Below are 72,089 nucleotides of genomic sequence, written 5' to 3'. Positions count from 1 at the left end.
TAGGGGTGGGGGGGGGGTGCTGTTTCCTATACACCTCTGAACTACATACTATTAGGGGGGGACTGTTTCCACTACACCTCTGAACTACATACTATTAGGGGGGGACTGTTTCCACTACACCTCTGAACTACATACTATTAGGGGGGGGGGGGGGACTGTTTCCACTACACCACTGAACTACATACTATTAGGGGGGGGGGCTGTTTCCACTACACCTCTGAACTACATACTATTAGGGGGGGGACTGTTTCCACTACACCTCTGAACTACATACTATTAGGGGGGGGGGGGGCTGTTTCCTATACACCTCTGAACTACATACTATTAGGGGGGGGCTGTTTCCACTACACCTCTGAACTACATACTATTAGGGGGGGGGGGGGGACTGTTTCCACTACACCTCTGAACTACATACTATTAGGGGGGGGGGGGCTGTTTCCTATACACCTCTGAACTACATACTATTAGGGGGGGGGGGGGGGCTGTTTCCACTACACCACTGAACTACATACTATTAGGGGGGGGGCTGTTTCCACTACACCTCTGAACTACATACTATTAGGGGGGGGGGGGGACTGTTTCCACTACACCTCTGAACTACATACTATTAGGGGGGGGGGGGGCTGTTTCCACTACACCTCTGAACTACATACTATTAGGGGTGGGGGGGGGGACTGTTTCCACTACACCTCTGAACTACATACTATTAGGGGGGGGGGGGCTGTTTCCTATACACCTCTGAACTACATACTATTAGGGGGGGGGGGGGCTGTTTCCACTACACCACTGAACTACATACTATTAGGGGGGGGGGGCTGTTTCCACTACACCACTTAACTACATACTATTAGGGGGGGGGGGGGACTGTTTCCACTACACCACTGAACTACATACTATTAGGGGGGGGGGGGGGGATGACGACTGTTTCCACTCTGAACTACACCACTGAACAACATACTATTAGGGGGGGGGGGGGGGGGACTGTTTCCACTACACCACTGAACTACATACTATTAGGGAGGGGGGGGGGACTGTTTCCACTACATCACTGAACTACATACTATTAGGCGGGGGGGGGGGACTGTTTCCACTACACCACTGAACTACATACTATTAGGGGGGAGATGACTGTTTCCACTACACCACTGAACTACATACTATTAGGGGGGGGGGGGCTGTTTCCACTACACCACTGAACTACATACTATTAGGTGGGTGGGGGGGGGGACTGTTTCCACTACACCACTGAACTACATACTATTAGGGGGGGAGATGACTGTTTCCACTACACCACTGAACTACATACTATTAGGGGGGGGGGGGGGGGGGCTGTTTCCACTACACCACTGAACTACATACTATTAGGTGGTGAGGGGCTGTTTCCACTACACCACTGAACTACATACTATTAGGGGGGGGGGGGGGGGGGCTGTTTCCACTACACATCTGAACTACATACTATTAGGGGGGGTGGGACTGTTTCCACTACACCACTGAACTACATACTATTAGAGGGGAGGGGGCTGTTTCCACTACACCACTGAACTACATACTATTGGGGGGGGGGGGACAGTTTCCACTACACCTCTGACCTACATACTATTAGGCGGGGGGGGGGGGGTAAACCACTACACCACTGAACTACATACTATTAGAGGGGGGGAGACTGTTTCCACTACACCACTGAACTACATACTATTAGAGGGGGGGGGGGGCTGTTTCCACTACACCACTGAACTACATACTATTAGGTGGGGGGTGGGGGGGGGGACTGTTTCCACTACACCACTGAACTACATACAGAATGAATCTTGAGACCTGTGCCAGGCTGTATAAAACACCTTAAGGTTTTAGCTTCAGGGATAATGTCCCCAAAGTGAATGTTAAAAGTGAGTTGCTAAAGGATAATGTCCTCAAAGTGAATGATCAAGGTGAGTTGCTAAAGGACAATGTCCTCAAAGTGAATGTTAAAAGTGAGTTGCTAAAGGATAATGTCCTCAAAGTGAATGTTAAAAGTGAGTTGCTAAAGGATAATGTCCTCAAAGTGAATGTTAAAAGTGAGTTGCTAAAGGATAATGCTGAAGGCTCCTTAAATGGAGTGGCAAGGGATTATTGTGGAAAAAATAGAAAGAAACATTTAGCTTTTGAAAAGTCACTTGTACTATGCTCCTTCGAAAAGGTTAGGCTTTAGGTAAAGCAAGACAGATAGCTTTAAGATCTTTAGAAATCGTCAGCACCTATACCTGTGTGATTTTGTTGTTTTGTTGTGAATCATTTTTAGATACTACTGCACTTTTAAATACTAATGCACTGTTGGAGCTAGGAACACAAGCATTTCGCTACACCCGCAATAACATCTGCTAAAAATATGTGTATGTGACCAATGCCATTTGATTTGATTTGATTTGGAAACAACTATACATTGTAACCACCAAAAATCATTACAGGTATATTGAGATAAGTTGTGTTTCTCTTTAGTAGAAATACTGAGGCAGGGTGATGTCCCAGTGTCTGTGTACATGTGAAATGACAAGCCAGAAGAAGAGAGGAGAGAAGAGGAGAGGAGAGGAGAGGAGAGGAGAGGAGAGGAGAGGAGAGGAGAGGAGAGGAGAGGAGAGGAGATCAATTGTTGTTGATAGCAAAAGTCAAGTCCGAAACTTGTCTGATCTTGTTTGAGATTAAAGTTCAATAGATTTTCGATTGTCATAAGGGATTTAGTACGTATCTACTAAACAGGGTTGTAATGTAACATACTGCCTGAGGACCTTTACGATGTAGCCAGTGGCATATGGGATTTTGTATGTGACCTTCAGAATAGCTCAATATCTTTGTTTTGTTCGACTCCCAAGTAGATATATCAGAAAAAAGGCATAAACGTTAGATCAACAGGTCTAAAGAATCCACACCACCATTATAGTTATTCATAGTAGGTTCTATGTTAATGTATCATATATCCTTTTCCAAAGAAAACTAATTTCTACTGTGATTCTTACATCATAACATTTATGACAGGAACGCACCAACCATAGCCTCCACAGCAGAGCTGTGCTTTCTCAACTAGGCTTACCCCGCCAGAGCCACAAACCAAATAACACCAGACATTCCCTTTCCTTCAAAACATAGGCCTACGGTCAAAAGTGGTGCACTATATAGAGATAATGGAGCGATTTGGGATGCGTAGGGTGGGCGCTTCTCTTACAATTCAGGGCTCTCTCACACAGCGTCTCGGTCGCCGAGCCATGTTCTGAATTACAAAACGGCGTCAAAGCTGGCAGTGATTGGCGTAGCATTAGCACCCAGACCCACACCTTGCTGACAGCGCGCACCATGAGCAGAGAGCCAGAACCAGCAAGAGGCTTTCACTTGTCAGGAAGAAGTGACAGAAACAAAGTCGCTCTTTCAGTCGAAAGAAGCAGCAGCAGCAGCGAGGGGAGACAAAGTGTCTGGAACACTTCTCTAAAGCGTTGTAAGAACTGCTTACATGTGCCATCTCTGTAGCTTTCTGTTACAGTCTATTATCTCTTACAGGGTATTTCTTTCTTGAGAAATTTGACGCAGTAATGTCAGATATTTGAATATTACATTGCTAATTGAAAATTTACTACGGAACCCTCAATGGTCTAGAGGGAAAATCTACACGTGACGATGAATACATAAACAGGCATCTGGTTAATTATTAATCAACAGGGATGTCCCTTATTCCCTTCTAATTTTCCATTGAATTGCAATCAAACCGTTAGCCATAGCCTTGTGCAGAAACGCCACTGTTAAAATGATTGGTTAATCTTTAAAGAAAGTTTGATTATAGTAGAATATATAAATTACAAGAACATACCAAACGCCTAATATATTGACATACTGTACATTTCAAATACTTACCGTATATGTAATATATGTAGAAATATTTGAAATAAATACATCTAAATACATGTTTCTATAGATATGACACCACCTTTGGCTAGTTACAGTATAAAGGGACAGGGGATACCTTATTCAGTTGTAAAACTGAATGCATTCAACTGAAAATGTGTCTTTTGCATTTAAACCAACTTCTCTGAATCAGAGAGGTGTGGGGGAAGCTGCCATAATCGACATTCACGTCTTCGGTGCCCAAGGAACAGTGGGTTACCTACATTGTTCAGGGGCAGAACGACAGATTTTTACTTTGTCAGGTCAGGGATTCAATCCAGCAGCCTTTCGGTTACTGAACCAACGCTCTAACCACTACATACAGTATATGTAATATATAGTAATATTTGAAATAAATATACAGGGGCTTGTGAAAGTAGTCACTCCCGTGGCATATCTCCTATTTTGTTGCCTCACAACCTGGAATTAAAATAGATTTTATGGGGGTTAGTATCATTTGATTTACACAACATGCCTACCACTTTGAAGATACAAAATATTTTGTATTGTGAAACAAACAAGACATAACACAAAAAATAACTGAAAACTTGAGCGCCCATAAGTATTCACCCCCCCAAAGTCTGTATAATTTACTTTCAACTTTTGCATGCAAACACCACTTTGGGAATCTAATGCCAAGGTATCAGAAGTCAATAGACCCAAAATTACATTTCAACATGATACATGTGGCGTAAAAATTGAAAAGTCCAGAAAATTATGTCATGGCTTTAGAAGCTTCTGATAGGCTAACTGACATCATTTAGGTCAATTTGAGGTGTACTTGTGGATGTATTTCAAGGCCTACCTTCAAACTCAGTATGTTTGGGAAAATCAAAAGACATCAACCAAGACCTCAGAAAAAAATGGTAGACCTCCACAAGTCTGGTTCATCTTTGGGAGCAATTTCCAAACTCCTGAAGGTAGCACATTCATCTGTACAAACAATAGTACGCAAGTATAAACACCATGGGACCACACATCCGTCATACCGCACAGGAAGGAGATGCGTTCTGTCTACTAGAGATTAATGTACTTTGGTGCGAGAAGTGCAAATCAATCCCAGAACAACAGCAAAGGACCTTGTGAAGATGCTGGAGGAAACAGGTACGAAAGTATCTATATCTACATAACCTGAAAGGCCGCTCAGCAAGGAAGAAGCCACTACTCCAAAACCCCCATAAAAAAGCCAGACTACAGTTTGCAACTGCACATGCGGACAAAGATTGTACTTTTTGGAGAAATGTCCTCTGGTCTGATGAAACAAAAATAGAACTGTTTGGCCATAATGACCAAAAGGGGGAGGCTTGCAAGCCGAAGAATATCATCCCAACCGTGAGGCATGGGCAGCATCATGTTGTGGGGGAGCTTTGCTGCAGGCAGGACTGGTGCACTTCACAAAATAGATGGCATCATGAGGCAGGAAGATTTTATAGATATATTGAAGCCACATCTCAAGACATCAGTCAGGAAGTTAAAGCTTTGTCACACATTGGTCTTCCAAATGGACAATGACCCCAAGCATACTTCCAAAGTTGTGGCAAAATGGCTTCTTAGGGCTAGGCCCCTTTTTTTAAATTTCCACCTGACTGAAGTGCCCAAAGTAAACTGCCTGTTTCTCAGGATATGCGTGTAATTGGTACCATTGGAAAGAAAACACTTTGTTTATAGAAATATAGAAAATATAGCACAATAGATATGGTAGGAGAAAATCCAATGAAAAACAAACAAAAATGTTGCCAATGCTTTGACAATGGAAATTATAGGGGCATACTGAATTCTAGCTCCCAGGATGCAATTCATATGGCTTCCACAGGGTGAATGCAGTCTATGTTCAAAGTTTAAGGCTTGTAACTTGTAACTTCCAAAACAAATAAGAAATAACAGTTTTAGTAGAGGAACACAGTCTTGGAAATGTGTGTATGCACGCGAGATGAAGACAGAACACACCTGCTAAAATCGGTTTCCTATTGAACATACTTCTTTCCATAAGAAGTTTTACATTTTGATTACATTTTAGGGTATCTGAGGAGTAAATAGAAATGTATTTGACTTGTTGAAACAAAGTTTAGGAGTAGATTTTTCGGGTTCCTTTCCCTGCATGTTGAACGAGCGGATTACTCAAATCGATGGAGCCAACTAAACAGACTTTTTAGGATATAAAGAAGGATTTTATCAAACAAAATGACACTACATGTTATAGCTGGGACCCTTTGGATGACAAATCAGAGGAAGATTTTCAAAAAGTATGTGAATATTTAATCGCTATTTGTGAATTTTTGAAACCTGTACCGGTGGAAAAACATTTTGATGTAGGGCTCCATTCTCAAACAATCGCATGGCATGCTTTCACTGTAATGGATACTTTAAATCAGACAGTTCAGTTAGATTAACAAGAATTTAAGCTTTCAAATAATATAAGACACTTATATGTACCTAAATGTTTAATAACCATCATTTTTATGATTATTTATTTGAATTGCTCGCCCTCCAGTTTCACCGGAAGTTGCTAGCGGGACGTCTATCCCTGAGAGGTTTAAGGACAACAAAGTCAAGGTATTGGAGTGGCCATCACAAAGCCCTGATCTCAATCCCATAGAACATTTGTGGGCAGAACTGAAAAAGCGTGTGCGGTCAAGAAGGCCTACAAACCTCCTTTATACAGTTACACCAGCTCTGTCAGGAGGAATGGGCCAAAATTCACCCAACTTATTGTGGGAAGTTTGTGGATGGCTACCCGGAACGTTTGACCCAAGTTAAACAATTTAAAGGGAATGCTACCAAATACTAATTGAGTGTATGTAAACTTCTGACCCACCGGGAACGTGATGAATGAAATGAAAGCTGAAATAAATTATTATTTCTACTATTATTCTGACGTTTCACATTCTTAAAATGAAGAGGCGATCCTAACTGACCTAAAACAAGGAATTTTTACTCAGATTAAATGTCAGGAATTGTGAAAAACTGAGTTTAAATGTATTTGGCTAAGGTGTATGTAAACTTCCGACTTCAACTGTATTTTAATACAATCATATATTCTATGATGTGCTCAAGTTATGTGCTCAAGTTATGCGGGTGATTCTGCAACTTCAGGCACCTTGGTCCAGCAAGATTTCAGACGTTAAAACGTATTAAAACACCAATTTACCAGTATTATAAGTGTCTTTGATTCGTCTAGAAACAATATCCGTTTTAGTTGAAAATGAAAAATCATACATTTTATTTATAATACATTTCTTATACATTTATACATTTTAACTTGTATTGAATATTATTTTAAGTAATTTTTCAGGTTTTCCTAATATTAATAATTCAATACAACGCCTGCATGTATAAACCTACCTTGGTGACAGCTGAAAATATGTATTTATCATGAAAAATAAGACATTTCCACCCAACCCTTTTGTGAGATTATGATAACAACCATATGATATCCCTATCCAAACAAATCAATGGAAATTATACATAATATTGTCCTCAAAAATATGGGTTGTGATGGAAATAACAAGGTGTGGTGGAAAGTAAATCTTTGTAAAAAAAATAAAAAATAAAAAATAAAAAAAAATTATGAAAATATTTTGTTGCAAACATTTTGAACAACATTTATTGTTGAAACATTGAATGAATATAAGACAAATTAAGATTCCAAAACACTGGAAATAGCACCTTTTCAACATGGGAACAATGCTTAGTCATTGACAACACTTAGATGCAACAACTAAAACTTCTAGCACCTGTATATTGAGGGAAGAGTTCATTGAGAGCAGCACATTTTATTTAATTTATGATTTTATGGCCTGCTTTGTATGTACTGTATAGTGAGTTTTCAAGTGTATCTGAGGCTTAGAAAGAGAGCTATGTTCCTCCCAGGCATCCAGTCCCATGTGCCTTTTGGTCACTGGATGGGGCTCAGGGACAAGTCCAAGCACATGCTGTGGTCTGTACCATCTGATGTCATCTCTCATCGGCCCCTAAAAACGGTTGGGGCCAACGCGACTCTTGGTTTTCACACAGCACCACTCTCTGCGTGAGTTTCTTGCACGATGCCAGGGTACTCTACCACACACCACTTTCCGATCAACACTTCACTTAGATCTTCAATGGACTGGAAGGCGCTGTGAGATGTGTTGGATTTTCTATCTTGGTCTGCCTGTTTTTTTCCCACTAGATTTACAGTCTGTGGGCTGAAACAGCTGCAGGGATGTGAAGAGGAAGACAGACAACTAAGGATCCTCCAAGTTCTCTCTGCTGGACTGCCAGTAGTCTAGTGATACATAGTGTATTGATAATAGCATGATCAGTGGCATAAAGTACTTAAATAATTATACTATTTAGATTTTTTTGACAACTTTTACTTTTACTTCATTATATTCCTAATGAAAATAATGTATCTTTTTCCACCATGTATTTTCCCCGACAGCTAAAAGTACTCGTTACAATTTGAATGCTTAGCAGGACATGAAAATGGTCAAATTCACACGCTTATCAAGAGAACGTCTCTGGTCATCCTTACTGCCTCTGGTCTGGCGGACTCACTAAACACAAATGCATTGTTTGTAAATTATATCTATTGTTGTTTAGACTTTTACTGAAGTAGTATTTTACTGGTTGACTTTCACTTTTACTTCATTCACTTTCTATTAGTGTATCTATACAGTACCAGTCAAAAGTTTGGACACACCTACTCATACAAGGGTTTTTCTTTGTTTTTACTATTTTATACATTGTATAATAATAGTGAATATATCAAAACTATGAACTTACACATATGGAATCATGTAGCAATCAAAAATGTGTTTTACAAATTAAAATCAATTTTAGATTTCAGATTCTTCAAAGTAGCTACCCACTTACCCGCCTTGATGACAGCTTTGCACACTCTTGGCATTTTCTCAACCTTCTTCACCTAGAACGCTTTTCCTACAGTCTTGAAGGAGTTCCCACATATGCTGAGCACTTGTTGGCTGTTTTTTCCTTCACTCTGCTGTCCAACTCATCCCAAACCATCTCAACTGGGTTGAGGTCGGGTGATTGTGGAGGCCAGGTCATCTGATGCAGCACTCCATCACTCTCCTTCTTGGTCAAATAGCCCTGACACAGCCTGGAGGTGTGTTGGTTCATTGTCCTGTTGCAAAACAAATGATAGTGGGACTAAGAGCAAACCGGATGGGATGGCGTATCACTGCAGAATGCTGTGGTAGCCATGCTGGTTAGGTGTGCCTTGAATTCTAAATAAATCACAGACAGTGTCACCAGCAAAGCATCTCCACACCATCACACTTCCTCTATGCCGGGGCGGCAGGTAGCCTAGTGGTTAGAGCGTTGGGCCAGTAACCAGAAGGTTGCTGGATCGAATCACTGAGCTGACAAGGTAAAACATCTGTTTTTCTGCCCCTGAGCAAGGCAGTTAACAAATCCTTGAGTTGATAATGTAAAGATATGTTGTTCTACCCCTGAGCAAGGCAGTTAACCCACTGTTCCTTGGATGCTGTGGATGTCAATTATGGCAGCCCCCTGCACCTCTCTGATTCAGAGGGATTGGGTTAAATGTGGAAGACACATTTCAGTTGAATACATTCAGTTGGACAACTGACTAGGTATCCCCCTTTCCCATGCTTCATGGTGGGAACCACACATGCGGATCTCTTCTGTTCACCTGCTATGCGTCTCAGAAAGACACAGAGGTTGGAACCAAAAATCTCAAATTTGGACTCATCAGAACAAAGGACAGAGTTCCACAGTATTGTTTCTTGGCCCAAGCAAGTCTCTTGTTATTTGTGTCCTTTAGTAGTGGTTTCTTCGCAGCAATTCAACCATTAAGGCCTGATTCTGTCAGTCTCCTCTGAACAGTTGATGTTGAGATGTGTCTGTTCCTTGAACTCTGTGAAGCATTTATTTGGGCTGAAATCTGAGGCTTGGTAACTCAAATGAACTTGTCCTTTGCAGCAGAGGGAACTCTGCGTCTTCCTTTCCTGTTGTGGTCCTTATGAGAGCCAGTTTCATCATAGCGCTTGATGGGTTTTGTGACTGCACTTGAAGAAACTTTCAAAGTTCTTGAAATTTTCCCCATTGACTGACCTTCATGTCTTAAAGTAATGATGGACTGTTGTTTGTCTTTGATTTGAGCTGTTCTTGATAAAATATGGACTTGGTCATTTACTAAATATGTCTATCTTCTGTATACCACCCTTACCTTGTCACAACACAACTGATGGGCTCAAACAAATTAAGAAGTAATGAATTTCCACAAATGAACTTTTAACAAGGTACACCTGTTCATTGAAAATCATTCCAGGTGACTACCTCCTGAAGCTGGTTGAGAGAAGGCCAATAGTGTGCAAAGCTGTCATCAAGGCAAATGGTGGCTACATTGAAGAATGTAAAATATATAATAACACTTTTTTGGTTACTACATGATTCCATATGTGTTATTTCATAGTTTTGATGTCTTTACTATTATTCTGCAAAGTAGAAAATAGTACAAATAAAGAAGACCAGAGAATGAGTAGCTGTGGCCAAACTTTTGACTGGTATTCTACATATATTCTAAGTCATTAGTTTTCCGTATGGGTCAAGTGGAAAGAACAAAGAGAAGACAAAGAACAAAAGTGAACAAGTCCAGGAATCATGATTAACATGGTCAACAACACTTCTAAAGAGAGAGAGAGAGAGAGAGCGAGAGAGAGAGAGAGAGAGAGAGAGAGAGAGAGCCACAGCATTTACCTCCTGGAGCCTATCTTGTTGTCTGATGAGGTCTTTGGCTTCTATCTTGAGGCAGATAGCAGGTGTCAATAGAACACAATTTGAGCTAGCCACAGGCAAGTTATTAACCTGTCTGACTGGGATTGTGTGCGCTTTGTGTTCCAAATGGCACTCTCTTCTCTGCAGAGCCCTGGTCAAAAGTAGTTTACTGTATAGGGAATAGGGTACAATTTTGTGACCGATTCTGGGCTTGTACGTTGCACTTGGCCTCTTCATTTACTTGTAAAGGGATGAAAGGGGATTCCATGGTATAGAAGGAAGATTATGAGAGACACACACTGTACACATACATCCCAAATGGCACCCTATTCCTTTTATAGTCGGCTACATTTGACCAGGGCAAATAGGGAATAGGGTGTTATTTTGGGATGGACGCCGTGCTATATTAATGACTGGCATTTCATCACACACAGGCTTTTACTCTAATAAGGGATTTTGTATTGGTATTTCATGTTGGTCTAACAAGAGTTTCAAAACGGGCTCAGTTTTCTGAAGGAATTGGTGTTATTGGTCAGCACTTTAAAAAAATTTGCAAAACAAATAAGACCAACGCAGATTCACAAGAAGGAATATACAAACTTGGCCATTCGGACGCTACAGACGTCTAAAAAAACAGTACTGTAGCCGTGTAACTTTCCACCGCAGATGTGGAAAACTGACATAGGCAAATGAAGTGGATTGAGACACAGCACGTACAGGACAGAGAGAGGAATCCTCATCCATCCTTTCCTTTAGGTTATTCTGACAGATTTTGATGGGGATTTTTGTATTATGTTCATTAAATTGACACATGGGTGCGTCAATAGACTTTATTTAACCAGGTAGGCATGTTGAGAAGGACTAGGACTAGCATGTAAGGACAAGCTAGCCTATACCCCTTACGCAGTGGCCTCATCCATCCGTTCCTCTAGCTAGCCTATACCCCTGACGCAGTGGCCTCATCCATCCGTTTCTCTAGCTAGCCTATACCCCTGACGCAGTGGCCTCATCCATCCGTTTCTCTAGTTAGCCTATACCCCTTACGCAGTGGCCTCATCCATCCGTTTCTCTAGTTAGCCTATACCCCTGACGCAGTGGCCTCATCCATCCATTTCTCTAGCTAGCCTATACCCCTGACGCAGTGGCCTCATCCATCCGTTTCTCTAGTTAGCCTATACCCCTTACGCAGTGGCCTCATCCATCCGTTTCTCTAGCTAGCCTATACCCCTGACGCAGTGGCCTCATCCATCCGTTTCTCTAGTTAGCCTATACCCCTTACGCAGTGGCCTCATCCATCCGTTTCTCTAGTTAGCCTATACCCCTGACGCAGTGGCCTCATCCATCCATTCCTCTAGATAGCCTATACCCCTGACGCTGTGGCCTCATCCATCCATTCCTATAGCTAGCCTATACCCCTGACGCAGTGGCCTCATCCATCCATTCCTATAGCTAGCCTATACCCCTTACGCAGTGGCCTCATCCATCCATTCCTCTAGCTAGCCTATACCCCTGAAGCAGTGGCCTCATCACATCCATTCCTCTAGCAAGCCTATACCCGTGATAAAGTGGCCTCATCCCATCCGTTCCTCTAGCTAGCCTATACCCGTGATAAAGAGGCCTCATCCCATCCATTCCTCTAGCTAGCCTATACCCGTGATAAAGAGGCCTCATCCCATCCATTCCTCTAGCTAGCCTATACCTGTGATGCAGTGGCCTCATCCCATCCATTCCTCTAGCTAGCCTATACCCGTGATAAAGTGGCCTCACCCATCCGTTCCTCTAGCGAGCCTATACCTGTGATTCAGTGGCCTCTTCCTATCCATTTCTCTAGCTAGCCAGTCTATTCTCCTATCCTCCCACTGGCTGCTCACATCATCTGTTTTGCTGCAGCAGGCCATTCATCACCGTCGCACTGGAGCGGAGAGCTCTTTAAGTTGCGTAAACACAATGTCGCCGGAGCCCCCAGATGTCCTGCTCCGGCGGGTGATGTATGGTGGACCTCACAGACCGAGTATCTTCAGAGATGATGACGGGGCAACACCAGTCACTTCACATCACACACGCACTCACTGCCTGGAGGCAGGAAGGAACCACAGGCTTCCCGACGCATTCTGAAGACCAGCAACAGTTTCGCTATCTTTTTACCGCTTATCTTAAAATACCAGACATGTTTCTGCGTTTTCAATTGAAACTACTTTTAGAGTTGAATGATTTTGTAGTTTAAAAGCATTACGACAGATCAGTGAAGTGTGAGACTTTTTTTTTCTGTTAATAATTTCTCCAATTAGTTTCTATTGTATAAACAAATATATAATGATCACTTTTTATATATAATCTTTCTCAATCTTTTCTCACAGGATCAAATATTGACTATAGCCTGTTGATTGTCACCGGTGTTTAAAGTTGGCTTGTAATGACAACAGTGACAGTTGTCACTTCACATGCAGCCACTGACTGGAGGCTGGAAGCAGCTACATCCGTGCAGTCGGCATGTCAATTGCACACTCCCTCGATACTTAAGACATCTGTGGCATTGTGTTGTGAAACAAAATTGCACATTTTAGAGTGGACTTTTTTTTGTCCACAGCACAAGGTGCACCTGTGCAATGATCATGCTGTTAAATCAGCTTCTTGATATGCCACACCTGTCAGGTGCATTGATAATCTTGGCAAAGGAGAAATGCTCACTAACAGGGATGTAAACATTTTATCACAAAATTTGAGAAAAATAAGCTTTTTGTGCAAACGAAACCTTTCTGGGATGTTTTATTTTAGCTTATTTATCATGGGTCCAACACTTAAAATGTTGCGTTTATATTTTTGTTCAGTATATTTGATTTTTGTGGTTTGTGTGACTAGTTATTCTTTTTCAAGCTCACACTTGCTTTAAAGTCACAAAATGCCTCAAAGATTTCTGCAGTGCAGTGAGTGGTGAGATATTTGCTTTGGGAAATGTTGCTTTGGGAAATAGAAAATGATCCTCTGTGAGTCAAGGCCATGTTTAACTTCCGATATGAATTGCATGCTGCCCTCATTTCTATGCCCTACATATTCTAAAGCAACTGGGAAAATAATACATACCAGATGTTGTGTGTGTGTGTGTGTGTGTGTGTGTGTGTGTGTGTGTGTGTGTGTGTGTGTGTGTGTGTGTGTGTGTGTGTGTGTGTGTGTGTGTGTGTGTGTGTGTGTGTGTGTGTGTGTGTGTGTGTGTGTGTGTGTGCGTCTATGTCTGTGTAAATCGCATCTACCCTGGCAGCTATGGTGAAATACATTTTGAGAAAGTAATGCTAGAGTCCAGGGATGATCCTTTGAACAGCATACAACCACAGGAGGTTGGTGGCACCTTAATTGGGGAGGACAGGCTCGTGGTAGTGGCATATGGTGTGATGCCATTCCATTTACTCCGTTCCGCTCCACTGAATACAAAGCACAGTACATAAAGGTCAGTGATAGAAGCAGAACTTAAGCATATTCCTCCTACAATTCATTTCCACAGCATTCAGCACTCTAGTTACAGAGAGGCTCTATGAACCCAAACCAGGAACAGGAAAATGTGGCTCTGAGGAGGCAACTCTTGAGAAACCATAGAGAATGATAGAGGCCTCTAGTGGCCAAAAGGCTATATTAGTATGGGCAGCGCCATCGAGGGCTTCTACCATTTTTCATGTAGTCAACTAGGTGGAACTTCCAACATCATTAGCTGATCCCTCCTGGTGACCCTGTTGTAGTCATGTCCAACCGGGTTACCAGGAAGGATCAGCCAATCAGGAAGAAGAAAAATTACTACTTCAAAAATGGAGCTTGCCTCAATGGCACTGCCCATGCAGTCACAGAAACAAAGAAGAGTCCTCTATCTATCTCTATAGGAGTAACACTCTTTTCACACCACTTTGATACAGCTTTTTTCCATAGCATGTTAGGAGAACTTAAGCAGCAGTTTATGATAATTAATATAGCAGGTTAGGAGACTGAGGTTAAGGTTAGGAAAAGGGTTGAGGTTAGCAAAAATGCTGTTCTAACCTGCTACAAAAATCACTTCCGGTCACAGCTGTATTGAAGTGGCGTAAAAAGTATTTGTCCTGGCAACTCTGAGGTCTCTCATTTTTTGTTTTAAGAGAAAGGTGGAATTTTCAGAGTTTTGTTTGGTTGTTATTGTTAGGAGATCAGTGAATCTCTATAGCCTGAAAGTAAACTATTATTTCCACTGTGGACACATCAGGAAGAATATAATCTCTCCTGGACAGATTTTGCGTATAAATCACACAGCTGACCAAATTACGCAAGATATTTGTTCCGTGTTAACCAAGATTAGGAAGAATACCAAACAGACTTTCAGTCTAAATTACCTACCGCATGTGCTTTCCAAAGTGGGATATGTTCTAGGTGAAACCATTGCTCTACAGATGACAGTACATTTCGAAACTGCGGACTGTTTATGGTGTGTTCATGTAAGCGTATAGAAAATAAGCACATTATCTCGTCTAGATAAGAGGTTTCCATGAGGCTTGGTGAAGAGGAGCGGTTCATGGTTTTCTGAGACTGTCACCCCCTCATAAGATTTGCTCTTTTTGGGATAATTCAGTGTGGCTTCCATCCTCCCACACCAGGCTTCGGAAAAAGACTACCATTGGCTATTATTCTCTTCTTTTTTTTTTTTGTTACATAATACCTCAGCTATAGAATGTGTCCCACTTGTATATAAAAATACACAACTTCTGTTTTTCAGACGTCTTCAAATCTGATCAGCAAGCCCTTTCTTTATTTCTATAACTAATTTGTTTTACTGTTTGATTCCACATCACAGATGTTGTTTATGTTAAGATCCAGCAAGCCCTTTCAATACCAACCAGGTGTATAAAATCAAGCACACGGCCATGCGATCTCCATACTGAAGGGCTCAGTGACTTTTAACGTGGCAACGTCATCAGATGCCACCTTTCCAACGAGTCAGTTTGTCAATTTCTGCCCTGCTAGATCTGCCCCAGTCAACTGTAAGTGCTGTTATTGTGAAGTGGAAAGGTCTAGGAGCAATAACGGCTCAGTCGTGAAGTGGTAGGCCACACAAGCTCACGGAACGGGACCGCCGTGTGCTGAAGTACGCAGCATGTAAAAATACTTTTTTCCTCTGGAAGCAACGTCAGCACAATAACTGTTTGTCAGGAGCTTTATGAAATGGGTTTCCATGACCAAGCATTGGCTGGAGTGGTGTAAAGCTAGCCGCCATTGGTAATTGGTATTTTTTGTATTTTATTAGGATCTCCATAGGCTGTTGCAAAAGATGTAGCTCCTCTTCCTGGGGTCCAACACAGAACATGAAACATGACATAATACAGAACATTAATAGACAAGAACAGCGTAAGGACAGAACAGAATAACATGCATTTAAAAGCAACACACATAGCCTACATATCAATACATACACACAAGCTATCTATGTCAAAAAGGGGGTGAGGCATTGTTCCTTGAGGTGTTGCTTTAGCTATTTTTTTTAAACCAGGTTTGCTGTTCATTTTAACAATATGATATGTAAGAAAGTTCCATGCAATAATGGCTCTATATAATACTGTACATTTTCTTGAATTTGTTCTATTCGATTTGCAGTCCGATTTGCGGACTGTGAATAGACCCCTGGTGACAGGTCTGGTGGGGGTAAGTGTGTGTTTCAGAGCTGTGCATAAGTTGACAATGCAAAAAAAAAAGTGGAATTTTCAACACATTGATAATTTTTATAAAAAGAAGAAGTGATGCAATCAGTCTCTCCTCAACCCTTAGCCAAGAGAGACTGGTAATGCTTAGTATTTATATTAGTCCTCTGATTACAATGAAGAGTAAGATGTGCCACTCTGTTCTGGGACCAGCTGCAGCTTAACTAGGCCTTTATTTGCAGCACTTGACCACACAACTGGACAATAATCAAGATACAATTAAACTAGAGCCTGCAGGACTTGCTTTGTGGAGTGAAGAAGTACATCTCTTTATTACAGACAGACCTCTCCCCATCTTTACAACCATTGAATATGTATGTTTTGACAGTTTACAATCTAAGGTAACACAAAGTAAATTAATCTCCTCATCTTGTTCAACAGCCACACCATTCATTACCAGATACAGCTGAGGTCTAGAGATTAGGGAATGATTTGTACCAAATATGATTCTCTTAGTTTTAGAGATGTTCAGGACCAGTTCATTACTGGCCACCCATTACAACTGATTGAAACTCCTTCTTAAGGGTTTCAGTGACTTCATTAGCTTTAAACAGTGCATTCAGAAAGTATTCAGACCACTTGACTTTTTACACATTTTGTTACGTTACAGCCTTATTCTAAAATGATGTTTCTTCATCAATCCACACAAAATACCCTATAATGACATCATAATACCGCATCATGGCATCACAATACCCAATAATGACAAAGCAAACAGGTGTGTTGAAATTTTAGCAAATGTATTAATAAAATTAAACAGAAATACCTTATTTACATAAGTATTCAGACTATTTGCTATGAGACTCAAAATTGAGCTCAGGTTCATCCTGTTTCGATTGATCATCCTTGAGATGTTTCGACAACTTTATTGGAGTCCACCTGTGGTAAATTCAATTGATTGGACATGATTTGGAAAGGCACACACCTGTCTATATAAAGTCCCACAGTTGACAGTGCATGTCAGAGCAAAAACCAAGCCATGAGGTTGAGGGAATTGTCAGTAGAGCTCCGAGACAAGTTTGTGTTGAGCCACAGATCTGGGGAAGGGTGCCAAAAAATGTCTGCAGCATTGAATTCCCCAAGAACACAGTAGCCTCCATCATTCTTAAATGGAAGAGGTTTGGACCCACCAAGACTCTTCCTAGAGCTGGCCACCCGGCCAAACTGAACAATCGGGGAGAAGGGCCTTGGTCAGGGAGGTGACTAAGAACCCAATGGTCAATCGGACAGAGCTCTAGAGTTGCTCTAGAGAAGATGGGAGAAACTTCCAGAAGGAAAACCATCTCTGCAGCATTCCACCAATCAGGCCATTATGGTAGAGTGGCCAGGCGGAAGCCACTCCTCAATAAAATGCACATGACAGCCCACTTGGAGCAAAGTACAGAGAGATCCTTGATGAAAGCCTGCTCCAGAGCGCTCAGGACCTCAGACTGGAGCGAAGGTTCACCTTCCAACAGAACAGCAACCCTAAGCACACAGCCAAGAGAACGCAGGGACGAGTCTCTGATCAAACATCTCTGCAGAGACCTGAAAATAGCTGTGCAGTAACACTCCCCATCCAACCTGACACAGCTTGAGAGGATCTGCAGAGAAGAATGGGAGAAACTTCCTAAATGCAGGTGTGTCAAGCTTGTAGCGTCATACCCAAGAACTCTCGAGGCTATAATCTCTGCCAAAGGTGCTTCAACAAAGTGCTGAGTAAAGGGTCTCAATAATTATGTAAATGCAATTTTCTGTTTGTTATTTGTAATACATTTGCAACAATTAAAAAAAATAAAAAATTTGCCTGGTCATTATTGGGAATTGTTTCTAGATTGATGAAAAAACAACAACAATTTAATTCATTTTAAATGAGACTGGATCAAAACAAAATGTGGAAGGATTTAATGGGTCTGAATACTTTCAAAAGTTTTCAATGCCAGGTGGTTTGTCATTATTGATCGATGACAATCATTGTTCCTCCTGTCCCACACTAACTTGACACTGACTCTATTCTTTCATTATTAGTTGTTTTTATGCATGAATGTGATGGCTCGCTCGTCGTCGTTGGCATTTCCTGCTTAAGTTTGCCCACTTTGCCAATGAAGTAATCATTCAAATAATTGGCAACATCAAATTGTTTTGTGGTGAATAAGCCATCTGATTTGATGAAAGTTGATGAGAGTTTAATTTGTCTTTCTGCCCTTCATTTCATTTAAAGTACTCAAGGTTTTTTTTCATCAATCTTTAAAGTATGTCATTGATCTTGGCTTCATAATACAATTTCTTCTACTTTTTGTTGAGTTTAGTCACATAATTGATCAGTTTGCAGTAAGTCAGCCAGTCAGATGTGCAGCCAAGACTTATTATCCACTCATTTTGCCCCATCTCTTTCAACCGTACAGTTTATCAATCCATGGAGCCTTAACAGTTTTAACAGTCTTTTGCCCACGTGACAAAAAATATCTCAAAAACCAAAAGTATTGTTTTTGGGGAGAAAAAAAATAAATCACTCGCTCAACTCAATCTCATTTAGATCTATTATTGAATATTGTGGCAATTGTAACCCTAAAGAGCAAGCTGGTCTAAACATATAGACTCATTGTTGCTAAAATGGGAAGAGACCTGTCCATGATAAGGCGTTGCTCTGCTTTCTTGACATCTCAGTCGACCAGACAGGTCCTACAGGCTCTAGTTTTTTGCACTTTGATATACACGTGCGAATGTGACTGGTGCGAATGTCAGGAATATGCATGTCAATCTTGTCTTTGTGCGAGCTGGTTCAACACAAGAAGGTACAACACAAGACATGCGACCAGAGGTTTCTTCACAGTCCCCAGGTCCAGAACAGACTGGGAAACTAACAGTATTTAATAGAGCCATGACTAAACGGAATTCTCTGCCAACCCAGGTACCTCAAATAACAACGTACAGTGCCTTGCGAAAGTATTCGGCCCCCTTGAACTTTGCGACCTTTTGCCACATTTCAGGCTTCAAACATAAACATATAAAACTGTATTGTTTTGTGAAGAATCAACAACAAGTGGGACACAATCATGAAGTGGAACGACATTTATTGGATATTTCAAACTTTAAAATTATTCAGCCCCCTTAAGTTAATACTTTGTAGCGCCACCTTTTGCTGCGATTACAGCTGTAAGTCGCTTGGAGTATGTCTCTATCAGTTTTGCACATCGAGAGACTGAAATTTTTTCCCATTCCTCCTTGCAAAACAGCTCGAGCTCAGTGAGGTTGGATGGAGAGCATTTGTGAACAGCAGTTTTCAGTTCTTTCCACAGATTCTTGATTGGATTCAGGTCTGGACTTTGACTTGGCCATTCTAACACCTGTATATGTTTATTACTGAACCATTCCATTGTAGATTTTGCTTTAAGTTTTGGATCATTGTCTTGTTGGAAGACAAATCTCCGTCCCAGTCTCAGGTCTTTTGCAGACTCCATCAGGTTTTCTTCCAGAATGGTCCTGTATTTGGCTCCATCCATCTTCCCATCAATTTTAACCATCTTCCCTGTCCCTGCTGAAGAAAAGCAGGCCCAAACCATGATGCTGCCACCACCATGTTTGACAGTGGGGATGGTGTGTTCAGCTGTGTTGCTTTTACGCCAAACATAACGTTTTGCATTATTGCCAAAAAGTTCAATTTTGGTTTCATCTGACCAGAGCACCTTCTTCCACATGTTTGGTGTGTCTCCCAGGTGGCTTGTGGCAAACTTTAAACGACACTTTTATGGATACCTTTAAGAAATGGATTTCTTCTTGCCACTCTTCCATAAAGGCCAGATTTGTGCAATACACAACTGATTGTTGTCCTATGGACAGAGTCTCCCACCTCAGCTGTAGATCTCTGCAGTTCATCCAGAGTGATCATGGGCCTCTTGGCTGCATCTCTGATCAGTCTTCTCCTTGTATGAGCTGAAAGTTTAGAGGGACGGCCAGGTCTTGGTAGATTTGCAGTGGTCTGATACTCCTTCCATTTCAATATTATTGCTTACACAGTGCTCCTTGGGATGTTTAAAGCTTGGGATTTTTTTTTGTATCCAAATCCGGCTTTAAACTTCTTCACAACAGTATCTCGGACCTGCCTGGTGTGTTCCTTGTTCTTCATGATGCTCTCTGCGCTTTTAACGGACCTCTGAGACTATCACAGTGCAGGTACATTTATACGGAGACTTGATTACACACAGGTGGATTGTATTTATCATCATTAGTAATTTAGGTCAACATTGGATCATTCAGAGATCCTCACTGAACTTCTGGAGAGAGTTTGCTGCACTGAAAGTAAAGGGGCTGAATAATTTTGCACGCCCAATTTTTCAGTTTTTGATTTGTTCAAAAAGATTGAAATATCCAATAAATGTCGTTCCACTTCATGATTGTGTCCCACTTGTTGTTGATTCTTCACAAAAAAATACAGTTTTATATCTTTATATTTGAAGCCTGAAATGTGGCAAAAGGTCGCAAAGTTCAAGGGGGCCGAATACTTTCGCAAGGCAATGTATGTTAGAAGGAGCACTGTGAAGAGACCTGTGGTGATTTTAGCATGTACATCTTGATGGGGCAAACTCAAAACAAATGTTTTCTATGATTGCGAGCAAAGCCACAACACAACACTAAACAATGCATTAATTGGACTATAATGGAGACAAATGGTGCCCACAAACTGTTAGGGCCTACATAAAGCTTCCCCAACATCAGAGTCCCGACACCTTACCACTGCTGCACCTGGCTATCAGTAGAGCCTTGTCTGGCAGGGAAACAGTTCATTCAGCCTCATTTAATGCCTTTTCAAAAAACATAGCTGATATGTCTGATGTGTTTTCTACTGAACAATTGAAATCTACAAACTTTGGCTTAAGGGGACGATGAGCGGATAAGAGGCAGTCCGTAATTTTAGATTAAGATATTAATGAGCGAGCTAGGACGGACATAGTCAACATAACTACTTGTTCAGCACTTTTGAAATGTACGCCGACGGAATTCCGAACATTGTCCGTTCTTACAGTGTTCTCCCTGTACACCAAGTCAGAACCATAGGACGTAAATAAATAAAGGGGGCGTATAAGCAGACAAGGACAGCTCTTACAATATCCGGTTAATTACATTTATTTAAAACAGATTATAGGCTACATGTGCACCACAAAGACACAACAGTAGGCTAAGTTATGAGGGAAAAAATAGGCTACATAATAAGGGTGAGTCACATGGGCTACTAACAGCTTACAACACAACATAGACTTAGTATTACTTTCTTAGCAACAGTATACAAATCTCCCTGACATATTACATAATGTATGCATAAATTATGTTATATGGCAGGGAGATGTCTTAGAGCTAAGTGTTAATAATATAAGAAGAAACATTATGAATTTACTGAACATAATGTTTCTGTATGTTTCAAAACTAATTTTGGCGTTCGTTATTAGTGAAGGAGAACTAGTTTTTTTCTCTCGACTTACTCAAATCCACAAGGAGTTTGTGTTAAACACATTTGTTTTTAGAAAGTCAGCCATATCAGCTATGGTTTTTAAAAAGGCAGTAAATGATGTAAAATGAGCTGTTTCACTGCCAGACATGACTCCGCTGATAGCCAGGATTAGCGGTTGTAAGGATTCACTCCATGTTGCTGACATGCATCCCCCCCTAAACAAAAGTTGAGCTATTCCAGTAAGAATTGCATGCTAATTTCACCACTGTATCTGTTTTACACTATATTGTTCTGGTAAAATATGACATGTTATATTGCTATGGAAAGAAATCAGTGGTACAACATGACATTATTACCCTGACAACCGTTACATTATTACCTTGACAACCATTACATTATTATCCTGACAACCGTTACATTATTACTTTGACAACCATTACATTATTATCCTGACAACCGTTACATTATTACCCTGACAACCGGTACATTTTTACCCTGACAACAGTTACATTATTACCTTGACAACCGTTACATTATTACCCTGTCAACCGTTACATTATTACCCTGACAACAGTTACATTATTACCTTAATAACCGTTACACTATTACCCCAACAACCGTTAAATTATTACCCTGACAACCGTTAAATTATTACCCTGACAACCGTTACATTATTGCCCTGACTACCATTACAATATTACCCTGACAACCGTTACATTATTATCCTGACAACCTTTACATTATTACCTTAATAACGTTACACCATTACCCCAACAACCGTTAAATTATTACCCTGACAACCGTTAAATTATTACCCTGACAACCGTTACATTATTAGCCCAGCAATCGTTACATTATTACCTTGACAACCGTTACATTATTACCCTGACAACCGTTACATTATTACCCCAACAATCATTACATTATTACCCTGACAACATTACAATTGTCAGGAATATGACCAACTGTTGAGGCCTAGATAATACTTCAAAATGTAAAAACATTTGATTGTAGTACAGTAATTCCAAAGAAATTGGTTGGCACCTACTCCAGTCCACTTCACACAGAAGTTTAATGAGATTATCATATCATTCTAGATGTGTCCTGAACTTCAAATCAAATCAAACCAAATCAAATGTATTTATATAGCCCTTCGTAAATCAGCTGATATCTCAAAGTGCCGTACAGAAACCCAGCCTAAAACCCCAAACAGCAAGCAATGCAGGTGTCGAAGACCTAGGAAGAAGCCTAGAGAGGAACCAGGCTATGAGGGTTGGCCAGTCCTCTTCTGGCTGTGCCGGGTGGAGATTATAACAGAACATGGCCAAGATGTTCAAATGTTCATAAATGACTAGCATGGTTAAATAATAGGTCTGGGACAGATAGCACGTCCGGTGAACAGGTCAGGATTCCATAGCCGTAGGCAGAATAGTTGAAACTGGAGCAGCAGCACGGCCAGGTGGACTGGGGACAGCAAGGAGTCATCATGCCAGGTAGTCCTGAGGCCTGGTCCTAGGGCTCAGGTCCTCTGAGAGAGAGAAAGAAAGAGAATTAGAGCGAGCATATTTGAATTCACACGAGACCCCTGATAAGACAGGAGAAGTACTCCAGATATAACAAACTGACACTAGCCCCCAGACACATAAACTACTCCAGCATAAATACTGGAGGCTGAGACAGGAGGGGTCAGGAGACAATGTTTGCAGCCATCCACTTCCTGTCTGAAACACAGACTTCTAGCGAGGGCAATTTTGGGGCTTCACGTTTCATTGAAATGTACAGCTGTGTGTCATCCACATAGCAGTGAATAACAGCTATGATGGGGTCTAAACCCAGACTGAAGCATTTTGTGTACATTGTCTTCAGGTAGGCAGTGAGTTGCTGCACAACAGCCTTTTCTAAAAGTTTTGAGAGGAATGGAAGATTCGATATAGTTTCGATATTTTTTTTATATTTTCTGCGTCAAGGTTTGGCTTTTTCAAGAGAGGCTTTATTACTGCCCCTTTTAATGAGTTTGGTACACATCCGGTGGATAGAGAGCCGTTTATTACGTTCAACATAGGAGGGCCAAACACAGGAAGCAGCTCTTTCAGTAGTTTAGTTGGAATAGGGTCCAGCATGCAGCTTGAAAGTTTAGAGGCCATGATTATTTTCATCATTGTGTCAAGAGATACAGTACTAAAACACTTGAGTGTCTCTCTTGATCCTAGGTCCTGGGAGAGTTGTGCAGACTCAGGACAACTGAGTTTTGAAGGAATACGCAGATTTAAAGAGGAGTCCGTAATTAGCTTTCTAATAATCATGATCTTTTCCTCAAAGAAGTTAATACATTTATTACTGCTGAGTGAAAGCCATCCTCAATTGGGGAATGCTGCTTTTTAGTTAGCTTTGCCACAGTAACAAAAATTATTTTCGGATTGTTCTTATTTTCCTCAATTAAGTTGGAAAAATAGGATGATTGAGCAGCAGTAAGGGCTCTTCGATACTGCACGGTACTGTCTTTCCAAGCTAGTCGGAAGACTTCCAGTTTGGTGTACCGCCATTTCCATTCCAATTTTCTGGAAGCTTGCTTCAGAGCTCGGGTATTTTCTGTATACCAGGTAGCTAGTTTCTTATGAGAAATGTTTTTAGTTTTTAGGGGTGCAACTGCATCTAGGGTATTGCAGAAGGTTAAATTGAGTTCCTCAGTTAGGTGGTTAAAAGGGCAGGGTAGGATAGATATAGGTCTGTAGCAATTTGGGTGGCGAGTGTCACCCCATTTGAAGAGAGGGATGACCGCGGCTGCTTTCCAATCTTTGTGGACCTCTGGCGATACAAAATAGAGCTTGAACAGGCAAGTAATAGTTGTTGCAACAATTTCTGCAGATAATTTTAGAAAGAAAGGGTCCAGATTGTCAAGCCCAGCTGATTTGTAGGGGTCCAGATTTTACAGTTCTTTCAGTACATCAGCTATCTGGATTTGGGTGAAAGAGAAATGGAGGAGGCTTGGGCAAGTTGATCTGGGGGGTGTAGGGCTGTTGAACGATGTAGGGGTAGCCAGTTATAAAGCAAGGCCAGCTGTAGAAAAATGCTTATTGAAATTCTCAATTATCATATATTTATCGGTTGTGACAGTGTTTCCTAGCCTGGGTGCAATAGGCAGCTGGGAGGGGGTGCTCTCATTATCGATGGATTTAACAGTGTCACATAACGATGAGTATTTCTGTTATCTGATTCTCTCTGTAATTACTCCGGATATTTTGGAGGCATTTCTGAACATGGCGCCAATGTAAACCGAGATTTGTGGATATAAATATAAATATTATCGAACAAAACATAAATGTATTGTGTAACATGATGTCATATGATTGTCATCTGATGAAGATTATCAAAGTTTAGTGAATCATTTTATCTCTAATTCTGCTTTTGTAGCTATCTTTGGCTGGGAAAAATGGCTGTGTGTTTTTTTGGATTTGGTGGTGATGTATGTTATGTTATGTTATTTTTTTTTAAATCGGACACGATGGGTAGATTAACAAGATGTGTATATTTCATTTGCTGTATTGGACTTGTTAATGTGTGAAAGTTAAATATTTATTTAGGTCATTTGGTGTCCGAGCAAAACCCTAATTGGTGCTGAAAATCCACTTTTTTCCATGCCTTGCTACGGGGTCCTTGAACGAGCTATAGGACAGAAACGTTGGGGTCCGTCTCTATGGGCCGAGCCGGTTTCAATGCACCTAGCCTTGCGTCTCTGAGACTTTTCTAAACGTCGTCATTTTCGTGATGCAAAAATGAATTGAAAGTATGTACGAGGCTGTTTCTCGGTCCGAGAACCTTCTAGAGCCACGTAACTCACCACGCACCATCGACCGGAGGTCTAGAACAGGTTTCTACAGTTTCGGAACTCTAGGTCTGACGGTTCTTTTTTAGCTCGAACAAAGCTAACTATTGCAGCCACTGTCTGTCTCTACGCACCCCAATACGTCCCTCCTTCCAAGTTGTGTTTTAGTGTGATTTTTTTTTCCTTCGATTTTTTTGGGGAAAAATGACTGATTTACAGTTCATGGGGGTTGCCTAATCACATATATGAAGTTTTGGACAGATCTGACTTTTCTAACCCTTCGAAACAGCCCCTGAGACACCAATTATGGCACTTCCGGTTGGCACAGGAAGCTATAAGTCACCACATATCCTCATTGGGGTATGCTTTTACAGAATCCTGAGTTTTAAGTCTTTACGTTAAGAATTGACTGATTTACACAGGCTTGAATGCACTATGTCTGTCAAACTGCAGGCAGGGTATGGATATACACTTTTAGGGGCATTTTAACCACTTCCGGTTGGTCCAGGAAGCTTAGAATCAACACAGGTAGACCTCATAGTGGCCTGATGGACTGGTTCCCGAAGACAGGTTCATACGGCATTCATAACCCATATATGCTTCAGGTTGAATTTAGGGGTGCAGGCAATGTATTCCTATGGGGAGAGATGTCACTGTAATCTGTGAGATCAAAAAACCCTGTTTTACTGTGAAGGGTTAATGCCACATGGTCAAGGTTAGGCTTGCACAGATCGGGAGGACCTTAGGAACATTCCTGTGGTGGAATTTTTCTTCTCACCCTAACGGTTCTCTCACTGTCACCCAAAAGCAAATGACATTGTGGGGCAGGCTTCAGTTTGGGCCTATTATTCTAATGGTCGCTGCGCCTAGACCGAGCGAGCTACGGTCAAGCGGGATATCTCGTTGAACTCGGCACGGCCTAGGGATTATGGTAATGCCATTGCCTGCTCTCTGTGTCTTTAAGCACCGCACTTTGTCACTCCATCCTTGCTGTGTGTGTGAGAGCTTTTCTTTGACATCTGTTGGGAGAAATGACTGACTTACAGTTTATGGGGGTTGCCTAATCACACATATGAAGTTTTGAAAAGATCTGACCTTTTTAACCCTTGGAAACAGCCACTATGACACCATTTAAGGCACTTCTGGTTGAAACAGGAAGCTATAAATAAACTCATATCCTGATTGGGGTATGCCTTTACATAATCCTGAGTTTTAAGTCTTTACGTTAAGAACTGAGTTATTTACGGAGGGTGTGTTATTTCAGAAAATCATAGAAAATCACAGAAATGTCGCAGAGCTCCGACTCACACTTTAAAAAGATTCGTATGAACACCCTGCAACTGGATCTGTAACCGTTGAAAAAAAAAAACGCCTATTTGTGAACATCACCAATTTGTCATTGTTCCGTTTCTCTTAAATGACGATAGATAAATGGCTGGTTCTTTTTTTATTGACACCGGAGGCTCCTTGACTTTGACCTGAAGTGGAAAAATAATTTCTCTATTTCCATTTTGGACCTTTAATCCCAGAAAAATGGCCATAACTCAAAAACCGTTGAGGCCTAGACGCCATCTCTTTCGGGGCCAACTGCCCATTATGCCAACCCTACGCTCACCAAGTTTCGGCTTCGAAATATTTTCCGTTTTCGAGACAAGGCCCCGTCGTGATTCGTGATGTTTTGCCAAATTGCCATATGATTCCTTATGCCCTCTTGTGGGAATTTCCGGGATAGCGGAAAAATGGTCCAAAACTTGTTTATTTTATAAAACGGAAACCGAATGTCCGACAAAGTTCATTCGATGACTTCCCGGTAGGTCCGGCCCTACCGCACGGCCCGACGCCGACCGCGAATTTTACAAACGTTTTCGGACGTCTAGTAAGGGACCGTACATTTGCAATATGGACTTTTTCACTAACCATACACGAAATGCCAAAATGTTCCCTTAAGGTATGTAAAACATGTACATGTATCTTTCGTCAAAGTTTATGATGAGTATTTCTGTTATCTGGCATAGCTCTCTGTAATTACTTCGGATATTTTGGAGGCATTTCTGAACATGGCATCAATGTAAACTGAGATTTGTGGATATAAATATGCATATTATCGAACAAAACATAAATGTATTGAGTAACATGATGTCATATGAGTGTCATCTGATGAAGATTATCAAAGGTTAGTGATTAATTTTATCTCTAATTCTGCTTTTGTGACTATCTTTGGCTGGGAAAAATGGCTGTGTGTTTTTTTGGATTTGGTGGTGATCTAACATAAATATATGTTGTGTTTTCACTGTAAAACATAGAACATTTTAATTTAAACATTTTAAAAATCGGACACGATGGGTAGATTAAGGGGGCAGCATTTGGATAAATAGCGTGCCCAATTTCAACTTCCTGCTACTCATGCCATGAATATAAGATATGCATAGTATTAGTAGATTTGGATAGAAAACACTCTGAAGTTTCTAAAACGGTTTGAATCTTGTCTGTGAGTATAACATAATTTATGTAGCAGGCAAAACCCCAAGGACTAACCGTTCAGATTATTATTTTATTCTTAGGAACCTGTTTTCAGTTCCTACCGCTTCCACTTGATATCACCAGTCTTTGGAATTTGGCTGAGGTTATTCATTTGTGCAATGAAGAAGTAGGCCATTTGGGAACTGGGTAACACTGTTGAGAGTTGAGCAAGACGTGAAAAGTAGCAGGGTTTGTTATCTTCAGGTATTGAACACAGATAGACCAGTCTACAATTTGATTGATTATTAACGTTTAAAAATACCTAAACTTGTATTACAAAAGTAGTTTGAAATATTTTGGCAAAGGTTATAGGCAACTTTTGAAATATTTTGAAGTGACGTTGCGTTTTTTGGAAGCTGTTGTTTTCTGGATCAAACGCGTCAAATAAATGGACATTTGGATATATATGGACGGAATTAATCGAACAAAAGGACCAATTGTGATGTTTATGGGACATATTGGAGTGCCAACAAAAGAAGCTTGTCAAATGTAATGCATGTTTTATATTTTATTTCTGCGTTTTGTGTAGCGCCTGCACGATTGAAATATGCTACTCTCTTTGTTTACTATTGGGCTATCATCAGATAATAGCTTCTTATGCTTTCGCCGAAAAGCCTTTTTAAAATCTGACATGTCGGCTGGATTCACAACGAGTGTAGCTTTAATTGAGTATCTGACATGTGTGATTTAATGAAAGTTTGATTTTTATGTCATTTTTTTCAATTTGCCACACTGCATTTTCACTCTTTTTTGCCCAAGTGGGACGCAACCGTCCCCTATACCATAAGAAGTTAAGGAGACACTGATTCAACACAGGTGACCCCCAGGGGTGTGTCCTCAGTCCATGTTCACCCATGACTTCGTGGCTTTGCACAACACCACGGTTGTAGGCCTGATAACCAGTAGGCCTGATAACCAACAACGACGAGTCAACCTGTATGGAGCAGGTGTGTGAACTGGCATTGTGGTGTCATGACAATCAGTAGAGAGAGTCACAAGTTTTACGTTTCTCAGCGACCACTTCACTGCGGACTCGTCATGGACCAACATGACAACAGCGTCTCTACTAGGTGGCTGAAGAAATTTGGCATGCTGCCTCCTCTCTAAATACTACTACTGCACAATTGAGAGCGTCCTGAGCGGATGCATCATGGCCTGTTATGGCAATATCTCCATCCACAACTGCAAGGCACTCCTGCACGTTGTGAAGATGGCACAGTACATCACTGGGACCGTGCCCTCACCCATCCAGGACATCTGCCTGAGGAAGGCACGCAGCATTATCAAGGACCCCACACAAATCCACCACAAACTCTCCCTTATCGTCGGGCAGACCGTATTGGTGTATGCAATCAGATTCCAACTGGCTTAGAGACCGTTTCTTTCTACAATCCATCAGACTGCTACCTACAGATATTTTGCACATGTTATTGCAGGTGCAGCAAAATGTGCATGGTACAAGCTTTAGTTAAAGTGCAGTAATACCTAACAATACAAAACAATAAACACAAATCCCCAAAATGTTAATAAAGGAATTAAGAAATATCAGAATGAGCAATGTCAGGGTAAAAAAAAAATATGAATGAAAAATAAATATATCTACAGTATATATACACTGAGTATACAAAACATTACATAGACTGTCCAGGTGAATCCAGGTGGAAGCTTTGATCCCTTATTGATGTCCCTTGTAAAATCCACTTCAATCAGTGTACATGAAGGGGAGGTGATTGGTTAAAGAAGGATGTTTAAGCCTTGAGACAATTGAGACATGGATCAGCAGGACTCTGTGTAGTAAAAGGGTCCAGGGCAATTTTCAAAATATGTACAGTAGCCCCCAAAAAATGGTCTGATGGACTTCTTCAGCTAACAGTCCGGTGTGCTCTGGACAGCTAGCGAGCCGCAGATTGCAGGCTAGCAGATGGGCATTCAGGGGACGTCGCGACGGGGGAGCCAGTTGAAACCCCCTCGGGCGGATTACGTCAGTTGTCCAGTCGTGATGGATCGGCAAGGCTCCATATCGGCAATTAAAGGGGTCCAGTCCAATTGGCAAAATAGGTATTGTAGCTTAAGGAGTGGCTGATTGACCTCTTCAGCTAGCCGGGAGGTGGGCCTAGCATAGGCTAGCTCCAGGCTAATTGGTGGTTGCTTCGGGACAGAGACGTTACCCAGGAGAAGCCAATCGGATAGCAGCTAGCTAGCTGCGATGACCTTGGTGAAAAGGTTCAGAGCTTGAGGTAGGAATCCAGAGACATGGAGAAAAATAAGCCTGATTTGCTCTGGTTTTAGTCGGGCTGTGCAGACTGGCGAGATATGTCCTTGCTAAAGGTAGCTGATGACCTCTAGCAGTGGCAAGCTGACTACTAGCTAGTAGCTAGTTAGCTGGCTAGCTTCTGTTGGGGGTTCCAGATCAAATGTAAAGAAAATAGCAGAATCATACCACATCACCAAGCTTGGACAATTGGTCTCAACCCCGCCCTTTGCAGCTGGGCAGACGGGCAGACCTCTGGTGTGAAGGTAGGCAACAACACCTTCGCCACGCTGATCCTCAAGACTGTGGAACAACAAGTGTGTGTGCTCAACCTCCTCCTGTACTCCCCGTTCACCCATGACTGAGTGGCAACTCAATCATCAAGTTTGCTGACAGCAGTGGTAGGCCTGATTGCCAACAACGACAAGACGGCATACAGTGAGGATGTGAGGACCCTTACGGAATGGTGCCAGGAAAATAACCTCTCCCTCAATGTCAACAAAACAATGGAGATGATTGTGGGATTACAGTAGACAGCAGAGAGAGCTAGTCCCCATCCACTTCTACAGGGTCGCACTGGAGAGGACGAAAAGCTTCAAGTTACTCGGCGTGCATATCACAATCAACCTGAAATTATGCATTCATAGAGACAATGTGATGAAGGCGCAACAGCGCCTACTCAACCTCAGGAGGCTGAAGAAATTTGGCTTGTCCTGTAAGAACATCATGAACTTCTACAGGTGCACCATTGAGAGGATCCTGTAGGGCTGTGTCAACGTCTAGTACGGCAATTGCAACCAAAGGGCTCCGCAAATGGTGGTGCGGTCAGCCCAATGCATCACCGGGAGCACACTGCCTGCCCTCCAGGACACCTACACCGTTCGGGGTGTCACAGATAGGTCAAGAAGATCATCAAGGACCTCAGCCACTCGAGCCATCCAGAAGGAGGTGATAGTACAGGAGCATCAAAGCTGTGACCAAGAGACTGAGAAACTGGAGATAGAAGTTTCTTACTCCAGTCCATCGGACGTTGAAATAGTCTCCTTTAGCCGGCCTCCTCCCAGCACCCTGCCCAAACTTAGTCACTGTTAAAAGCAGGGTACTGGCTTGATACCACCTGGTACTCTACCCTGTACCATAGAGACTGCTGCCATATGTACATTGTCATTCAACACGGTTCACTTTAATAATGTTTACAATAGAGTACCTGTACTGGGGTTCTGTGGTCACCAAACTGCCTTCAAGCGCAGCGGTCTCCCTTCACAGGTGTGGCAACTGGGAACATATAAATGCACAAAATGACTAGGACCAGCCTTTCTGGTCCATGGCGGTGAAGCCTGATAAGTAAAACACCCAAAGGGCTGCAACGTTGACGGGCAAGGCACCTGTCCAGCAGCCCTGAGAATGGACAGTTGAGAGGAAGAGGACACACACTCAGCCACCAGAACAACACATAGTAGGGATCGTACCATAGAGAATGATAGTCACAGTATATCATCTTTATATGTGTCCCATTATGGCGGACGTGAGCGCAAGGGCAGCTCCATTCAAATCAAATAACAAATGTAATTACATTTTATTAAAGTAGTCCATTGTCTTCTATAATTTCTATGAGTTGGCAAACAAACTTAAAGGCTGCACACCATCACAGAGTGTGTTGTTTGAAAAGGTACTGTAAGAAGCCAAAGTTGGCAATTTAATGCTACCTACAGTTATGCAGTGTTTGCTCAAGAGTATATTTAATTGGCTGATCAGGCAGGATGCAACCTTTTGGAAGGTTCAGATAAAACTATGCTATATTGAACAAATATGTCTCCCCGACATGGAGATTATTAAGGAAAGGAAATACGTTGTCTCTATTCATGAAATGTACATCTGCAATGCTCAAAGGTTTTGCTACTGAACGTGGCCCGTGTGATTCTTCCTTAACGAAGAAGCTCCACCTAGATGGCTACTTTGCTGGAAGCCCTCAGTGGCAATGTTCATGCCAACGTGGATTTCATCCATCTACAGTCCTCTAACTCCATGAGACTGACTCAATAGCCAGGTTTTGACCGGCAAACGCTGGCCCCTAATTGCAATGAGGTGCACCTGGAGACAAATAGATACACCTGGGTAAATTAAGAGATGTCACATAACATAAATACCAGGTGTATTGGAGCTTGTTATCATTAGTTGCATTTTCTCTGTTAGTACCACTCCTGTACCTGGCATCATGTGCATTTTGAGACTGACGGTGGTCACATGTGAGTATACAAAATCTGTATCTGATGCAGATTAGAATTTAAATATATATTACAATGTTTGTGTTTGTGAGTAAAAAGAAGTACATGTAATAAGATTTGAGGGACTTTCAGTTCCTTTTGGTCAAAAAGGTATTCAAAGCATGGAACATGAGACCAAATGCTGAACTTGACTATAATACACTTAGTATAACTGAAATGCTTGAGTGTAGAGGCCAATGCTGAGTTGTAGCTTCATGGTCCAAGTGCATATGACGTTGAATGTTACTGAAGTAGCTGTGTGATTTTGTTTCAGTGCTGGCTACAGCTTGCTGCACACTAACAGATGGAGGTACTGTATGTAATAATGATGATACTACTTAACCAAGCAAATGTGAGTGGTGTGTAATTCCTGTTTATTTGTCCTAGCAGCAATCAGCATCACATGTGAAGGCTCTGATGCTTTACTGCAATGTGGTAAGCTAGTCCACACTGATGAACAGTGTACTCACCGACCACCTATGATCGTTTATACTGTAGATTAGCGTCACTAGCCCACACCATAGAGACCCATACTTGGCTCTCCTTCGTGCCTCACTGTTCTCCATCTCCCTCAGATGGAGGTAAGATCCATATCAAGCGTGCGAACTACGGTCGTCGTCAACACGATGTGTGTTCTATTGGGCGCCCTGATCACCAACTCACCGACACCAACTGCCTCAGCCAATCCTCCACCAGCAAGATGGCAGAAAGGTACTAGAACCTGTAACTCCTTGGCTGTAGTGTAAACAACCACCAGCAAGAGGGCAGAAATGTGCTGGAACTTGTTGTGTTTACCTGTATGAACTCATGACCTCAACCTGTCTTTGAAACACACAGATGCGGTGGGAAGAGCGAGTGTATTGTCCCTGCATCCAATTTAGTTTTTGGAGACCCCTGTGTCGGGACTTATAAGTACCTGGACACCAAATACTCCTGTGTCCAACAGCAAGAAACAAGTCAGTCTCTGAATGTGTGCTAATAATATTTAGTGGTGGGCACCGATATCCTAATTTGGATTCGATGTATTGTCGGTATGACTGTGGCATGTTGGGATACTGTTTAATTCTCCTACCCACTTTTAATCTTATGAAAAAGTAAGCTCAGCTGATTGCTAGGAAATGAATATAATGGGTTGGTTCCCCTATGGTACCAGCTTATTAACTTTTGTTTCTCCAAGTGTAAACCACCCTCACCTGCTAACTAACCCTAGCAAGCTGTGGATATGCAGCTTGTTTAGTTTGAGTAGCCTATAGGGAGGTCAGAGACCTGGCAGTGTGGTGCCAAGATGCCAAAGGAACTGGTAGTGGACTACAGGAAACTGAGGGCTGAGCCCGTCCCTGCCAGGAGGCTAAAAGGATTGGTATCAGCCCTCCGATCCTGAATTCTACACCATTGAAAGCTTCTTGACTGGCTGCATCACCACTAGGTATGGCATCTGACCACAAGGTTCTACAGAGGGTATCGCTTACGGCCCAGTACGTCGGAGGCCGCGCTCCCTGCATCAGGATTTCGACACCACGTGTGTCAGCAGGCCATACATTGTCAATAACTCGCGCAACCCAAGTTATACTGGTCTCTGTTACTCCATAACAAATGGTACGGATGTACCAAGTCTGGAACCAACAGGACCCTGAACGGCTTCTACTTCCACCAAGCCATAACTGCTGAGTTACTACCCGACTCTCTGCATTGACCCTTCTTGCAGTAACTTTTGACTTGTCTCATATGCTGCTGCTGTTCCTTTAAATTGACATATCTAGCTCAATTAGCCAGCAAGAACATGGAAGGGTTAATCTGGTTTACCATGTTTCAGTGAACGGTAACTTGCTAGTGCAACTCCCACAGTTTTGTAGGGTTTATAGCCAATCTGACAGCTGGCACAAACTGCGTAGAAATACAGATTAGGTGTAGCAGGTCAACTTTATTTTTTCACCAGTTTAGGTCTAGCCAGCCAGTTTGCTTAACATGTTAGCATTTTGAGAACTGCTCATAAGGAAGTGAAACTAAAAGGTAACGGTGGAAGATGACGCGCCTAACTTTTTGTACTTTGGTTCATGCTAACGAGTTTATAATGACTTTTAAAAAATGCACCTGAAATCAACATTCCCTTTTAGTGCCCATCACTAACACTTCACCAGGCTAATGTATGTCTTAATGTGTCTGGCCAGTGGTGTAACTCCTGTGTTGTCTTTGCAGTAAGCAGCATCATATGTGAAGGCTCTGATTCTCAACTACTATGTGGTAAGCTGGTCAACACTACCGTACAATTTAATCATGTGGCGCCGTGTATATTAGTCACTAGCCCACACCAACACCCAGGTTTGTCCTTTCTCTTCCTCAGATCGAGGTGAGATCCGTATTCAGCGTGCCAACTATGGTCGTCGTCAACACGATGTGTGTTCCATTGGGCGCCCACATAAACAACTCAAAAACACCAACTGCCTCAGCCAATCCACCACCAGCATAATGGCAGAAAGGTACGGAAACCTTCAGCGTGCATTTAGCTGTAGGAAGTCATTGGCTGTGGTGTTAACCTCTACCTGTTGACACACAGGTGTGATGGAAAGTGCCAGTGTATCGTCAAGGTATCCAACTCTGTGTTCGGTGACCCCTGTGTCGGAACCTATAAGTACTTGGATGTGGCTTACACCTGTGACTGAATGTGAGTTTTGTATATGTGCACATGACTGGGAACTAGACTTTGTATTTTATTTTACCTTTATCTAACTAGACAAGTCAGTTAAGAAGAAATTCTTATTTTCAATGACAACCCACTGTTCAGTGGCAGAACGACAGATTGGTACATTGTCAGCTCGTGATTTGTACTTGCAACCTTTCGGTTACTAGTCCAACTCTCTAACCACTAGACTACCCTGCTGACGATTTGTCTTTCAGGATATCTTCCTGGGGAGCCTGAAGATGTACAAGGCTTCAGGGATATCTTCATCAGGTTGTGCTGTTTTCCTCCAACCTCCAAATCAACTTCAATGACCATTGTAAACCTGTGTAGATTGTTTAAGAAATGCTTCAACACCATTTCTGAACTGTGGTTGTTGGTCTGAATTAAATGAAGCGGCAGGAAGACGATACTAGTTGCCTCTTGTACATTAATAAATGTCACACCAATATTACTGAACATGTGTCCTTTATTCTCTCTTACAAGCTTTTCACCGGACTCATTTGTACCTGGGGCTAACGTGCCTTTGTCTTGATGTCTGTAATCTGTGCCCACCTTTAGGCAGTTGTAGGCAAGTTAAATACTCATTGTGATCACTTTCCTGACCACCTCAGGCGGTATGATCTGGATGGTCAAACTATTTTTAAATCAATTGTACCCGGGTCTCAACTCACTGACAGGTAGTACTTATGACATCAGCAGCCTTAATGGTCCTAATTTGTATGCATCACCAGCTAATCTGGTCACAAAGCAGGCTGGGTAAGACATTTTTATACAATGTGTAGTCCTTACAAACCTTGATTGCTAAGTGGTAGGCTCCTGATTCCAAGAACACAGGATGAGATGTTACTATCCTTTGGTGCAAGTACTTCCAAGAGTTCATGAACAGTGAGCCTGGTGAAATTTGGGGAGCGCACCGTCAGTGTACCTTTGGTTCCTAGCGTGTTACGGCCTTTCGCACTATACACCCTCCCCAATGGCGGCCAGCAACAGAATGATCAATCCTACGCTTGCGTCCCCATTCCCAATTAGTCATAGGAGTTGCCTTGTTAGCCAACATCCCATGGGACTATGCATGGCAGGGGTGTCCCCCACAATGACCCACAATGTCATGTCTGAGGGCTGCTGTTGCCTCCTGGACTGCTTTTCCTGGCCTCCATTTGCGCCCAGTTGCCAAGGTCGGCGTGTTGATGCTCACTACTGGGTCTCGAGATTCATTCAGTGTCATCTGGAGCCTGGTTTTTTGCACACTTGAATTCCTCTGATAGACTTGTGAGGGGCAGCTTGAGGACACCATCTCCATAGAGGCCTATGGTGGTAAGGCATCGTGGAACTCCGAGCCACTTTAAGTAGCCTGTGACTCCTCTTTCCATCTTCTCCACTGTTATTGGCACCTCATACTCTGCTAGGGGCCACAACACCCGTTGTAGGAGACCAAACTGCAGACACCAGGCCTTTAACTTTCCAGGTAGCTTGGTGTTGTCGATGTACTGTAGGCTACTAATGTCTTTGCACAGCTGTTGCACCTGGTCTTTGTCCTTCAGGCTTGCATCATAACACATTCCAAGGCTTTTTACCGGCTGCTCAGACACTGTTGGGAGTTGGTCATCTCCGATGAATTTCAGGTCAGAGTTCTCCCTTCACAATTGAGATGCTGCGTGACTTGGATGGTTTAATCTTCATACGGGCCCAGCTGATCTTCAAGTTTTCTGAGCATTCTCCTGGTGCATGGGACTGGTGGTCAATGTTGTAATGTAGGCTCTGAGTGGCGGGAGGCGGAAACCAGTCGACTCACTGTCCACCAGCAACCCATTTTGAGGATCTGATAACCTCCATTGCCATTATGAATGCCAACGGAGAAATGGTACATCCCGCCATTATACCTACATTCAGGCACTGCCATGAGGTTGTGTAGCAGAACTGCAGATCCTGGAAATGGGACTTCACCAGGGTTGTGATGGTGTCCGGTATGTTGAAAAATCTGAAGGCAGACCACAGGAGTTCATGGGGCACAGAGCCAAATGCATTGGCGAGGTCGAGGAAGACTACATGGAGGTCCCTTTTCTCCACCTTGGCCATTTGGATCTGGTGCCAGATCATGTTGGAATGTTCCAAGCAGCCAGAGAACCCAGATATTCCTGCCTTCTGTACAGATGTATCGACGTACGCATTCCTTTGCGGGTACTCGGCCATCCTCTGGGCAATGACCCTAAAGAAGATTTTACCCTCGACATTCAGTAAGGAGATTGGGCGGAATTGGCTGATGTTCACTGCATCCTTCTCCTTAGGGATCAAGACCCCGCCTACCCTATGCCACACTTTGGGTATTATCTTATTTTGCCAAGCTGTTCTCATAAGCCTCCAGAGGAACCTCAGGACGTCTGGTGCGTTCTTATACACTTTGTACGGGACTCCATTTGGCCCCGGGGCTGATGCTGTTCTTGCCTGTCGAACTGTGTTTTCCACCTCTTTCCATGTCGGAGGGCTGGTCTCAATATGATGTTCCGGGGGTTCAATGGGTGGGATATCTGATGGGATGGCCAGATGTTCATGTCGCTTTGAGTCAAAGTTTGTGCTCCTCTAGGTCTTTCTTTGTTGTTTTTAGAGCTCCACTTTTTTCTTTCGTGAAGAGACTTTTAAGGAACTTGGAGGGATCTTTATAGAATCGAGTTCTAGTTTGTTCTTTCTTCCTTCTGCGTTTCTGTAGGTTCTCTGCTCTACGAAGGGATGCCAACCGGGTTTTGATGTCAGCCTGAAGTGCCTCTATGCCCTCCTTTTCCACTTCCGAGGCCTTCTTCCACTGTTTCTTAAGCTGTCTCCTTTCTTGAACGAGGCGCTTGATTTCTTGTTGCCGCCTGGAAACTGGTGGGGTTGGAACCTTTCTCCTGCCTTTTGCCTCTTGCACTCCAAAGCTTTCTGCCCCGTACTCATAGATGTCCCCCATCCTCTCCAACTTCTTCTCCACTGTGCCTCGAAGTTTCGAGGGTCAAGATAAAGTCAGTATTCATTGTTTCCCACAACTTCTTGTTACTGGCGCCAGGCCACTTCACATACGGTCTGTGCCCTGGTAGTCTCCTCTCGACTGCAGGTCTGGGAGGCTCGGTGAGTTCCACTCCTGTTGTTTGTTCCACCTCAGTTGTTACTTCGGTGCTTGAGTTTATGTCCTCCATGACAGTGGTACTGATGCACTGCAAACTATGGCTTGCGTCCAGTTGCTGTGCATCATTCGACTGATTTGATCGCTTTCGAAGAAAGTAATCAATGCGAGGCCTCTGTCTCTCTTTACCCAACACCCCTTCTTCCCCTGGTGGATCCTCAACCCATGGTGTGATGTAACTTTCCTCCAACTACAGACACATACCTGCATCTGTTTGTGGCCCGCTGTTGCAGCGGAACTTGTGACAGTTGCTGTAGTGTTCTCTTGTGCTGTGCTCTCATTACTTGTAGTTGTTTCCGGTCCAGTCGTTACCATGTTGTCAGCCGATGAGTCATCTTCCGCCCCCGCAGACTCTAGGGGTATTCTCGTATGTTGACTTTCTGTAGCTAAAGCGGGTGTTTCCAACATGCATGGGAAGCTACCCCATGACTGTCCCAGTGGGGTCTATTCCCTCCTGTCAGCCGTCTCTCCGTGCCGCCACAAGGACTTTCCCCTGTTGTCAGCTGATCTTTCTCAGCAGTCACTGGACAAGTCCAGATATTCAGATTCCAAGAACACAGGATGGGATATTACTATCCTTTGTGCAAGCACTTCCAAGAGTTCATGAACAGTGAGCCTGGTGAAATGTGGGGAGTGCATCGTCAGTAGTGTACCTTTGGTTCCTAGGGTGTTTCGGCGTTTCACACTATACACCCTCCCCAAAGGCGGCCAGTGACAGGGTGATCAATCCTACGCTTGCGTCCCATTCCCAGTTAGTCATAGGAGTTGCCTTCCTGAACTGAATGTTACCGTGACGTGTGAATTCAGCCAGAGATGATTTCATCTCGTAATAAACTTACTTACTAACAGCCTCTTATCCAGAGACACAAAGGGTCAAGGGCACATCGACAGATCTCCCACAATATCAAATGGGGACCTGACCGATACAGCCCTCTAAGAGCTGCCCCTCATACATCAGATTCCACCCTGAGGAGAAATACATTTAATTCCAATTCCCTGCCCCATGCACCACCAATGAACAAGAAACATCCAGGCCAATGTAACAGCAAGGCCAACGATGTATGGAATTATGTCCATCTATGAGCATTTTAATGTGTATGCATTTGTACAAACACCTGCATGGCATTAGCCTCAACTATATCAACAAAGCCCCTCAGTGTCATTCAAATGTATTTGTTTAATTTTGAGTTTATTTTACATCTGTCATTCTATCCTTTGCCCAGCAACTCCACTCCCCCTTATCTCCAATTCCACATCCCAAACCTCAGCTTCCCTTAGCCCATCCCACCTGTCTCTGCTGGCCACACACTTTGGATTTCTACGCAGCATATATATTTCAACTATGCTGTGATTAACATACAATTTCTATTGAATAGACTACAGATTGAGTTGAGAAACAGATCTCCAATAGTACTATATATAGGGTCAATTTTAGATCAATGTTTTGCATTTTCAACCATTCCTGAGAAGCTACTTGAGGGTAATACTAAAAGAAATGGTCAATTGATTCTGTATTCTCACAAATCTGCATTAGCTGAAAAGCACAAGTCTTGAATACACCCTGTACCATGGAATCGGTTAAATCAAATAGATCTTCCCAACTATTTTGCAATCTAAATGACACTGATATCAACATCCTGGTCCTCAAATGAAACTGGTATACATTCCTATTTATGATATTTTTATTCCTCCAAGTTCTGATCATTTATATTTGGCAGACAGACCACTTCCCTACCTCCTTCTGCTGCCACAAGCCTCCATTTTTGGGGTAATGCTGTAGTCAATTGGTTATAATCTTGGACTGAGCAGACCTTTCCAGATAATTCTGATAACTCCATGAAAGACAACTCAACCGTTCCAATTTACAATATAATTTAAAAACAAAATAGCCTTTTCAAACTGGTTTCCCATAAATACAGGTCTTTCATCACCCAGCACATTTATATTCAGCCATAATATTTGTTCTATCTTTTCAGGGGGATGAATTTGAAATTGTAGCCAGCTCTACAATTCTTGTTTGAGAAAGAGAGAGACTTTGAAAAAGGTATCATTTGCAGTCAATCAAAAATGAGACAATGAAATCTGTACACAGGCAAAAGGCTATTTAAACAGTGGATTAGCTTTTCTTAGTAGTTTACTTGAGAACCATTTAGGGTTCAAATACAACTTTTGAATAAGTGAAGATTCAAGAGATGTTTAGTGCTTTTATATTTAATAATCTCACAACACTCAAATCATATTCCTTATATAGCCAGGGTAGCCTAGTGGTTAGAGTGTTGGACTAGTAACTGAAAGGTTGCAAGTTCAAATCCCTGAGCTGACAATCTGTCGTTCTGCCCCTGAACAGGCAGTTAACCCACTGTTCCTAGGCCGTCATTGAAAATAAGAATTTGTTCTTAACTGACTTGCCTAGTTAAATAAAGGTAAAATAAAAAATCCCACTGTTGGTTTGCTTCTGAAGCTTAGCTAAGCAGAGTTGGTCCTGGTAAGTCCCTGGATGGGAGAACAGATGCTTCTGGAAGTGGTGTTGGAGGGTCATTAGGAGGCACCCTTTCCTCTTGTCTAAAACATATCCTAATGACCAAAGGCCATCTTTTGGATGTGACGTTAAATGGGTGTCCTGACTCTCTGTGGTCACTAAATATCCCATGGCACTGATCGCAAGAGTAGGGGTGTTAACCACAATGTCCTGGCTAAATTCCCAATCTGTCCTTCATACCATCATGGCCACTTAATCATCCCTGTTTTATAATTGGCTCACTCATCCCCCCTCTTCTACCCTGTAACTATTCCCCAGGTTGTTGCTGTAAATGAGTATGGGTTCTCAGACAACTTACCTATTTAAATAAAAATATACAAATGTATAAATATAGATATTCACACTGTATCTTGTCTGGTTTAGAATCCCAGATAAAGCTAAGTATGTTTTGCTCATACGATTTGAAAAACAAATCATCAGGAGTAGGCAGCGCCATAAGTAAGTGAGTAAACTGAGATATGACTAAGGAGTTAATCAGGGAAAATGTTCCGTGAATAGACAAGTATTACCTCTACATGGTTGCAGGATCTTGTCTGTTTTCTAATGAAATTCATTGTGTAGGACTCATTTAATATTTTTTTTAATGAATACCAAGCATTTCTGCTTCACCGTCAGCCCATTTTTTAAATATGAACTGCATAGTAATGTAAAAGTTGTATTTTTTTAAAGATCCAATACGTAATATTGTACACATCATAATTAGGTTTTAGTCCAGAGAGTCCAGAAAAGTTAGCTAGATCTTCAATGAGACATTGCAGGGATCTAGCTAGCAGATTAAATATAAAACTTGAGTCATCGGCATACATGGACACCTTTGTTTTTAAGCCTTGGATTTATAATCCTCTAATGTTGTTATTTGAAATGAATTAATAGCTAGCATTTCCAGAGCCATAATGAATAGATATGGTGACAGCGGACCCCCCTGTTTAACTCTTCTTGACAATTCAAAACTCTCTGAGAAGTAGCTGCTATTTACTATTATACACCTGGGGTTGCTATACAGTACTTTTACCCATTTCTAAGAGAATCACTGAAATTGTAAACATCCAGACATTTTATGAATACATTTGTAGTACGTAATTGCCTGTGGACCCTGCCACATATACGTCTCTTGTCTGGGCCATTGAATTGGAGAAAAAGGGGGTAAAAAAAGACAGTCCACCCAGGACTCATTCATCAACATTGAAGAACCTACATCATCAGTCACAGTCCTTATTAGGAAATGTGTTGATGATGATGTGCCCACAATAAAAATCCCTACAGGTCTAAACCAAAAACCCTGGATGAACGGAGATATTCCATACTGTAGCATTCGATGTCAGCAGAACGAACATGATGACCTGGTGGTGTGCAATGCCTAGCAGGTACGAGCTCCAAAAATAAATTAGGATACAAAAAGACAAGACTGAAACTTTAATTGATGTCCGACAACTCAAACTTGCGTCGCGTGGCAAGGACTTCAGACTATCACAGACTGAAAAAGGCAATCCTGCTGTGCGATGCCCACCAAAACCTCCCTCTCAGACGAGCTTAACTTATTCTATGTTCGCTCCGAGGTAGACAATACCAAGTCATCAAGGAGAACTCTTGCTGCTCTGAATGACCAGGTGCTTCAAAGGATTTGATTGTTGACTTCTGGAAGCAGAGGATGGAACATACCCTGATCCACATCACTGCGGACTCGTCATGGACCAACATGACAACAGCGTCTCTACTTCCTAAGGTGGCTGACGAAATTTGGCATGCTGCCTCCTCTCTAAATACTACTACTGCACCACCGTCCTGAGGGGATGCATCATGGCCTGGAATGGCAATTCCTCCGTCCACAACTGCAAGGCACTCCAGCGGGTTGTGAAGTACATCACTGGGACCGTGCCCTCACCCATCCAGGACATCTGCCTGAGGAAGGCATGCAGCATTATCAAGGACCCCACACAAATCAACCACAAATTCTTCTCTCCCTTATCGTCGGGCAGACCTATATTGGTGCATGCAATCTGATTCCAACTGGCTTAGAGACCGTTTCTTTCTACAATCCATCAGACTACTGACTACAGATATTTTGCACATGTTATTGCAGGTGCAGCAAAATGTGCATGTTACAAGCTTTAGTTAAAGTGCAGTAATACCTAACATTACAAAACAATTAACACAAATCCCCAAAAATGTTAATAAAGCAATTAAGAAATATCAGAATGAGCAATGTCAGGGTAAACAAAAATATGAATGAAAAATAAATATATATACAGTATATATATATACACTGAGTATACAAAACATTACATAGACTGACCAGGTGAATCCAGGTGGAAGCTTTGATCCCTTATTGATGTCCCTTGTAAAATCCACTTCAATCAGTGTACATGAAGGGTAGGTGATTGGTTAAACAAGGATTTTTAAGCCTTGAGACAATTGAGACATGGATCAGCAGGACTCTGTGCAGTAAAAGGGTCCAGGCCAATTTTCAAAATATGTACAGTAGCCCCCCAAAACTTGTCTGATGGACTTCTTCAGCTGACAGTCCGGTGTGCTCTGGACAGCTAGCGAGCCGCGGATTGCAGGCTAGCAGATGGGCATTCAGGGGACGTCGCGACGGGGGAGCCAGTTGAAACCCCCTCGGGCGGAATACGTCAGTTGTCCAGTCGTGATGGATCGGCAGGGCTCCATATCGGCAATTAAAGGGGTCCAGGCCAATTGGCAAAATAGGTATTGTAGCTTAAGGAGTGGCTGATTGACCTCTTCAGCTAGCTGGGAGATGGGCCTAGCATAGGCTAGCTCCAGGCTAATTGGTGGTTGCTTCGGGACAGAGACGTTAGCCAGGAGAAGCCAATCGGATAGCAGCTAGCTAGCTACGATGACATAGTTGAAAAGGTTCAGAGCTTGAGGTAAGAATCCAGAGATATGGAGAAAAAGAAGCCCGATTAGCTCTGGTTTGAGTCGGGCTGTGCAGACTGGCGAGAGATGTCCTTGGCTAAAGGTAGCTGATGACCACTAGCAGTGGCAAGCTGACTACTAGCTAGTAGCTAGTTAGCTGGCTAGCTTCTGTTAGGGGTTCCGGATCAAATGTAAAGAAAATAGCAGAATCATACCACATCACCAAGCTTGGACAATTGGTCTCAACCCCGCCCTTTGCAGCTGGGCAGACATACTGACCTCGGGTGTGAAGGTAGGCAACAACACCTGCTGATCCTCAAGACTGTGGAACAAAAACGGTGTGTGCTCAACCTCCTCTTGTACTCCCTGTTCACCCATGACTGAGTGGCAACTCAATCATCAAGTTTGCTGACAACAGTGGTAGGCCTGATATCCAACAACGACAAGACGGCATACAGGGAGGATGTGAGGACCCTGACGGAATGGTGCCAGGAAAATAACCTCTCCCTCAATGTCAACAAAACAATGGAGATGATTGTGGATTACAGTAGACAGCAGAGAGAGCTAGTCCCCATCAAATTCTACAGGGTCGCACTGGAGAGGACGAAAAGCTTCAAGTTACTCGGCGTGCACATCACAATCAACCTGAAATTATGCATTCACAGAGACAATGTGATGAAGGCGCAACAGCGCCTACTCAACATCAGGAGGCTGAAGAAAGTTGGCTTGTCCTGTAAGAACCTCATGAACTTCTACAGGTGCACCATTGAGAGGTTGCTGTAGGGCTGTGTCAACGCCTAGTACGGCAATTGCAACCAAAGGGCTCCCCAAATGGTGGTGCGGTCAGCCCAACGCATCACCGGGAGCACACTGCCTGCCCTCCAGGACACCTACAGCGCTCGGTGTCACAGATAGGCCAAGAAGATCATCAAGGACCTCAGCCACTCGAGCCATGGCCTGTTCACCCTGCTACCATCCAGAAGGAGGTGATAGTACAGGAGCATCAAAGCTGTGACCAAGAGATAGAAGTTTCTTACTCCAGTCCATCGAACGTTAAAATCGTCTCCTCTAGCCGACCTCCTCCAAGCACCCTGCCCAAACTTAGTCACTAATAAAAGCAGGGTACAGGGTTGATACCACTTGGTACTCTACCCTGTACCATAGAGACTGCTGCCATATGTACATAGTCATTCAACACGGTTCACTTTAATAATGTTTACAATAGAGTACCTGTACTGGGTTCTGTGGTCACCAAACTGCCTTCAAGCGCAGCGGTCTCCCTTCACAGGAGTGGCAACTGGGAACATATAAATGCACAAAATGACTAGGACCAGCCTTTCTGGTCCATGGCGGTGAAGCCTGATAAGTGCAACACCCAAAGGGCTGCAACGTTGACGGGCAAGGCACCTGTCCAGCAGCCCTGAGAATGGACGGTTGAGAGGAAGAGGACGGACACACACTCAGCCACCAGAACAACACATCGTAGGGATCGGACCATAGAGAATGATAGTCACAGTATATCATCTTTATATGTGTCCCATTATGGAGTACGTGAGCGCAAGGGCAGCTCCATTCAAATCAAATAACAAATGTAATTACATGTTATTAAAGTAGTCCATTGTCTTCTATAATTTCTATGAGTTGGTAAACAAATTTGAAGGCTGCACACCATCACAGAGTGTGTTGTTTGAAAAGGTACTGTATGAAGCCAAAGTTGGCAATTTAATGCCACCTACAGTTATGCAGTGTTTGCTCAAGAGTATAATTAATTGGCTGATCCCTCCTGATTACTCGGATTGAATAATGGGGAGCGTTAGCCAGGATGCAACCTTATGGAAGGTTCAGATAAAAATATGCTATATTGAACAAATATGTCTCCCCGACATGGAGATTATTAAGGAAATACGTTGTCTCTATTCATGAAATGTATATCTGCAATGCTCAAAGGTTTTGCGACTGAACGTGGCCGTGTAATTCTTCCTTAATGATGCAGCTCCACCTAGATGGCTACTTTGCTGGAAGCCCTCAGTGGCAATGTTCATGCCTACATGGATTCCATCCATATAGAGTCCTCTATCTAACTCCATGAGACTGACTCAATAGCCAGGTTTTGACCGGCAAACGCTGGCCCCTAATTTGAATGAGGTGCACCTGGAGACAAATAGATACACCTGGGTAAATTAAGACATGTCACATAACATAAATACCGGGTGTATTGGATCTTGTTATCATCAGTTGCATTTTCTCTGTCAGTACCACTCCTGTACCTGGCATCATGTGCATTTTGAGACTGACGGTGGTCACATGTGAGTATACAAAATCTGTATCTGATGCAGATTAGAATTTAAATATATATTACAATGTTTGTATTTGTGAGTAAAAAGAAGTACATGTAGTATGATTTGAGGGACATTCAGTTCCTTTTGGGCAAAAAGGTATTCAAAGCATGGAATATGAGACCAAATGCTGAACTTGACTATAATACACTTAGTATAACTGAAATACACAAGTATGGAGACCAATGCTGAGTTTTAGCTTCATGGTCCAAGTGCATATGATGTTGAATGTTGCTGAACTAGCTGTGTGATGTTGTTTCAGTGCTGGCTACAGCTTGCTGCACACTAACAGATGGAGGTACTGTATGTAATAATGATACTACGTAACCAAGTTAATGTGAGTGGTGTGTAATTCCTGTTTATTTGTCCTGGCAGCAATCAGCATCACGTGTGAAGGCTCTGATGCTTTACTGCAATGTGGTAAGCTGAACAGTATACTCACCGACCACCTATGATCGTTTATACTGTAGATTAGCGTCACTAGCCCACATCATAGAGACCCATACTTGGCTCTCCTTCGTGCCTCACTGTTCTCCATCTCCCTCAGATGGAGGTAAGATCCATATCAAGCGTGCGAACTACGGTCGTCGTCAACACGATGTGTGTTCTATTGGGCGCCCTGATCACCAACTCACCGACACCAACTGCCTCAGCCAATCCTCCACCAGCAAGATGGCAGAAAGGTACTAGAACCTGTAACTCCTTGGCTGTAGTGTAAACAACCACCAGCAAGATGGCTGGAACTTGTTGTGTTTACCTGTATGAACTCATGACCTCAACCTGTCTTTGAAACACACAGATGCGGTGGGAAGAGCGAGTGTATTGTCCCTGCATCCAATTTCGTTTTTGGAGACCCCTGTGTCGGGACTTATAAGTACCTGGACACCAAATACTCCTGTGTCCAACAGCATGAAACAAGTCAGTCTCTGAATGTGTGCTAATAATATTTAGTGGTGGGCACCGATATTTGGATTCGATTTATTGTCGCTATGACTGTGGCATGTTGGGATACTGTTTAATAATCCTACCCACTTTTAATCTTGTAAAAAAGTAAGCTCAGCTGATTGCTAGAAAAGGAATTTAATGGGTTGGTTCCCCTATGGTACCAACTTGTTTGCTTTTGTTTCTCCAAGTGTAAACCACCCTCACCTGCTAACTAACCCTAGCAAGCTGTGGATATGCAGCTTGTTTAGTTTGAGTAGCCTATAGGGAGGTCAGAGACCTGGCAGTGTGGTGCCAAGATGCCAAAGGAACTGGTAGTGGACTACAGGAAACGGAGGGCCGAGCCCTTCCCTGCCAGGAGGCTAAAAGGATTGGTATCAGCCCTCCGATCATGAATTCTACACCATTGAGCGCTTTTTGACTGGCTGCATCACCACTAGGTATGGCATCTGACCACAAGGTGCTACAGAGGGTATCGCGTACGGCCCAGTACATCAGAGGCCGCGCTCCCTGCATCAGGATTTCGACACCACGTGTGTCGGCAGGCCCTACATTGTCATTGACTCGCGCCACCCAAGTTATACTGGTCTCTGCTACCCCATAACAAATGGTACGGATGCACCAAGTCTGGAACCAACAGGACCCTGAACGGCTTCTACTTCCCCAAGCCATAACTGCTGAATGACTACCTGACTATCTGCATTGAACCTTTATGCAGTTACTTTTTTGACTTGTCTCATATGCTGCTGCTGTTCCTTGTTATATTTACATATCTAGCTCAATTAGCCAGCAAGAACATGGAAGGGAAGTGTCTCAAGTTTATTTGATGCTTGTGCACTTAATCTGGTTTACCATATTTCAGTGAACGGTAACTAGCTAGTGCAACTCCCACAGTTTTGTAGGGTTTATAGCCAATCTGACAGATTAGGTGTAGCAGGTCAACTTTATTTTTTCACCAGTTCAGGTCTAGCCAGCCAGTTTGCTTAACATGTTAGCATTTTGAGAACTGCTCATAAGGAAGTGAAACTAAAAGGTAACGGTGGCAGATGACGTGCCTAACTTGTTGTTTAGTTCATGCTAACGAGTTTATAATGACTTTTAAAAAATGCACCTGAAATCAACATTCCCTGTTAGTGCCCATCACCTTCACCAGGCTAATGTATGTCTTGTCTGACCAGTGGTGTAACTCCTGTGTCTTTGCAGTAAGCAGCATCATATGTGAAGGCTCTGATTCTCAACTACTATGTGGTAAGCTGGTAAACGCTACTGTACAGTTTAATCATGTGGTGACGTGTATATTAGTTACTAGCCCACACCAACACCCAGGTTTGTCCTTTCTCTTCCTCAGATCGAGGTGAGATCCGTATTCGGCTTGCCAACTATGGTCGTCGTCAACACGATGTGTGTTCCATTGGGCGCCCACATCAACAACTCAAAAACACCAACTGCCTCAGCCAATCCACCACCAGCAAAATGGCAGAAAGGTACTGAAACCTTCAGTGTGCATTTAGCTGTAGGAAGTCATTGGCTGTGGTGTTAACCTCTACCTGTTGACACACAGGTGTGATGGAAAGCGCCAGTGTATCGTCAAGGTATCCAACTCTGTGTTCGGTGACCCCTGTGTCGGAACCTATAAGTACTTGGATGTGGCTTACACCTGTGACTGAATGTGAGTTTTGTATATGTGCACATGACTGGGAACTAGAATTTGTATTTTATTTTACCTTTATTTAGCAAGGCAGTTAAGAACAAATTCTTATTTTCAATGACTGCCTAGGAACAGTGGGTTGACTGCCTGTTCAGGGGCAGAACAAAATATTTGTACATTGTCAGCTCGTGATTTGTACTTGCAACCTTTCGGTTACTAGTCCAACTCTCTAACCACTAGGCTACCCTGCTGACGATTTTGTCTTGCAGGATATCTTCCTGGGGAACCTGAAGATGTGCAATGCTTCTGGGAAATCTTCATCAGGTCGTGCTGTTTTCCTCTAAATCAACTTCAATGACCTCTGTAAACCTGTGTACTTTGTGCTGAAGCATTTCATAAACCATTTCTGAACTGTGGTTGTTGGTCTGAATTAAACGAAGCGGCAGGAAGACGATACTAGTTGCCTCTTGTACATTAATAAATGTCACACCAATATTACTGAACATGTGTCCTTTTCTCTCTAACTGGTACTAATTGTTATGCATCAACAGCTAATCTGGTCACAAAGCAGGCCTGGATGGGTAAACATTTTAATACAATGTGTAGACCCTACAAACCTTGATCGTTAAGTGGTTGGCTCATAAACCAAATGTTCCCTTGCTGTGTAGATTCAGTTTGACTCTTTCATCTGGTAATAAACATACTTGCAGGGAAGCTGCCCAATCACATTAGTCATCTAACAGCCTCTTAGCCAGAGACAAAGGGTCAACGGCACGTCGACAGATCTCCCACTGTCAAATGGGGACCTGACCAATACAGACCTCCAAGAGCTGCCCCTCAAGCATCAGATTCCACCCTGAGAAATACATTGAATTCCAATCCCTGCCCCATGCACCACCAATGAACAAGAAAAACATCCAGGCCAACAATGTTTGGAATCATGTGCATTTGTTAAACACCTGCATGGCATCAGCCTCAACTGTATCAACAAAGACCCTCGGTGTCAATCAAAAGTTTCTGTTGGAATTAATTTTACATCTGTCATTCTATCCTTTGCCCAGCAACTCCACTCCCCCTTATCTCCAATTCCACATCCCAAACCTCAGCTTCCCTTAGCCCATCCCACCTGTCTCTGCTGGCCACACACTTTGGATTTCTACGCAGCATATATATTTAAACTATGCTGTGATTAACATACAATTTCTATTGAATAGACACATATTGAGATGAGAAACAAGTATATTAGTAATTGACCTGGTCTCCAGATCTCCAAGGATGTTTAGTGTCCATTTTAGATCAATGTTTTGCATTTTCAACCATTCCTGAAGCTACTTGAGGGCAATACTAAAATAAATGGTCAATTGGTTCTGTATTCTCACAAAATATGCATTAGCTGAAAAGCACAAGTCTTGAATCAACTCATACACCCTGTCCCATGGAAGCATGCCATCGGTACATCAAATATCGCTTCCCAACTATTTTGCAATCTAAATGACACATATCAACATCCTAGTCCTCAAATGAAACTGGTATACTTTCCTACTTATGCTATTGTTATTCCTCTGCAAGTTCTGATAATCTATATTGGGCAGACAGACCACTTCCCTACCTCCTGCTACCACCTGCCTCCATTTTTGGGGTAATGCTGTAATCAATTGGTTATAATCTTGGACTGAGTAGACCTTTCCAAATAATTCTGATAACTCCATGAAAGACAAGTCAATCATTCCAATTTACAATACCATTTAAATACCATTTAAATACAAAATACCCTTTTTCAAACGTGTTAACCAATAAATACAGGTCTTTCATCAACCAGCACATTTATATTCAGCCATAATATTTGTTCTCTTTTCAGGGGATGAAATGTAAATTGTAGCCAGCTCTGCAATGCTTGTTTGAAAAGGTATGATTTGCAGTCAATCAAAAATGAGACATCGAAATCTGTACACAGGCAAAAGGCTATTTTAAACAGTGGATTAGCTTTTCTTTGTAGTTTACTTGAGAACCATTTAGGGTTCAAGCAAAACTTTTGAATAAGTGAAGATTCTAGAGATGTTTAGTGCTTTTATATTGAATCTCACAACACCCTATTCATTATAAAGCCAGCCAGGCCTGCATACCACCCATCCCACTGCTGGTTTGCTTCTTAAGCTAAGCAGGTCCTGGTAAGTCCCTGGATGGGAGAACAGATGCTTCTGGAAGTGGTGTTGGAGGGTCAGTAGGAGGCACCCTTTCTTCTTGTCTAAAACATATCCCAATGACCAATGGCAGTAGGGTGCCGTCTTTTGGATGGGATGTTAAATGGCGTTAAACCGAGATTTGTGGATATAAATATGCGTATTATCGAACAAAACAAATGTATTGTGTAACATGATGTCATATGATTGTCATCTGATTATCAAAGGTTAGTGATTAAATTGATCTCTAATTCTGCTTTTGTGACTATCTTTGGCTGGGAAAAATGGCTGTGTGTTTTTGGGGATTTGGTGGTAATCTAACATAAATGTGTTTTCGCTGTAAAACATTTTAATAATCGGAAAATGATGGGTAGATTCACAATATGTGTATATTTCATTTGCTGTATTGGACTTGTTAATGTGTGAAAGTTAAATATTTAAAAAATATTTTTTTGCATTTCCCGTGCTGCCTTTTCAGCGGACTGTTAGGGGAACCTGTGTTTTAGACAGGTTAAATGAATACCAAGCATTTCTACTTCACCGTCCGCCCATTTTAAATATGAACTGCATAGTAATGTAAAAGTTGTATTTTTTTAAAGATCCAGTACGTAATATTGTACACTTATCATAATTAGGTTTTAGTCCAGAGAGTACAGAAAAGTTATCTAGATCTTCAATGAGCCATTGCAGGGATTTATAATCCCCTAATGTCATTTGATATGATTTAATAGCTAGCATTTGGATGGCCATAATGAATAGATATGGTGACAGCGAACACCCTTGTTTAACTCTTCTTGACAATTCAAAACTCTCTGAGAAGTAGCTGCTATTTACTATTTTACACCTGGGGTTGCTATTTAGTACTTTTATAAATAGATTTTATTGTCTGAGGCTTCCCGGAACATTTTCCAGTCCACGTGAACAAAACAATCTTGAAGTGTGGATTACGATGGGTCAGACCAGTGTTGAATGGTTTTAGTCACGGGTAGATCCTGCTTGAGTTTCTGCCAATAGGGCGGTTTGAGAAAAACAGAGTCTTGGTTGGATTAGATAAATGCAGCCTGAGGATATCTGGTTTCCTGGGGAAGGGGGGGGGGGGGGTATACACAGCTGTGACTATAATCAAAGAGAATTGTCTTGGGAGATAATGCGGTCGGCATTTGATTTTAAGGATTTCTAGGTCAGGTGAACAAAAGGACTTGAGTTACTGTATGCTCATAAACCCCTGCCCTTCGACTTACCAGAGAGATGTTTTTTTCTGTGGGCGCGACACATGAAGAAGCCCGATGGCTGTATCGTCTGACAACATATCCCGAGTGAGCAATGTTTCCGTAAAACATAGAATGTTACAATGTCTGATGTCTCTCTGGAAGGAAACTCGTGCCCTAATTTCGTCCACCAATTACTGCATCATTTCCAAATGACTTGAAGCGAGGCGACCGTCTCTGTCTGCGCCATCTTTTGATCATTTAGCTTCCTCCTTTAAAATATAATTTTAGTAATGGACATTATGGAACAAAACAACGATTTATTGTGGAACTAGGACTCCTTGCACTGCATTCTGATGAAAGATCATCAAAGGTAAGGGACTATTTATGATGTAATTTCGTATTTCTCTTGACTCCAACATGGCGGAGAAATATATTTACGTCTTAGCGCCGTTTTAGATTATTGCATGGTATGCTTTTTTCGTAACGTTTAAAAAAAATCTGATACAGCGGTTGCGTTAAGAACCAGTGTATCTTTAATTATATGTAAAACATGTATCTTTCGTCAAAGTTTATGATGAGTATTTCTGTTATCTGGCCTAGCTCTCTGTAATTACTCCGGATATTTTGGAGGCATTTCTGAACATGGCGTCAATGTAAACTGAGATTTGTGGATATAAATATGCATATTATCGAACAAAACATAAATGTATTGTGTAACATGATGTCATATGAGTGTCATCTGATGAAGATTATCAAAGGTTAGTGATACATTTTATCTCTAATTCTGCTTTTGTGACTATCTTTGGCTGGGAAAAATGGCTGTGTGTTTTTTTGGATTTGGTGGTGATCTAACATAAATATATGTTGTGTTTTCACTGTAAAACATAAAACATAAAACATTTTAAACATTTTAAAAATCGGACACGATGGGTAGATTAAGGGGGCAGCATTTGGATAAATAGCGTGCCCAATTTCAACTTCCTGCTACTCATGCCAGGAATATAAGATATGCATAGTATTAGTAGATTTGGATAGAAAACACTCTGAAGTTTCTAAACGGTTTGAATCTTGTCTGTGAGTATAACAGAATGTATGTAGCAGGCAAAACCCCAAGGACTAACCGTTCAGATTATTATTTTATTCTTAGGAACCTGTTTTCAGTTCCTACCGCTTCCACTGGATATCACCAGTCTTTGGAATTTGGCTGAGGTTATTCATTTGTGCAATGAAGAAGTAGACAATCTGGGAACTGGGTAACACTGTTGAGAGTTGAGCAAGACGTGAAAAGTAGCAGGGTTTGTTATCTTCAGGTATTGAACACAGATAGACCAGTCTACAATTTGATTGATTATTAACGTTTAAAAATACCTAAACTTGTATTACAAAAGTAGTTTGAAATATTTTGGCAAAGTTTATAGGCAACTTTTGAAATATTTTGTAGTGACGTTGCGTTTTTTGGAAGCTGTTGTTTTCTGGATTAAACGCGTCAAATAAATGGACATTTGGATATCTATGGACGGAATTAATCGAACAAAAGGACCAATTGTGATGTTTATGGCACATATTGGAGTGCCAACAAAAGAAGCTTGTCAAATGTAATGCATGTTTTATATTTTATTTCTGCGTTTTGTGTAGCGCCTGCAAGATTGAAATATGCTACTCTCTTTGTTTACTATTGGGCTATCATCAGATAATAGCTTCTTATGCTTTCGCCGAAAAGCCTTTTTAAAATCTGACACGTCGGCTGGATTCACAACGAGTGTAGCTTTAATTGAGTATCTTACATGTGTGATTTAATGAATGTTTGATTTTTATATAATTTTTTTCAATTTGCCGCACTGCATTTTCACTGTTTTTTGCCCAAGTGGGACGCAACCGTCCCCTATACCATAAAAAGTTAAGGAGACACTGACTCAACACAGGTGACCCCCAGGGGTGTGTCCTCAGTCCATGTTCACCCATGACTGCGTGGCTTTGCACAACACCACGGTTGTAGGCCTGATAACCAGTAGGCCTGATAACCAGCAACGACGAGTCAACCTTTATGGAGCAGGTGTGTGAACTGGCATTGTGGTGTCATGACAACCAGTAGAGAGAGTCACAAGTTTTAAGTTTCTCAGCGACCACGATTTTAAAAGGGACATCAATAAGGGATCAAAGCTTTCACCTGGATTCACCTGGTCAGTCTATGTAATGTTTTGTATACTCAGTGTACATATACTGTATATATATTTATTTTTTATTCATACTTTTTTTTTTACACTGACATTGCTCATTCTGATATTTCTTAATTCCTTTATTAACATTTTGGGGATTTGTGTTTATTGTTTTGTATTGTTAGGTATTACTGCACTTTAACTAAAGCTTGTAACATGCGCATTTTGCTGCACCTGCAATAACATGTGCAAAATATCTGTAGGTAGCAGTCTGATGGATTGTAGAAAGAAACGGTCTCTAAGCCAGTTGGAATCAGATTGCATACACCAATGTGGTCTGCCCGACGATAAGGGAGAGAAGAGTTTGTGGTTGATTTGTGTGGGGTCCTTGATAATGCTGCATGCCTTTCTCAGGCAGATGTCCTGGATGGGTGAGGGCACGGTCCCAGTGATGTACTTCACAACCCGCTGGAGTGCCTTGCAGTTGTGGACGGAGTAATTGCCATACCAGGCCATGATGCATCCACTCAGGAAGCTCTCAATGGTGCAGTAGTAGTATTTAGAGAAGAGGCAGCACGCCAAATTTCATCAGCCACCTTAGGAAGTAGAGACGCTGTTGTCATGTTGGTCCATGACGAGTCCGCAGTGATGTGGTTGCTGAGAAACTTAAAACTTGTGACTCTCTCTACTGCAGTCCCGTTGATGTGAATCAGGGTATGTTCCATCCTCTGCTTCCAGAAGTCAACAATCAAATCCTTTGAAGCACCCGGTCATTCAGAGCAACAAGAGTTATCCTTGATGACTTGATATTGTCTACCTCGTAGCGAACATAGAATGAGTTAAGCTCGTCTGAGAAGGAGGCTTTGGTGGGCATCGCACAGCAGGATTGCCTTTTTCAGTCTGTGATAGTCTGAAGTCCTTGCCACGCGACGCAAGTTTGAGTTGTCGAACATCAATTAAAGTTTCAGTCTTGTCTTTTTGCATCCTAAATAATTTTTGGAGCTCGTACCTGCTAGGCATTGCACACCACCAGGTCATCATGTCCGTTCTTCTGACATCGAATGCTGCAGTATGGAATATCTCCGTTCATCCAGGGTTGTTGGTTTAGACCTGTAGGAATTTTTATTGTGGGCACATCATCACCAACACATTTCCTAAAGAATACTGTGATTGATGATGCAGATTCTTCAATGTTGATGAATGAGTAGACTGTCTTTTTTTACCCCTAAATCTTGTCTAATCGCTGCAACCCCCCAATGTGCTAGTGAGAGGTGAGGGTTGATTCATGCGTCCTCCGAAACATGACCCGCCTAACCGCGCTCCTTAACTCACGCCAGCTTAACCTGGAAGCCAGATGTATCAATGTGTCGGAGGAAACGCCATTCAACTGGTGACTTGGGTCAAGTAAAGCCCCATCGGCTGATCCTGAGTCTGTAGTAACGTCTCTAGCACTGAGATGCAGTGCCTTAGGCCGCTGCACGACTCGGGAGGCCACTGTGAATGAATCTTTGAACATATTCCAATCAGTATTCTCAAAACAGTCCTGCTGTATTAAATCTGCCTCCAATGTCCAGTTCTTCACTATTCTCTGTGTTGCTGGCTCCCTCTTAAGTTGCTGATTGTAGGCGGAGATTAGGAACAGAGATGTTCTACGATTCGCAGAAGCGGGGTGGGGATGGCTTTGTACTTATCACGGATGGTTTGCTTGTGCATGGTCAAGCAGGCTGGATCCTCTTGTGAAGCAGGATACACGTTGGTGATATTTTGTGAAAACCTGCTAAGGCTGCTTTCGATTTTTAGAGAACAGTAGGAGATAAACTCCCATTGGACAATGAATGGAGAAACGTATAACGCCCCACAAACTTTTGACAAATCACATTGGTTGTCATAAAGCGTCACACGGTTGCTAAGCTAATAATCAACGCAATGCCTTCTCAAAGTCGAAAAACCTGCCTGTTTTCCTCAAAAGTAGATCATGTCCCTATTCCAGAGCAATACAATATTATCAAACATCTCCGACTACAGTTGCAATTTTGCATGTGTTCACGGAATTCATGCTAAAGTTGGGTTTTTGAGCTGGCGCCCAATTAATTCCCATTCACTCGTTGAAAAGCTCTCCTTGTTCCAGAATAGTCCAGAATGCACTGCGCAGCCCATTTACAACGTATGGGCAACATACAACATGGGCATTAATACAATGCCAAGGGAGTTTCCCCATCTCCTCAAAGGTATCTCTGGCACTGTCCCACATATTTTGGCAATGCACCAAAATTGATCTGTCCCACATTAAAATCAAGTGGTAGATCAGTAGTGCGTAATTTCAATGCTGAGTTAGATTTTTGTACACCAGTGTCCAACAGCTGAAAATAGTCTTTTTGGTCTGAAAATATTATTTTATATATATATTTCACTGCAGTTTAGATGGTACAATGATGCGACACTATACTTTTGTCAAACTGAAATTAGGCGAACCAGAATATCAGGAAATGGCGGCGTGATCCAGTTTTTTTATTATGCCTATTGTGTTATATTCTCCTACATTCAATTCACATGTACACAAAGTGTTCAGAGTGCTTTCTTTCAAATGGTACCAAGAATATGCATATCCTTGGTTCTGTGCCTGAGCTACAGTTTGTTAGATTTGGGTATGTCTTCAGGCAGAAATTGCACAAAGTAGGGGGGGGGAGCTGTAAGAGGTTTTAACCATGTCCCAGTTTAGGTAACCTAACAGCACGAGCTCTGAAGATAGATGGGGCAATCAATTCATATATGGTGTCAAGGGCACAGCTGGGGACAGAAGGTGGTCTGTAGCAAGTGGCAACGGTGATAGACTTGTTTCTGGAAATGTGGATTTTTAAAAGTAGGAGCTCAAATTATTTGGGCACAGACCTGGCTAGGACATCCGGGTTGAGAGAGTGTGCTAAAGCAGTGAATAAAACAAACTAATGGAGGAGGCTTCTAATGTTAACATGCATGAAACCGAGGCTTTGACGGTTACAGAAGTCAAGAAATGAGAGCAACTGGGGAATGGGAGTGGAGCTAGCCACAGCAGGGCCTGGGTTAAACTCTACATCACCAGAGGAACAGAGGAGGAGTAGGATAAGGGTACGGAAAAGTGCTATAAGAACTGGTTGTCTAGTACGTTCGGAACAGAGAGTAAAAGGAGCGGGTTTCTGAGCACGGTAGATTTGATTCAAGGCATAATGTACAAAAGTATAGCAATATGTGAATACAGTGGAGGTAAACCTATGCATTGAGTGACAATGAGAGAGATATTGTCTATAGAAACATCATTTAAACCAGTTGAGGTCGCCGCATGTGTGGGAGGTGGAACTAAAGGTTTCGCTAAGGCATATTGAGCAGGGCTCTACAATGAAACAAGGCAATAATTACCAATCAAAACAGCACTGGACAAGGCATATTGACATTAGGGAGAGGCATGCGTAGCCGAGTGATCATTGGGTCCATTGAGTAGCTGGGCGAGCTGGAGGCACAGCGATTCAGACAGCTTGCGGGCCTGGGCTTGCAGGCTAGCAGAAGGGCCTTAGAGGGACTTTACGATGGACAACGTTATTTGTAGCCCCTTCGTGCGGTTACGTCGGCAGATCAGTCATGATGGATCAACAGGACTCCGTGTAGTAAAAGGGTCCAGGCCAATTGTCAAAAAATGTATAGTAGCCCACAGACGGGCCGACCTCGGGTGTGAAGGTAGGCAACAACACATCCGCCACGCTGATCCTTAAGACTGTGGAACAACAAGGGTGTGATCTAAGCCTCCTCCTGTCCTCCCTTTTCACCCATGACTGTGGCAACTCAATAATCAAGTTTGTTGACAACAGTGATAGGCCTGATTGCCATAGATGGCTACTTTAAAATGTTGGAAGACCTCAATGGCAATGTTCATGCCAAAATGGATTTCATCCATCTAGAGTCCTCTAATCTAATCTAATTCCATGAGACTGACTCAATAGCCAGGTTTTGACCGGCAAACGCCGGCCCCTAATTGCAATGAGGTGCACCTGGAGACAAATAGATACACCTGGGTAAATTAAGACATGTCACATAACACAAATACCAGGTGTATTGGATCGTGTTATCATCAGTTGCATTTTCTCTGTTAGTACCACTCCTGTACCTGGCATCATGTGCATTTTGAGACTGACGGTGGTCACATGTGAGTATACAAAATCTGTATCTGATGCAGATTAGAATTTAAATATATGTGACAATGTTTGTATTTGTGAGTAAAAATAAGTGTGTAATATTATTTGAGGGACATGCAGTTCCTTTTGGGCAAAAAGGTATTCAAAGCATGGAATATGAGACCAATGCTGAGTTGTAGCTTCATGGTCCAAGTGCATATGATGTTGAATGTTACTGAACTAGCTGTGTGATGTTGTTTCAGTGCTGGCTACAGCTTGCTGCACACTAACAGATGGAGGTACTGTATGTAATAATGATGATACTACTTAACCAAGCTAATGTGAGTGGTGTGTAATTCCTGTTTATTTGTCCTGGCAGCAATCAGCATCACATGTGAAGGCTCTGATGCTTTACTGCAATGTGGTAAGCTAGTCCACACTGCTGAACAGTGTACTCACCGACCACCTATGATCGTTTATACTGTAGATTAGCGTCACTAGCCCACACCATAGAGACCCATACTTGGCTCTCCTTCGTGCCTCACTGTTCTCCATCTCCCTCAGATGGAGGTAAGATCCATATCAAGCGTGCGAACTACGGTCGTCGTCAACGCGATGTGTGTTCTATTGGGCGCCCTGATCACCAACTCACAGACACCAACTGCCTCAGCCAATCCTCCACCAGCAAGATGGCAGAAAGGTACTAGAACCTGTAACTCCTTGGCTGTAGTGTAAACAACCACCAGCAAGAGGGCAGAAATGTGCTGGAACTTGTGTTTACCGGTATGAACTCATGTCCTCAACCTGTCTTTGAAACACACAGATGCAGTGGGAAGAGCGAGTGTATTGTCCCTGCATCCAATTTAGTTTTTGGAGACCCCTGTGTCGGGACTTATAAGTACCTGGACACCAAATACTCCTGTCCAACAGCAAGAAACAAGTCAGTCTCTGAATGTGTGCTAATAATATTTAGTGGTGGGCACCGATATCCTAATTTGGATTCGATGTATTGTCGGTATGACTGTGGCATGTTGGGATACTGTTTAATTCTCCTACCCACTTTTAATCTTATGAAAAAGTAAGCTCAGCTGATTGCTAGGAAATGAATATAATGGGTTGGTTCCCCTATGGTACCAGCTTATTAACTTTTGTTTCTCCAAGTGTAAACCACCCTCACATGCTAACTAACCCTAGCAAGCTGTGGATATCCAGCTTGTTTAGTTTGAGTAGCCTATAGGGAGGTCAGAGACCTGGCAGTGTGGTGCCAAGATGCCAAAGGAACTGGTAGTGGACTACAGGAAACTGAGGGCTGAGCCCGTCCCTGCCAGGAGGCTAAAAGGATTGGTATCAGCCCTCCGATCCTGAATTCTACACCATTGAAAGCTTCTTGACTGGCTGCATCACCACTAGGTATGGCATCTGACCACAAGGTTCTACAGAGGGTATCGCTTACGGCCCAGTACGTCGGAGGCCGCGCTCCCTGCATCAGGATTTCGACACCACGTGTGTCAGCAGGCCCTACATTGTCAATAACTCGCGCAACCCAAGTTATACTGGTCTCTGTTACTCCATAACAAATGGTACGGATGTACCAAGTCTGGAACCAACAGGACCCTGAACGGCTTCTACTTCCACCAAGCCATAACTGCTGAGTTACTACCCGACTCTCTGCATTGACCCTTCTTGCAGTAACTTTTGACTTGTCTCATATGCTGCTGCTGTTCCTTTAAATTGACATATCTAGCTCAATTAGCCAGCAAGAACATGGAAGGGTTAATCTGGTTTACCATGTTTCAGTGAACGGTAACTTGCTAGCGCAACTCCCACAGTTTTGTAGGGTTTATAGCCAATCTGACAGCTGGCACAAACTGCGTAGAAATACAGATTAGGTGTAGCAGGTCAACTTTATTTTTTCACCAGTTTAGGTCTAGCCAGCCAGTTTGCTTAACATGTTAGCATTTTGAGAACTGCTCATGAGGAAGTGAAACTAAAAGGTAACGGTGGAAGATGACGCGCCTCACTTCTTGTACTTTGGTTCATGCTAACGAGTTTATAATGACTTTTAAAAAATGCACCTGAAATCAACATTCCCTTTTAGTGCCCATCACTAACGCTTCACCAGGCTAATGTATGTCTTAATGTGTCTGGCCAGTGGTGTAACTCCTGTGTTGTCTTTGCAGTAAGCAGCATCATATGTGAAGGCTCTGATTCTCAACTACTATGTGGTAAGCTGGTCAACACTACCGTACAGTTTAATCATGTGGTGCCGTGTATATTAGTCACTAGCCCACACCAACACCCAGGTTTGTCCTTTCTCTTCCTCAGATCGAGGTGAGATCCGTATTCAGCGTGCCAACTATGGTCGTCGTCAACACGATGTGTGTTCCATTGGGCGCCCACATAAACAACTCAAAAACACCAACTGCCTCAGCCAATCCACCACCATCATAATGGCAGAAAGGTACGGAAACCTTCAGCGTGCATTTAGCTGTAGGAAGTCATTGGCTGTGGTGTTAACCTCTACCTGTTGACACACAGGTGTGATGGAAAGCGCCAGTGTATCGTCAAGGTATCCAACTCTGTGTTCGGTGACCCCTGTGTCGGAACCTATAAGTACTTGGATGTGGCTTACACCTGTGACTGAATGTGAGTTTTGTATATGTGCACATGACTGGGAACTAGAATTTGTATTTTATTTTACCTTTATCTAACTAGACAAGTCAGTTAAGAACAAATTCTTATTTTCAATGACAACCCACTGTTCAGTGGCAGAACGACAGATTGGTACATTGTCAGCTCGTGATTTGTACTTGCAACCTTTCGGTTACTAGTCCAACTCTCTAACCACTAGACTACCCTGCTGACGATTTGTCTTTCAGGATATCTTCCTGGGGAGCCTGAAGATGTACAAGGCTTCAGGGATATCTTCATCAGGTTGTGCTGTTTTCCTCCAACCTCCAAATCAACTTCAATGACCATTGTAAACCTGTGTAGATTGTTTAAGAAATGCTTCAACACCATTTCTGAACTGTGGTTGTTGGTCTGAATTAAATGAAGCGGCAGGAAGACGATACTAGTTGCCTCTTGTACATTAATAAATGTCACACCAATATTACTGAACATGTGTCCTTTATTCTCTCTTACAAGCTTTTCACCGGACTCATTTGTACCTGGGGCTAACGTGCCTTTGTCTTGATGTCTGTAATCTGTGCCCACCTTTAGGCAGTTGTAGGCAAGTTAAATACTCATTGTGATCACTTTCCTGACCACCTCAGACGGTATGATCTGGATGGTCAAACTATTTTTAAATCAATTGTACCCGGGTCTCAACTCACTGACAGGTAGTACTTATGACATCAGCAGCCTTAATGGTCCTAATTTGTATGCATCACCAGCTAATCTGGTCACAAAGCAGGCTGGGTAAGGCATTTTTATACAATGTGTAGTCCTTACAAACCTTGATTGCTAAGTGGTAGGCTCCTGATTCCAAGAACACAGGATGAGATGTTACTATCCTTTGTGCAAGCACTTCCAAGAGTTCATGAACAGTGAGCCTGGTGAAATTTGGGGAGCGCATCGTCAGTGTACCTTTGGTTCCTAGCGTGTTACGGCCTTCCGCACTATACACCCTCCCCAAAGGCGGCCAGCGACAGGATGATCAATCCTACGCTTGCGTCCCCATTCCCAATTAGTCATAGGAGTTGCCTTGTTGTTAGCCAACATCCCATGGGACTATGCATGGCAGGGGCGTCCTCCTCCCCGAGTCAAGCATTGTTGACCGCATATCTCCTGGCCCTCTCACTTCGGGGCCCAGCTGGGGTCTTTCCTCTTCATCCAGATCCACTGACTGCTGCCTTCGGCCGCCTCCGATATAGCTTTGCTTGCCGAGCTCTGGCCCTTAACTCCCAGGTCTCTAAGTAGCCTGGTTGTAGATGTTGCCACAACCTCTGCAGCCCACCTCCACTGGTCGGACTTCTGTGTTCCAGCCATGATGCCGTGCTTCGACAGTTAGATCGGCGTAGCGCAGATGTTTTCGTTCATAAGCCTCATCTACTGAGTCCTCCCAGGGTACTGTGAGCTCAATGATGAAGACCTTGAGTGAACGGGACCAGAGCACCATGTCAGGTCTTAGGGTGGTGGTTGCGATCTCCGAAGGAATCACAAGTTGCCGGCCACTGTCAGCTAGCATTTTCCAGTCGCGGGCTAAGCTCTTCGGTGGCCCCTTCGTGGCCTTTAACTTTCCAGGTAGCTGGGTGTTGTCGATGTACTGTAGGCTACTAATGTCTTTGCACAGCTGTTGCACCTGGTCTTTGTCCTTCAGGCTTGCATCATAACACATTCCAAGGCTTTTTACCGGCTGCTCAGACACTGTTGGGAGTTGGTCATCTCCGATGAATTTCAGGTCAGAGTTCTCCCTTCACAATTGAGATGCTGCGTGACTTGGCTGGTTTAATCTTCATACGGTCCCAGCTGATGTTCTTCAAGTTTTCTGAGCATTCTCCTGGTGCATGGGACTGGTGGTCAATGTTGTAATGTAGGCTCTGAGTGGAGGGAGGCGGAAACCAGTCGACTCGCTGTCCACCAGGAACCCATTTTAAGGATCTGATAACCTCCATTGCCATTATGAATGCCAACGGAGAAATGGTACATCCCGCCATTATACCTACATTCAGGCACTGCCATGAGGTTGTGTAGCAGAACTGCAGATCCTGGAAGTGGGACTTCACCAGGGTTGTGATGGTGTCCGGTATGTAGAAAAATCTGAAGGCAGACCACAGGAGTTCATGGGACACAGAGCCAAATGCATTGGCGAGGTCGAGGAAGACTACATGGAGGTCCCTTTTCTCCACCTTGGCCATTTGGATCTGGTGCCAGATCATGCTGGAATGTTCCAAGCAGCCAGAGAACCCTGATATTCCTGCCTTCTGTACAGATGTATCGACGTACGCATTCCTTTGCGGGTACTCGGCCATCCTCTGGGCAATGACCCTAAAGAAGATTTTACCCTCTGCATTCAGTAAGGAGATTGGGCGGAATTGGCTGATGTTCACTGCATCCTTCTCCTTAGGGATCAAGACCCCGCCTGCCCTATGCCACACTTTGGGTATTATCTTATTTTGCCAAGCCTCCAGAGGAACCTCAGGACGTCTGGTGCGTTCTTATACACTTTGTACGGGACTCCATTTGGCCCCGGGGCTGATGCTGTTCTTGCCTGTCGAACTGTGTTTTCCACCTCTTTCCATGTCGGAGGGCTGGTCTCAATATGATGTTCCGGGGGTTCAATGGGTGGCATATCTGATGGGATGGCCAGATGTTCATGTCGCTTTGAGTCAAAGTTTGTTGTTCTCAGGTGCTCCTCTAGGTCTTTCTTTGTTGTTTTTAGAGCTCCACTTTTTTCCTTCGTGAAGAGACTTTTAAGGAACTTGGAGGGATCTTTATAGAATCGAGTTCTAGTTTGTTCTTTCTTCCTTCTGCGTTTCTGTAGGTTCTCTGCTCTACGAAGGGAAGCCAACCGGGTTTTGATGTCAGCCTGAAGTGCCTCTATGCCCTCCTTTTCCACTTCCGAGGCCTTCTTCCACTGTTTCTTAAGCTGTCTCCTTTCTTGAACGAGGCGCTTGATTTCTTGTTGCCTCCTGGAAACTGTTGGGGTTGGAACCTTTCTCCTGCCTTTTGCCTCTTGCACTCCAAAGCTTTCTGCCCCGTACTCATAGATGTCCCCCATCTTCTCCAACTTCTTCTCCACTGTGCCTCGAAGTTTCGAGGGTCAAGATAAGGTCAGTATTCACTGTTTCTCACAACTTCTTGTTACTGGCGCCAGGCCACTTCACATATGGTCTGTGCCCTGGTAGTCTCCTCTCGACTGCAGGTCTGGGAGGCTGGGTGTGTTCCACTCCTGTTGTTGGTTCCACCTCAGTTGTTACTTCGGTGCTTGAGTTTACGTCCTCCATGACAGTGGTACCGATGCACTGCAAACTATGCCTCTGTCTCTCTTTACCCAACACCCCTTCTTCCCCTGGTGGATCCTCAACCCATGGTGTGATGTAACTTTCCTCCAACTACAGACACATACCTGCATCTGTTTGTGGCCCGCTGTTGCAGCGGAACTTGTGACAGTTGCTGTAGTGTTCTCTTGTGCTGTGCTCTCATTACTCGTAGTTGTTTCCGGTCCAGTCGTTACCATGTTGTCAGCCGATGAGTCATCTTCCGCCCCCGCAGACTCTAGGGGTATTCTCGTATGTTGACTTTCTGTAGCTAAAGCGGGTGTATCCAACATGCATGGGAAGCTACCCCGTGACTGTCCCAGTGGGGTCTATTCCCTCCTGTCAGCCGTCTCTCCGTGCCGCCACAAGGACTTTCCCCTGTTGTCAGCTGATCTTTCTCAGCAGTCACTGGACAAGTCCAGATATTCAGATTCCAAGAACACAGGATGGGATATTAATATCCTTTGTGCAAGCACTTCCAAGAGTTCATGAACAGTGAGCCTGGTGAAATGTGGGGAGTGCATCGTCAGTAGTGTACCTTTGGTTCCTAGGGTGTTTCGGCGTTTCACACTATACACCCTCCCCAAAGGCGGCCAGTGACAGGGTGATCAATCCTACGCTTGCGTCCCATTCCCAGTTAGTCATAGGAGTTGCCTTGTAGGAGTTGCCTTCCTGAACTGAATGTTACCGTGATGTGTGAATTCAGCCAGAGATGATTTCATCTCGTAATAAACTTACTAACAGCCTCTTATCCAGAGACACAAAGGGTCAAGGGCACATCGACAGATCTCCCACAATATCAAATGGGGACCTGACCGATACAGCCCTCTAAGAGCTGCCCCTCATACATCAGATTCCACTGAGGAGAAATCCATTTAATTCCCTGCCCCATGCACCACCAATGAAGAAGAAACATCCAGGCCAATGTAACAGCAAGGCCAACGATGTATGGAATTATGTCCATCTATGAGCATTTTAATGTGTATGCATTTGTACAAACACCTGCATGGCATTAGCCTCAACTGTATCAACAAAGCCCCTCAGTGTCATTCAAATGTATTTGTTTAATTTGGAGTTTATTTTACATCTGTCATTCTATCCTTCGCCCAGCAACTCCACTCCCCCTTATCTCCAATTCCACATCCCAAACCTCAGCTTCCCTTAGCCCATCCCACCTGTCTCTGCTGGCCACACACTTTGGATTTCTACGCAGCATATATATTTCAACTATGCTGTGATTAACATACAATTTCTATTGAATAGACTACAGATTGAGTTGAGAAACAGATCTCCAATAGTACTATATATAGGGTCAATTTTAGATCAATGTTTTGCATTTTCAACCATTCCTGAGAAGCTACTTGAGGGTAATACTAAAAGAAATGGTCAATTGATTCTGTATTCTCACAAATCTGCATTAGCCGAAAAGCACAAGTCTTGAATCAACTCATACACCCTGTACCATGGAATCGGTAAATCAAATAGATCTTCCCAACTATTTTGCAATCTAAATGACACTGATATCAACATCCTGGTCCTCAAATGAAACTGGTATACATTCCTATTTATGATATTTTTATTCCTCCAAGTTCTGATCATTTATATTTGGCAGACAGACCACTTCCCTACCTCCTCCTGCTGCCACAAGCCTCCATTTTTGGGGTAATGCTGTAGTCAATTGGTTATAATCTTGGACTGAGCAGACCTTTCCAGATAATTCTGATAACTCCATGAAAGACAACTCAACCGTTCCAATTTACAATATAATTTAAAAACAAAATAGCCTTTTCAAACTGGTTTCCCATAAATACAGGTCTTTCATCACCCAGCACATTTATATTCAGCCATAATATTTGTTCTATCTTTTCAGGGGGATGAATTTGAAATTGTAGCCAGCTCTGCAATTCTTGTTTGAGAAAGAGAGAGACTTTGAAAAAGGTATCATTTGCAGTCAATCAAAAATGAGACAATGAAATCTGTACACAGGCAAAAGGCTATTTAAACAGTGGATTAGCTTTTCTTAGTAGTTTACTTGAGAACCATTTAGGGTTCAAATACAACTTTTGAATAAGTGAAGATTCTAGAGATGTTTAGTGCTTTTATATTTAATAATCTCACAACACTCAAATCATATTCCTTATATAGCCAGGGTAGCCTAGTGGTTAGAGTGTTGGACTAGTAACTGAAAGGTTGCGAGTTCAAATCCCTGAGCTGACAATCTGTCGTTCTGCCTCTGAACAGGCAGTTAACCCACTGTTCCTAGGCCGTCATTGAAAATAAGAATTTGTTCTTAACTGACTTGCCTAGTTAAATAAAGGTAAAATAAAAAATCCCACTGCTGGTTTGCTTCTGAAGCTTAGCTAAGCAGAGTTGGTCCTGGTAAGTCCCTGGATGGGAGAACAGATGCTTCTGGAAGTGGTGTTGGAGGGTCATTAGGAGGCACCCTTTCCTCTTGTCTAAAACATATCCTAATGACCAAAGGCAGTAGGGTGCCGTCTTTTGGATGTGACGTTAAATGGGTGTCCTGACTCTCTGTGGTCACTAAAGATCCCATGGCACTGATCGCAAGAGTAGGGGTGTTAACCACAACGTCCTGGCTAAATTCCCAATCTGTCCTTCATACCATCATGGCCACTTAATCATCCCTGTTTTATAATTGGTTCACTCATCCCCCCTCTTCTACCCTGTAACTATTCCCCAGGTTGTTGCTGTAAATGAGTATGGGTTCTCAGACAACTTACCTATTTAAATAAAAATATACAAATGTATAAATATAGATATTCACACTGTATCTTGTCTGGTTTAGAATCCCAGATAAAGCTAAATATGTTTTGCTCATACGATTTGAAAAACAAATCATCAGGAGTAGGCAGCGCCATAAGTAAGTGAGTAAACTGAGATATGACTAAGGAGTTAATCAGGGAAAATGTTCCGTGAATAGCCAAGTATTACCTCTACATGGTTGCAGGATCTTGTCTGTTTTCTAATGAAATTAATTGTGTAGGACTCATTTAATATTTTTTTTTAATGAATACCAAAGCATTTCTACTTCACCGTCAGCCCATTTTTAAATATGAACTGCATAGTAATGTAAAAGTTGTATTTTTTTAAAGATCCAATACGTAATATTGTACACTTATCATGATTAGGTTTTAGTCCAGAGAGTCCAGAAAAGTTAGCTCGATCTTCAATGAGACATTGCAGGGATCTAGCTAGCAGATTAAATATAAAACTTGAGTCATCGGCATACATGGACACCTTTGTTTTTAAGCCTTGGATTTATAATCCTCTAATGTTGTTATTTGAAATGAATTAATAGCTAGCATTTCGAGAGCCATAATGAATAGATATGGTGACAGCGGACCCCCCTGTTTAACTCTTCTTGACAATTCAAAACTCTCTGAGAAGTAGCTGCTATTTACTATTATACACCTGGGGTTGCTATACAGTACTTTTACCCATTTCTAAGAGAATCACTGAAATTGTAAACATCCAAACATTTTATGAATACATTTGTAGTACGTAATTGCCTGTGGACCCTGCCACATATACGTCTCTTGTCTGGGCCATTGAATTGCGACTCCGTTTTTATCCCTATACTGAGATTCTGCTTGTTTGATCGCCTTGCGGAGGGATTAACTACATTGTTAAGTAGCGCGGTTAGGCTTGTCTTGTCATCCCTACAGGTCTAAACCAAAAACCCTGGATGAACGGAGATATTCCATACTGTAGCATTCGATGTCAGCAGAACGAACATGATGACCTGGTGGTGTGCAATGCCTAGCAGGTACGAGCTCCAAAAATAAATTAGGAAACAAAAAGACAAGACTGAAACTTTAATTGATGTCCGACAACTCAAACTTGAGTCGCGTGGTAAGGACTTCAGACTATCACAGACTGAAAAAGGCAATCCTGCTGTGCGATGCCCACCAAAACCTCCCTCTCAGACGAGCTTAACTTATTCTATGTTCGCTCCGCGGTAGACAATACCAAGTCATCAAGGAGAACTCTTGCTGCTCTGAATGACCAGGTGCTTCAAAGGATTTGATTGTTGACTTCTGGAAGCAGAGGATGGAACATACCCTGATCCACATCACTCCGGACTCGTCATGGACCAACATGACAACAGCGTCTCTACTTCCTAAGGAGGCTGACGAAATGTGGCATGCTGCCTCCTCTCTAAATACTACTACTGCACCACCGTCCTGAGGGGATGCATCATGGCCTGGTATGGCAATTCCTCCGTCCACAACTGCAAGGCAGCGGGTTGTGAAGTACATCACTGAGACCGTGCCCTCACCCATCCAGGACATCTGCCTGAGGAAGGCACGCAGCATTATCAAGGACCCCACACAAATCAACCACAAATTCTTCTCTCCCTTATCGTCGGGCAGACCTATATTGGTGCATGCAATCTGATTCCAACTGGCTTAGAGACCGTTTCTTTCTACAATCCATCAGACTACTGACTACAGATATTTTGCACATGTTATTGCAGGTGCAGCAAAATGTGCATGTTACAAGGTTTAGTTAAAGTGCAGTAATACCTAACATTACAAAACAATTAACACAAATCCCAAAAATTTTAATAAAGCAATTAAGAAATATCAGAATGAGCAATGTCAGGGTAAAAAAAATATGAATAAAAAATAAATATATATGCAGTATATATACACTGAGTATACAAAACATTACATAGACTGACCAGGTGAATCCAGGTGGAAGCTTTGATCCCTTATTGATGTCCTTGTAAAATCCACTTCAATCAGTGTACATGAAGGGGAGGTGATTGGTTAAACAAGAATTTTTAAGCCTTGAGACAATTGAGACATGGATCAGCAGGACTCTGTGCAGTAAAAGGGTCCAGGTCAATTTTCAAAATATGTACAGTAGCCCCCCAAAAATTGTCTGATGGACTTCTTCAGCTGACAGTCCGGTGTGCTCTGGACAGCTTGCGAGCCGCGGATTGCAGGCTAGCAGATGGGCATTCAGGGGACATCGCGACAGGGGAGCCAGTTGAAACCCCCTCGGGCGGATTACGTCAGTTGTCCAGTCGTGATGGATCGGCAGTGGCTGATTGACCTCTTCAGCTAGCTGGGAGATGGGCCTAGCATAGGCTTGCTCCAGGCTAATTGGTGGTTGCTTCGGGACAGAGACGTTAGCCAGGAGAAGCCAATCGGATAGCAGCTAGCTAGCTGCGATGACCTAGGTGAAAAGGTTCAGAGCTTGAGGTAGGAATCCAGAGATATGGAGAAAAAGAAGCCCGATTAGCTCTGGTTTTAGTCGGGCTGTGCAGACAGGCGAGAGATGTCCTTGGCTAAAGGTAGCTGATGACCACTAGCAGTGGCAAGCTGACTACTAGCTAGTAGCTAGTTAGCTGGCTAGCTTCTGTTGGGGGTTCCGGATCAAATGTAAAGAAAATAGCAGAATCATACCACATCACCAAGCTTGGACAATTGGTCTCAACCCCGCCCTTTGCAGCTGGGCAGACATACTGACCTCGGGTGTGAAGGTAGGCAACAACACCTTCGCAACGCTGATCCTCAAGACTGTGGAACAAAAAAGGGTGTGTGCTCAACCTCCTCTTGTACTCCCTGTTCACCCATGACTGAGTGGCAACTCAATCATCAAGTTTGCTGACAGCAGTGGTAGGCCTGATTGCCAACAACGACAAGACGGCATACAGTGACGATGTGAGGACCCTTACGGAATGGTGCCAGGAAAATAACCTCTCCCTCAATGTCAACAAAACAATGGAGATGATTGTGGATTACAGTAGACAGCAGAGAGAGCTAGTCCCCATCCACTTCTACGGGGTCGCACTGGAGAGGACGAAAAGCTTCAAGTTACTCGGCGTGCATATCACAATCAACCTGAAATTATGCATTCATAGAGACAATGTGATGAAGGCGCAACAGCGCCTACTCAACCTCAGGAGGCTGAAGAAATTTGGCTTGTCCTGTAAGAACATCATGAACTTCTACAGGTGCACCATTGAGAGGATCCTGTAGGGCTGTGTCAACGTCTAGTACGGCAATTGCAACCAAAGGGGTCCGCAAATGGCGGTGCGGTCAGCCCAATGCATCACCGGGAGCACACTGCCTGCCCTCCAGGACACCTACACTGCTCGGTGTCACAGATAGGTCAAGAAGATCATCAAGGACCTCAGCCACTCGAGCCATGGCCTGTTTATCCCGCTACCATCCAGAAGGAGGTGATAGTACAGGAGCATCAAAGCTGTGACCAAGAGACTGAGAAACTGGAGATAGAAGTTTCTTACTCCAGTCCATCGGACGTTGAAATATTCTCCTCTAGCCGGCCTCCTCCCAGCACCCAGCCCACACTTAGTCACTGTTAAAAGCAGGGTACTGGGTTGATACCACCTGGTACTCTACCCTGTACCATAGAGACTGCTGCCATATGTACATAGTCATTCAACACGGTTCATTTTAATAATGTTTACAATAGAGTACCTGTACTGGGGTTCTGTGGTCTCCAAACTGCCTTCAAGCGCAGCGGTCTCCCTTCACAGGAGTGGCAACTGGGAACATATAAATGCACAAAATGACTAGGACCAGCCTTTCTGTTCCATGGCGGTGAAGCCTGATAAGTAAAACACCCAAAGGGCTTCAACGTTGACGGGCAAGGCACCTGTCCAGCAGCCCTGAGAATGGACAGTTGAGAGGAAGAGGACACACACTCAGCCACCAGAACAACACATCGTAGGGATCGGACCATAGAGAATGATAGTCACAGTATATCATCTTTATATGTGTCCCATTATGGCGGACGTGAGCGCAAGGGCAGCTCCATTCAAATCAGATGTAATTACAGATGTAATTACATTTTATTAAAGTAGTCCATTGTCTTCTATAATTTCTATGAGTTGGCAAACAAACTTAAAGGCTGCACACCATCACAGAGTGTGTTGTTTGAAAAGGTACTGTATGAAGCCAAAGTTGGCAATTTAATGCTACCTACAGTTATGCAGTGTTTGCTCAAGAGTTTAATTAATTGGCTGATCCCTCCTGATTACCCGGATTGAATAATGGGGAGCGTTAGGCAGGATGCAACCTTTTGGAAGGTTCAGATAAAAATATGCTATATTGAACAAATATGTCTCCCCGACATGGAGATTAAGGAAATACGTTGTCTCTATTCCTGAAATGTATATCTGCAATGCTCAAAGGTTGTGCGACTGAAAGTGGTCCGTGTAATTCTTCCTTAACGAAGAAGCTCCACCTAGATGGCTACTGTGTTGGAAGCCCTCAGTGGCAATGTTCATGCCAACATGGATTTCATCCACCTAGAGTCCTCTATCTAACTCCATGAGACTGACTCAATAGCCAGGTTTTGACCGGCAAACGCCGGCCCCTAATTGCAATGAGGTGCACCTGGAGACAAATAGATACACCTGGGTAAATTAAGAGATGTCACATAACATAAATACCAGGTGTATTGGAGCTTGTTATCATCAGTTGCATTTTCTCTGTTAGTACCACTCCTGTACCTGGCATCATGTGCATTTTGAGACTGACGGTGGTCACACGTGAGTATACAAAATCTGTTTCTGATGCAGATTAGAATTTAAATATATATATGACAGTA

The 72,089-nt window shown here is 42.8% G+C and overlaps 3 protein-coding genes across 3 annotated transcripts in view; all 3 read left to right on the top strand.

Annotated features, from left to right (window-relative positions):
- Positions 1–32,554: 32,554 nt before the first annotated feature.
- Positions 32,555–35,774, top strand: LOC149982691 (L-rhamnose-binding lectin CSL3-like). The gene is made up of 9 exons (XM_090242344.1): positions 32,555–32,620; positions 32,913–32,948; positions 33,029–33,073; positions 33,214–33,349; positions 33,476–33,594; positions 34,835–34,879; positions 34,980–35,115; positions 35,193–35,300; positions 35,534–35,774. Exons 1-8 carry the CDS (start codon positions 32,590–32,592, stop codon positions 35,296–35,298), a joined length of 654 nt encoding a protein of 217 aa, XP_090098470.1. The 5' UTR covers positions 32,555–32,589; the 3' UTR covers positions 35,299–35,300; positions 35,534–35,774.
- Positions 35,775–46,107: 10,333 nt separating this feature from the next.
- LOC149982690 (L-rhamnose-binding lectin CSL3-like) lies at positions 46,108–49,314 on the top strand. Its single transcript, XM_090242342.1, has 9 exons — positions 46,108–46,191; positions 46,484–46,519; positions 46,597–46,641; positions 46,769–46,904; positions 47,021–47,139; positions 48,367–48,411; positions 48,512–48,647; positions 48,725–48,832; positions 49,081–49,314. Exons 1-8 carry the CDS (start codon positions 46,161–46,163, stop codon positions 48,828–48,830), a joined length of 654 nt encoding a protein of 217 aa, XP_090098468.1. The 5' UTR covers positions 46,108–46,160; the 3' UTR covers positions 48,831–48,832; positions 49,081–49,314.
- A 9,120-nt stretch (positions 49,315–58,434) lies between these two features.
- LOC110528627 (rhamnose-binding lectin) overlaps positions 58,435–72,089 on the top strand; it is a 16,629-nt gene continuing 2,974 nt past the window's right edge. Inside the window, 10 exon segments of the mRNA XM_090242239.1 lie at positions 58,435–58,532; positions 58,764–58,799; positions 58,880–58,924; positions 59,065–59,200; positions 59,324–59,422; positions 59,424–59,440; positions 60,681–60,725; positions 60,826–60,961; positions 61,039–61,141; positions 64,212–64,274. Coding sequence (XP_090098365.1) covers positions 58,502–58,532; positions 58,764–58,799; positions 58,880–58,924; positions 59,065–59,200; positions 59,324–59,422; positions 59,424–59,440; positions 60,681–60,725; positions 60,826–60,961; positions 61,039–61,141; positions 64,212–64,274 — 711 coding nt within the window. The 5' untranslated portion in view covers positions 58,435–58,501.

This window comes from Oncorhynchus mykiss, chromosome 7, assembly GCF_057628025.1.
Source record: "Oncorhynchus mykiss isolate SJ-2025 chromosome 7, ASM5762802v1, whole genome shotgun sequence".
Lineage (NCBI taxonomy): Eukaryota > Metazoa > Chordata > Actinopteri > Salmoniformes > Salmonidae > Oncorhynchus > Oncorhynchus mykiss.
This window is presented reverse-complemented; position numbering and strand designations above follow the sequence as displayed.

Excerpts from the sequence above, each read along its gene's own strand:
- LOC149982690 (XM_090242342.1), top strand. The coding sequence starts at position 46,161 with ATGTGCATTTTGAGACTGACGGTGGTCACAT. Across the intron at positions 46,192-46,483 it reads GAGACTGACGGTGGTCACAT|TGCTGGCTACAGCTTGCTGC; the intron begins GTGAGTATACAA and ends ATGTTGTTTCAG. Across the intron at positions 46,520-46,596 it reads CTGCACACTAACAGATGGAG|CAATCAGCATCACGTGTGAA; the intron begins GTACTGTATGTA and ends TTGTCCTGGCAG.
- LOC149982691 (XM_090242344.1), top strand. The coding sequence starts at position 32,590 with ATGTGCATTTTGAGACTGACGGTGGTCACAT. Across the intron at positions 33,074-33,213 it reads TGATGCTTTACTGCAATGTG|ATGGAGGTAAGATCCATATC; the intron begins GTAAGCTAGTCC and ends CATCTCCCTCAG. Across the intron at positions 33,350-33,475 it reads ACCAGCAAGATGGCAGAAAG|ATGCGGTGGGAAGAGCGAGT; the intron begins GTACTAGAACCT and ends TGAAACACACAG.